Source organism: Harpia harpyja, chromosome 1, assembly GCF_026419915.1.
Source record: "Harpia harpyja isolate bHarHar1 chromosome 1, bHarHar1 primary haplotype, whole genome shotgun sequence".
Taxonomy (NCBI): domain Eukaryota; kingdom Metazoa; phylum Chordata; class Aves; order Accipitriformes; family Accipitridae; genus Harpia; species Harpia harpyja.
This window is the reverse complement of record NC_068940.1, coordinates 28,870,066-28,942,154: the sequence shown is the minus strand read 5'-3', so window position 1 is coordinate 28,942,154 and position 72,089 is coordinate 28,870,066. Positions and strand designations below refer to the sequence as shown.

Below are 72,089 nucleotides of genomic sequence, written 5' to 3'. Positions count from 1 at the left end.
CTTATTCTACTGTGCAAATCCACGGTCCATCCCAGAATATTTTATACAGTTTTGACTGCACAGTCTTAAAAAGGTGAGTCGTAACTTAAAGGTAGAGAGGAAGAAACAATAGTGATCAGAGTATACTGGCCTCTACTGAGCAGAAATTATGTGGAATTTTTCAGTCTGGAAAAAACAGATAACAGAAGGGATGACGTAGATATGGAAAATCCTAAGCGGCCTTGGAAAAGTGAAAAATTATTCAGTGTTTTCTGTGATCTGTTCTCAGGTTTGGAGGTCTCTCCTTGGCAAGAAAGCAATCACAGCCTGGCTGGGTAGCACTCCACAACCCAAAGACTCAGCTTGGATAGTAGCAAAATTGAGGCTGAGGATGTCCCAGAATGAACCCTGCTGTCAGCTCGTGATAGCTCAGGATTTGTTAGCACACAAGCTGCAGAGGCTTTTGCAAGAGCTCAGGCAGAGTGAGAGAGAGCTCTGACTGCTCCCACAACTCATAACGTGTCCCACTTCTGAAACGCAGAATGCTAAGTCACTCTGGTGCACAGGCACTCTCCTGGACTGGAGATCCAAGTCATTGGAGTGTTGGTCTCTAGTTCAGCCCTAGCCCCCATTGATCCAGACCCCGTTCTGCAGACTAACCTCCTGGCTTGACCTGGGACCTGCCTCATCACTATGAACTTACCTGAGGATCTGGACCCTTGGTTGAACCCAGACACTGTCACTGGGCCTGGCCTGCTTGCCTTGCTTAGGTAATGTGGGACTGGGCTCTGGCTGGTGAGATCCTTGCTCTGTCAGCTGTACTATTGCTCTTGATTCCTAGCTCTCAGCCATTGCTGCTCCTTGATGTGCCTTTATCTGCCTTCTTTTCCAAAAAATAATTTTTTCTTGCAACTAGGATTACTGTGACCAAGAACAGGACACTGCTGCTACGTGTCTTTGCTTCAACAGTGCAAACATTTTTATACCACTTCTGAAATCACTCTATTTGTATTATGTAGGATAATTGCACAACATTTTCATTCTGTCTCTGCATGAAGATTTGTTTGCTTAGTAGAACCACTCTACTGTCTCTTTTGTAATCTTCTGGCCAGAGTGTTAAAATACTCCATGGGCTCTTAGGTTATGTGTATTGACATAACATGAATTAAACAGTGCCAAGCACATAATCTAATAGTGATACAGGATTGTCCAAGCTAGTTAACATTTAATAAGCCCTTGTGGCAGGTGTTTAGCCACTCCAGCTGACACTCATCAGCTATGCCTGGACATGGTCTGGATGTGGGAACAGTCCTAGTAGGCAGTATGGACAATGCCATGCCACTCTGTCATCTTCACTCTGGCAGTCTTTCAGCCCTGTCCCAGCTGACTTTGACACTGCACCCTCTCTACCATGTTTATACTTCACCTAGGGCCACATCAAACACAGCCCTAGCACGAGAAATGCCTCTTTTTTTTCCTTCCTGGAATGTCAACTCAAGGGAGGAGAGCTCCTTAGTTCTCACTATAGTCAAAGGACAACAGAGGGCTATGTGCACCAAGGAGATGGCAACCATTGTCTCTCTTTGTGAAGATCTCCCATAGGAACGAGGGTTTGGAGAAAGATTTGGGTACCAGCCATTGTATCTCTTGCCACCTAAAGAGAGTTAGCTCAGCAGCTGGGAGAGATAAGCTACAAATGGATGGGCAGCCATGAAAAATTATAAATGTTTAAGATGGGGCATACAAAGGATCAGGATTGCAGCCCATGTTCTGGTGTAGCTCAGCATGGATCCCCAATTCATTGTTAAACTACAACAGATACTCAGATTGGATGATAATACAGAGCCTTTGGTCATTGGCAACCCATGCTGGAATCCAGTGGCTCCTTTTTCGGTCCCATTTTTCAGCTAGGTCTCCTCTTGGCCCAATGTGCTGGAAAGGGAAAAAGCGACTGAGGATGCCACAAAGGGCTGTGACCACTCAATGACCTCTCACACGGAGTGCATGTAAGGGACGGAGTTGCACTATTCACTTGAATGCCAGTCATTGCATGCAAGGCCACAAAACTAGTTTATTCTTGACCAGGCAGATGGAGAGCCCTCATTTCAGCCAGGAAAACTAATTGTGTGTGCCTATCTGCAACCCTGAAAATGTTTCAGCTCAACAAATTGTTCCATGACTAGGAAAGTACCAGCCTTGCAACTCCCTGGCCAACTAATGGACCAACCAGGACATATATATGTGGCTGAGCCCAACATATGGGTATTTAAAAAACAAACATTGCCTTCAAGGAGTGCAATGGATCTGAGTCGTCTTAGTCCACATATTACTCCCTGGGGTTGCCTGGTGTGACGACAGTGAGTATATAGAAGCAAGTAACATATCAAAGAATATTCTTAAATGCTATCTTAAATTAGAATACTAGTATAATCAAGTTGCAGCTGTGATTAAATAAAGCCTTAACTCTTTCCTAAAGGCTGTGTTGTGAAAGCATTCCTGGCAAAGAACAGGGTTAGCTCAGTGGAGCTGACAAGGGCCTTGTCTCTGGGCCACCCCTCTATTCTTTGTCCATGGCAGAATCAAGTCAGCTTGGTTTCCATGGTTTCCAATGGGGGAGAAGGAAGAAAGTAGGGATAGATTTTTGCTAGGATCAGATGCTTGGTATGCAGTATACACAAAGCTGGGCAATATGCCATGGTGAGTGAGAGGAGAAATCTTTCATCACTTCATCTGATAGTCTCCTATAGCAACTGCAGCAGTAAAAGCAATAGCTGCAGAGGCATCCAGCTGCATAGCAACCAGTTATGTCATACAAAAGGGTACCCCCGCCCCTCCTAGTTCACGCACGGTACTATTAATGAACAATTTGGTTAGCTACGTGCATCTCACAAACAAGATCAAGCTTGGTAGACACAAATGATTCTACTTCCCTGCCCTGGAAGAGGATGGGGTATCACTCATTCTGACCTCAAAGAGGTTCTCTGGAAAGCAAGAAGTGCTGCTGGATTTGCATGGTGCCACTTGGGTGAAGCAGTGTTCATGACAATAGCTCCTCGCCCATACCCAATGTTGGCCACAACCCTACTGCGACTTCCTCAGTCTTTTCTGTCTCCCTCAACTCTAGGAATGAGATCCCTTTCCACTTCACCATATGGTGTCCACCTCTGTTCTTGAGTAACTTCATCTTCCAGCTGCTTGTCAGTGATGGTCTGTGGTCACTGTCCACACTTCAAACCTCTGTGTTTGCTGCCCAGTATCATGAAGCATCTGATCCCAGAACCACGTCCAAGTTTTCTCCTCTTCCCTCCCTTACCAGCAAGAGGGAAAAGGATATTTTTTGTACCTGCCTCTGTTCTCAAGGCAGATGCCGCTAGTGTGGTGGTGGAGCAGGAGAGCTGTAACTCCTCTTGCATCAAAAGCAGATCACCCAGGAATGGGGCAGCCTTTGATGCTGTAGGCCAGGATTCTGGCCAAGGACAATGGTGACTGAGGAGGATAGGCAGTGTTGTAGGCCCTTGGTACCCAAAGACAGGGAACAATGTCACAACCAAGTATTTGGTGAGATTAGCAGAGTAGGGTCAACCATGGCAAGTTATGTGAGATCTGCGATTCAGGTCTCTAGCCTGCCTGGAGCCCATTATGGACTTCTTAAATTACCCTGGCACTGCTTCACAGTCTGTATTCTTCATATTGTCACAATGTGTCCCTCCAGGCAGTGAGGGAGGTGCAGCAAAAGCAAACTCTTTCCTTCTCATGGGCTTTTTCTTTACAGGTAACTGCCAGAACTGGAGGGAACGTGTGAGCCATATTAGAACACTGCTTTTCAGTTCCCCAGAATGGCGATGTATGCGACCCTGGGGATCAGATCCCTTAAGCATGAAAATAAAAACTGTTAATGCTCTTTCCCCAGATAGATTGTTAAATAACCTTCTGTTCCGGTTATTCATGGGCTGCAATGATTAGCCTTTCTCTCCTGTCTGGAGCAGCAATATTTGCAAGGCTCCTTGGAAGTAAAGCAAGGTACAAGGGAAAACTCAAACATCTGTTGCAGAGTTCTGCAACAAGGGAGGACTGAGAATGATGAAAGAACAAACTGAATAGGCCAATCATGTATATAAATGAGACAGAAAAATCTTGGACTCTGGAGGTAGTGACCTCTGAACACAAGGAAGAAAAAGTGAGCTGAAAGGGATCAGCAAAACAACCTAGGACTTAACTGTAGGAGGCCCAATGTCTGGTGCTAAAGCAGAACAGCAGGTGCAGTGTATATTCTGCCGTGACAAGGTTAATTCATCAATAAATCTTTGCTAATTGGATTTGGCACAATGATTTTATAATAGAACTGGTCATTGTATCTTGTGGGGCATGACATTCTTAATGCAATAGTAAGAAGTCTCAGAGCTAAACTCTGAGTGCTGGTCAAATAAACACAAATAAGTGAAAATTAAAAACGTATTAACAATATCAACACAATGAAAATCAAAATATAAGCACATCTTATAGCAAGCGTATAAGTGAAAATTAGCTGTCGGTTTTAATAATGCAGCCAGAACACTTGTCTGCAAGAAAGATAACTTATCTTAATCTTCTTGAAGATTGTATCTACTTAGTGTGTCCCAAGACTGATAGCATCTTGGGACTGATAAAGAAGTAAAACCATGATTTTACAATAATTGCAGAACACCTTAGGCCTTTTCTTGTACTTTGGTCATTTGTACCAGCATTTAAGTGTCTCTGTTCCACAGGAGGAGTAGCCTGAGCCTGTCAGGTCTTTGAAAGCTCCACAATCTTCTTGTGGATTTGAAGGTCAGGGACAGCCTTAGTTGCCATGACCATGAGATGGTGGAGTTCAGGATCCTGAGAGGAGGGAAAAAGACAAATTGCAGGATCACAACCCTGGGCTTCAAGCTCAAGAATAGTTCATCCTGACAGGCAGGAATTCAAGCAAAAGTAGCCAGTGGCTTGCATGGAGCTTCTGACTAAAACAAGGACATAGTACAAGGAGCTCCTGACTAAAATCAGATATAAAAAGGTAGTGTGCAAGAAGTGGAAGGTCACCCAGGAGGAATACAGAGATACTGTTTGAGCCCACAAGGGTGGGGTTAGGAAAGCCAAAGCCCATCCAGAGTTGAATCTGGCAAGGGACATGAAGGCCAACAAGAAGGGCTTCTGCAGATGTATCATCAACAGATGGCTAGGGAAAATAGGGCCCAGTGGTGCATGGGGCAAGTCAGGGGACACAGAAAAGAGCAAAGTACTCAATGCATCTTGCCTCAGATTTTACTCGTAAGCCCAGCCTTCAGGAACACCGGACCCCTGAGAGCAGTGGGAAAGTCTAGAGCAAGAAAGACTTACTGTCATTTGAGTTATCAAGTTAGGAAATATTTAAACAAACTGGACAGAGACAAGTCCATGTGACCTGATGGGATGCACCCATGAGTGCTGAGGTTGCTGGCTGATGTCATTGTAAGGTAAGGATATGCTTACTTTCCCTTACAGCTAAGACCACCAGACAATGCTATGATTTATTTACATGAAGAAAAAAAAAAAATATCAACTGCTATAGTTCTCAGTTCAAAAGCGTCTGAAACATCAGGTAGAAACTCAGTGTTTTGCCGAAAACCAATACATTGATTTGCTTGGGTTTTTTGCTAAACAAAGACAAAGAGAGCAGCAAAAGAGATAAAGGTAAAATGAAGGCCCAAGCAAGAAATTAGCTGTTTGTTTTGGAGCCACATTGGGGAAACCCTGTTTTTCAAATCTAGAAATAAAAAATTATTAATTTTTTTAAGCCATCACTAATTCTCTGCCTTTTAGCTAAGCTCTCTTTTTTAGCTCTGCTAAGATGCAAAGTGCATTGACAGTGACAAGCTCAAATGACTGCATCCTGTCAGCTGGGCAGTGCTCCGAGTTAATATTTAGCTTTGAAGAATTTACTGAACATCCTATTCAGTCTAAGGCTGAGTTACCCAGGTAATCCTGATATGGGCCCCATTACACTGAACTGCCATGAGCTGTAACGAAATATGTTGCAAATATCATTGGTAAGAGTGAGTAAAAACAGATGGCAAAGTTATGGGAGCTGTGCAGCCTTTGCTAAAGAATCTAATGAAATCAATAATTCTTGCTCTCTTGAAAGCCAAATTCATGGACATCTAGTAATTTTGGTTTTTAAATGACCCTATTAAAGGGCCAGGATATATACAGGAGGCCAGAAACACTGAAAGAAAAGAGGAAAAAAGGACCAGTCTTTTCAGTAGGCATATATGAAGATTCAATTTAATTGAAGATACTGTAATTTTTGCTTCAGTCTGGTGGTGTAGTGATGGCTTGATCAAAATAATGAAATGCAATTTATATTGCATAGGGTGATGGCATTTTAATTTCCACACAGCTGATCAGACAGACACTCATTTGTTGGTTCTGTTCCTACTTTCTTTAGCCATCCCTGACCATTTGCACATCTGGTCATCCATCTTTAAAAAAGTTTTAACACACCCCAGAAAACTGCCCACATTTCAATTTTCATCAGCTTTGTAAAAAGAAATACTTTTTGTTAATGAAAAAAATACCAAAAAACAACCCTAAAACTCAAATTACTTGTCCATGCACAGCAATTGCTCAAATATTACAGTTAATATATTACTATGTCTAATAGAAGGCTTTGACTTTGTGGTTGTCTGCTAGGAAGGAATGAAAATAGAATTTTAAAAGAACATAAATATTTGAGACTATAACATTTTCTCTGAGAATATAAAAAATTTAATTTCTTTTTTTTAAGTGATTTTTAAAAATACATACATGCATCCTATCAACATCAGTAAAGAAGGTCAGAAGCAGAAGGAAGAAGAGGTGAAGGAATCACTGCGATTGCTGGCACTTGCCATACCATATGCAAAGTCAAGACAGATGACATTTACTAGAAACAAAAAAGACAGCAAATAAGCACATGAGATGAAAGAATCAACTATGGAAAAAAGGTTGAAATTAATAATACAGCCTACATATAATGATACATATTTGGTGATAGAAAAGGCAGCACAAAATAGAAGACATTTAAAACCATCAAGAAGGTGAAAGAACTGATGTCTCTTGTGAGTGGCATATTGAGAAAATTTGTCCTTTGTAACAGGGATTCTCAGATTATAATGCCAGTATCATTGGTTCTGTACAGCTAGAATTGTTTCTTCCTCTATAAAAATCCAACTTTCAGCAATCAATATCTTCTAGAACTTGTAAATTATATTAAAATGTTCTACTTTGTAAAGAAATAAGAAATAAAGTTCTATAAAAATGCACTGAAAATTGTATATTAGTTATTTTTAAAATTTAGCTTGCTTTGTGCATTTGGGAAAAAAATGTAGTGGTGACAGGCTTTAACTTCCAGTGTCATAAACCTAAGTCAATAGGAGTTCCATTTGAGCCAGGCTTCGCTAATGTAATAACATGTCTCCAGGTTTATTTAAGCCATCCATAATGTGTGCAGCCCTATGGATTTCAGCCAGTCTGTACTGATGGGGTTGTTTTGAAAGAAATAAATAGTGTTGATGCTCAGAATGTAGAATGGATTTTGCAGTTCTGATTTGATTACTGATATACTTAATTCACAAAGGGATTTTGCAGAATCAGAGGCTTAATCTTAATATTATGAGCCCTGTAAAGGCAAGAGGGGTAAAAGCCAGTTGACAATTACTTTGTCAATAAAAAAAGTTTCATTCTTCTATTGAGACTGTTGACATATAATAGAAACACATTTACTGAATTTCACTTCACTTCTCTCTTTGATTTGCCTATACTTAATGTCTAATAGTTGAAAAGATAGACACAATGCATCTTTAGATCCCTTCAGCATAACCAAAATGTAGTCAGAATCATACATATACCATTACAAGAAAAGCCTAGAAAATAATTATTTAATTCTAACACAAAACAGCCTCTAAGTGACAAGCAAGATTGAGATTGACAAAAAGAACTGAATATAGAAATCCATCTAGAATGGATGAGAAGTTAGATGCTTTAATCTTATGTTTTAAGGTAGTTTTTTGCAAAAGCCTAGGACTTCCACAAAAACGATGATGCCTATGTCAGTAGAATAATGAAATGCATGAGAGTCTTAGATAAGTAACTACAGAAAGATTTTTACTATGGAATCAATATACCTTTATGTGTACACACTAATTCATTTTAATAGTAAGCTTATTATTAATATTGATACTTAATATTACTTATTAGTAATATTTCATATATCATTTCATATATAAATGCATATATTAGTTCTGCTATACCAGTGCTTAGAGTTGATACATAGGAAACAGCTAAACTAAACAGCAATGTTAAGTGTCAAGAACTTCACTCTTAGGAGAAGTGTTATTAACCAACATCTTGCTCCCCTAAATCTCTGGGGTTCATTTGCTATGCAGGCTACAGTTGAGCTTCTCATTTTGGTGAGTATCAATACAAAATAAGCTCAGAATCTTCTTCAGCATATAAGTGCTTCAGATTTAACCCTCAAATGCATGTGAATGAAGCCTCCTGTAGCATTACTGGCAGTTATAGCCACAGGCCTAATAGCAGACTGTGTAGGACTAAATTGCCTCTCATCTGCTCTCTCTGAGGCGCTAGTCCTCCCCGTGGCTAAAGGTCGTGCCTTGTCTTTTCTGGGATGAGCTGTGGTGTCTTAGGTCTGGGGTGTTTCAGAGCAATAGGCTTTTCTGTTCTGAATCTTCAGGACCTTGTGGACCTTCAGGACCAGCTAGTTGTGCTGACTGAAATCAATATAAGTCTATCTATTGACTTAAATGATTGTTAGATGTCAGAATTCCTTAACCCTAACAATGACTGAGTCCCATCTTACATTAGGGTGGTTGATTTTTTATATATCCTGGTTGTTTTTTTAAATATCCTACAAGCACATTTTTTAAACCTAATCTTGAAAGATGTGTCATCTCCAGTGTTTTGATCCCATCGAATGCAAAATTTTGTTTGCTTTTATATTCAGGACTTTCACTTTAATGAATAAAAACAAAAGATGTAATAAACTTTTATTCCAAATAAGGAAATACAAGAACTGCAAGTGGAGAATTACAACTACAGAGCGTCTAACTTAAAATGAGATAATTATGAAAGGAACCGAATTTCTGTGTTGCAAGGCTTTTAATATCAGCTTCGTAGTCAGCCAAAAAGTCCAGTAAATTCTCTGTAAAACAGACCAAGACCCACATTACTCATCTGACATGACATGTTACTACGCAGGCAACCTTAACAAAACCTAGTCTACCGCAAGGTCTATCTCATGAGAGAGGCAGAGTTGAGGGCAGAAGTCTGGGATCTGTGCAGCTTCTGCCCCCTGTCTCTGCCCCCCACCGGGTGCTGCCACGACAGACTTTGACTGATAACATGCTTCCTCGGCTTTAGGATTCCTGCCCCGGGGAGATTTGACTATGTCTGTGAGGACATAGGGTGAAGATGAACTTACACAGGAATAATAGAAGCAGAATAGCTTGATATACAAAGGAAGTAAAGACTTTTGGATTTGCATGCACTGGTCAACTGGTGAAATCTTGAGAGGTTTTTGATGATTATAATAGATTTTATTATAAACAAGATGTTCAGTATCTTTTTTTAGCCAAATGCAATGCAGTCACTAAGAGCAATATATGTCTGAGCAAAGACTGGTCACACTCTGCATTGGGCACAGGTGCCCAGGTGCTGGCCATGAGGGCTGCAGGGGAGGAGATGCTGGGGCCACCCCAGTGCCACCTGGCTCCACTGCAGGGCATGGCTGAGCCCCTCAGCAGTGCTGGTGGTACTTCTGGGAAAACTTATTTAAGCAAGAGTAAAAACATTATGCAGCAGCTCTGAGAGAGAGGAGTGAGGCAAAAATAGGTGTGAAAAACAGCCCTGCAGACATCAAGGACAGAGCAGGAGGAGGTGCTCCAGGTGCCTCAGCAGAGATTCCCCTGCAGCCCCTGGAGGGACCCCAGTGGAACAAGTATTTCCCCTACAGCCCCTGGAAAGAACCATGTTGGAGCAGATATCCACACTGCAGCCTGTGGAGGACCCCACAACACGACAGGTGGACAGGCCCTGTAGGAACTGCGGGCTGTGAAGGACTCACACAGGAGCAGGCTTCTCCTGAAGGACTGCAGCCCATGGGAAGGACCCATGCTTGAGCAGTTCATGAAGGACTGCAGCCCATGGGAGGGACCCACACTGGAGCAGGGGGACAGTGTGAGAAGGAAGGACCAGTAGAGAGGAACTGTGACAGAGTGACCATGTGCCCTGCTTCCCCATCTCCTTGCACCACTCAGCGGAAGAGGAGTCAGGACTGAAGGAGTGAAGTTGAGCCTGGGAAGCGGGGGAGGAAAGGGGTTGTTTTAATGCTTGTCTTTTTGTTTCCCACGACCAAATCAGTAATTAAATATTTATTTTAATTGGCCAGAAATTAAGCTAATTTTTCCCAAATTGAGTCTGGTCTGCCCATGAAGGTACTTGGTAAGTGATCTCCCTGTCTTCATCTCCACCCACAAACTTTCTTGTTCCTGTTCTTCCCATTTTCTCCCCCATCCCACTGCAAGGGGAGTCAGTGGCTGGGTGGGAGTCTGGCTGTTAGCCAAGGTTAACCCACCACACACTCCCTTTACACAAACTCTCAGGAAACAAAGGCATTCCTTCAAGAAAAAAAAATAATGTCAAAGAAGTAATTGAAATGATAAGGAATATTACCAAGTAATAGAGCAGCCAAAAATCATCACTAATTTTTAAACTTGTAAAATGGTAATGAATCTGAAAAGAATTTCCCATAGCTTTAAATTAATCTGGCAGGATCTTCTCTGTCTCATAGGAATTTATGCTAATGCTGCTTTGTGGTAGGATTAAACAGGAACTAGATTTAATAGAAAAGTCAATTTCATGAAATTCAATCACAGATTCTCTTCACAGCTCTGAGCTAAAAAATCCTGATTTAATATAAATTAAGAAACCTTTTATGTTATTCTTAAGAAAAAAAAAAAAACAGAAATAATTGAAAGAGCAACTCTTCATGCAGCTCTTAATAATTTATTTTTCACCAAACTCCAAACTTAGAAATACTTCTTTTCTGCCATCTCCAAAATTGTATATTTTTCTTAGAAATAGTAAGTCGAATTCTGGGGGGTTTGCCTGCATGTAAAACCTCATGGAAATAAAGGAAATTTTTGCACAGCCACAAAGTGAGCAACAATGCAAAGACCACGTCCTGGGTCTGTGTTTAAAAGTGTTTCTTGTTCAAACATGTGAAAAATTAGGCTTTCTTCATCCATGTAAGAGGAACAATTCTCCCTCTTTTTTTTTCTGATGTTGTCTCAAGAACAAGAAGGCATATATAATTGTTTGTGTAGAAGTTTTTGCTTTCTCCAGCAATAATTCCAGAGGTATAAATGCAGCCCAGCTCCCCTGACTGGAAGCTTAGAAATCCAGTAGGCTTTGCTGGGAGATGAACTCTGTCCTAACTGCCTGACATTTGTATTTAATAAAATGGTCTCTGCTGTGTGTTGTAAATATAAAGTAGCTTATTGACTATTATTGTGAACCAATGCTCCTGAGTGTGGGGGCGCAGGGAAAGGCTGTATGATTTTGTTGTAGGTAAGAGAAAATAAAAGGTATTTTTTTGCAGTTTTATTACAGCTTTTTAGGTTCATGTTAGTCCCAGGGAACTCATGTTAAGCAAAGAAGAAATTCCTGAGTATTCTTCCTGTTGAAACCATTATGTTCCTTTCAGCTATAATACTGAAAATGTTCTTTCTACATCACAAAGGGAGATGAAAAGATATTTTGATAAAAGGATGACCTGCTCAGTAAAAATGTCAATTTTCCCCATGTGTAGCACATAACACCTGCTGTATCCCTATGAAACAAATGATTGATTCTGAATCCCTTCATATGGGAGAGTTACCTTGGGAACAAAATCATGTAGCAGCCATGTCACAGCCATTGCTCAACAATTAGCTGGTCCTCAAGCAGAAACAATGTCACTTTATCACACAGGTCAGAGATTTTAGGTCAAAAGAACACAGTTCTGTATTTAATTTTATAATTCTAAGTCAGTCCACAAAAACCTGCAAAGGGACTTATGGGAAAAACAAAGAGGAAATCTTATTCTGTGGCATACATATTTAACAAACTGAAACTGACAAAAATTAAATATTGTACTTGTTCACTGAAAAGTATATTTTACTTTCAATACTGATGAAACAGACCTTCCCATAAAATGTTATCCAGCTACTAGATGAATTGTGTAATAAAGTACACTCTTATTCTTAAAGCATAAGAAGATAAAGGCAAGAGGCTTGCTTAGCTCTTGAGTATCCTGTATTTTGAAAAATAAATTATAATTAAAATGCTAATTAAACTAATTTAGGATCTTTTATTAGTGAAACTAGTGTTGCTAAGACAGCTCAAGTGGTGACTTTACAACCTGACATTTGCTGTATTGACCTCAAATTTCTGAAAGCACTGTGGTTTTGCTAATTTACTCATAAAAAGAGCCTGAATGGTGAGACTTCAGTTCACTAGTAAGGACTTCAGTTTTTCTGAAGGCTTACAGGTCTACAGTAATTCTGAGATTAGACCTTCCCTTATGAACCTTGATGCTCTGGCATGACTACAGAATAGGGGTGCAGTTGCAATGACTTTTTTCTAACCCTACCCATTACTTCTCACTCTTTCACACAACAGGGCAGCAATAACAGTAGCAACCACTTCAATTTTTCAAGAATAAAAAAACAAAAAAAAACCCCAGCACCCTGACAGCCCTAACGGTAATATCACCCATCCAATTATGAGTAACGAATTGCAGCAAATTCAGTCTGGAGTCCCAGCCTGAGATTATTCTTTGAAGTAGTTTTCTACACCTTCATAAAATTGTAAGAAGAGTTATGCTAGAAGGGACCTCTGGAGGTCTTGTACAGTCTCCTGATCCAAGCAGACCTCAGTTGCTACCTCTCATTCTTAACCACTTTTGTAACCTATCCTCCCCACCGCTATGTTTTTTTGCAAATGACAAAATAGATCAATATAGTTGATGCAGCACAAAGTGGAGATGGGTACAAAACACAAGAGTGTCAACAAGAAAATAGGTAGCAGGCAAGTTTTAATCATTCAACAACCTTGACAATAGAAGAGTGGAGCATATGAAAACCTCCAAATCAGTTGGCCTTCTAGCAATCTTCTAACAGATGCATGACAGCTACCCATGGAGAGCAGGACTTCTTTCCTCTCTAGTTCCAGCCTTCTGTGATTGTGTATGAAATTGTAGATTATCGCAAATGAGGAAACTAATCACCTGAGGCATTTTATACCATTCTAGATTTCAGGGGGGGGGTAGGAAATATCAAAAGAGACTTTTCCAGATGGAAAAGAAACAATCATTTGTTGTTCCTTTAAAATGAGAGTATTATGGAAAAGATGATAATTTTTTTAAGTGAGTTGCAGAGCAGAATTGCAGTGATCTTTATCAGATCTAATTGTTAATACTATCCCCTGTCTTTGTAAATATCTCTGGATTTGTATGTTTGGGTGCTTAAGAAACATTCACACGTAAGATGGTATCCACAGTCTGTTGATTGATAGAAAATATTGCTAAATATTGCATATTATTAATAGTGAAGGAATAAAATAATCTATTACTAAAGAGATAATTTGCTACTAAAAAGCTAGAACAAAGCTAAGGACTAGTCAAGGTTGTAAGGGGTGGGTTAGGGAAGGATTGTGACTCACAGTAGCAAATGTTAGAGTGAAGTAGTCCTCTTAATGAAGGCTTTTTCTGGTTTTCCTGCAAAGGAAAAGACTCCAATTAAGATAAAGGCACAATTTGTGTGTTATTCTAACCTGAAATAGTTAATATTGGTTTAAAAATCCTGGACAATTTTAAATATCTGACAGAGACGAAAGAAGTAACATGTAGAGGTAAATTTTTATCTTTGATGACCTGTCATGAAATGTATTGAGCACCAGCTGCTGTGAATTTAATTTCGAAGTTGTTTTTGACAGCATGTTCCAATTATATCCTTATTGAAAGGCTAGATTTTTGGTAGATTGACAAGTTTCCTTTTTATTTTTACCTTCTAATGAACAAAACAATCTGTTACAGTATATTAATCCAGCTTATTTATTTCTGGATATTTAAAATACGGTCTGTTGTCCTTCTCTTCAGATACTTTTACCACCTGCAATACAGCAATAAATATACTTGCATTTGCAAAAACAAGGGGGGAAAGGTGGCTTTTAAGGAATTATTGCTTTTTCTGTGAAAGGAAACTCTTTTAAATAAGAGCTATGGCCTCATTTTAGTTAGAGGGAGGATTATTGTGTTCAAATATGTATTGACTGGACACTTTACCTAGGCACATTAAGGGTCATCACACCCTCAGGAAACACAATAGACCATATAGCCTGCTTAAATGTCATGGATTATGACTAATATTTAGATATCATCAACATCTGTTGGCCTGGTTCTGAGCAGTGCATGAGGACCTGATTCAGAATATTACTGTTGAAGAGTCATCCTATGACAGTGATCGTAACATATGCAGGGTGTGGGAGCAACAAAGATATCCACTGCATCCATTCAGTTTCAAGAACGATGCCATCAACAGAAGAGAACTTCTCAGGGTGCAGCAAAAGGATGGGAGACAACAGCCACAAGTAGTAGCAGGGGAAATTTCGATCAGGGGAAAGGAATCTTTACTAAAAGCAGGTTTAAGCACTGTCCAGAGAAGTGACAGAATCACCACCCTTAGAAGTTTTTAAAACTGCCCAGGACAAGGCCTTGGCCAACCTGATCTAGCTTTGTAGTTACCTCTGCTAGGAACAGGTGAGTCTACAAGATAAGCTTCCAGCCTAAATCCTTCTCTGAGTCTATGATTTTTTAAAAGGAGGCTATCAATTAAATAAACCACCCTCCCAGGCCCTATGGAGAGCATTCTGAACATCACATTGGAAATCCAGAATGCATGCCACTTATGGGAAAGAACTCAGAAAGGCCACAAAGGAGCTAGCATGGCTGAACAGTGGTGTAAAAGAGGCAAGTAAAAGCAAGGACCACTATGATCTTTCAGAAATGAGGAAAATAGGAAGGATGATCAATACTGCTAGATTAAATATAAAAGCATCCTAAGACTGTCCACATGGTGGACGAGTATTAATTTTTAAAAGGCACCAAAACTAACAATAAGTCCTTTTTGAATGCTTCAGGAGATGGAAGGCAAAGAGAGAATCAGCAGAAACAATAAGTGATGAGGATACAGAAGAGACAGAGAAAAAATAACTGTAGAAAAACTGCTTATCACCAATTTCTATACCATTTCCAGCTTAGCACAGGGAATATCAAGAAATTGTACCATGAATCCAATTCAGGGATATAAAATTGTTCTAAAATTTAAGATAAGAATGCTACAACTGAACCAGCAGAAACATTCCCAGAACAAAAATTAATGAGATTAAAAGAAGGATGTAGTCCTGAGATAACAAAATAAAAATGTGCCAGACTGTGATTAATGGTTATAATCAATGGAGTACAGCTGATCTGGATCATTCAGCAGTGGCAGTTGGGTCTCAACTGTGTTGCTGTTAATTACATTATATTTTCATTTAGCTTGCTTTTTGTGTTAATTTAACAGTGACACAGGATATTAATGCTATTACAGCTAAAGCAGTTTCCTAATCAGCTGAATTAGATTATGGCCATAAAATGAATTTCCACCTGTGGGAGCATTTGAATTTCCATTCTGTGAAACTCTCAAAAGCAGATTTCAAAAATATTCCTGTGGCTTTTCATATCACACATGAATATGTGCACATACACACCCAACACCATTAATACTCCAAGACTGCATTACTTAACATTCTTGTCAGGAAATATTTCTACAGTAATTGTGTCCTTGCTTGTTTATATTGTAGTCTGTATGTTAAAAAGGGAATTACTCAACCTTTTTTTCTTGTAAGCTTGTTAATAGAGTATTTACTTCACATTTTCAAAGGTCAAAAGATGGACAGAAGAATGCAATCACTCTGTTAAGGTAGCAAAGACTCTTGGGGACTCAGGAAGACCAAAACATTTGAAACAAATAAGTAGTAAATTCTGTATGCATGGTAAAAACACATTTTTTTCATTCTAGTGGGATAACAGGTAGTCAAGACAATGTGCATTCAAACTTTGGTAGTATATAGCATAGATTAGATTTACTGATAAATCTTAAAGGCATGCAGTATTTTCCATCTGCTCATGCAATAAGACAATCAGAAAAGCATAAGAACTTGACCACATGCTTTGATGCTGGGAAATGCTGAACACATCTAGCTCCCATTTAAGTTTAGGATGGTTGGAGAGAGTTTAAAAACTTTGTACTATGGACAAGGACATAAAAATGTTCAAGTTGATGCAAGGAAAGAAAAGTGTGGCTTCATCTAATACAACACCACCCCAAATGTTAAAAATAGATGAACTGTTACCCATATGTTCAAAAATTATTGGGAATTGATAAACCAGATAATATCATTGCCAAATAAAATAAAAATCAGATTTTTTTAAAAAAACCTTGATATGTCTAAATATTTCTGACAGAAGCTTACAGCTGTTCAGCTTTAAACAGTATATAGTAACTTCTCTGAATATGATACATGATTCTACCACCAGTTACCCATCCTCTATTTACAGTTTTCAGCATTCAAAGATGAACACAGAAATCCCAGATTATATTTCCCTTTTTATTATTCATTATTATAAGTGTCTTTATTTTGCCTTTTGAGAAAAAATTATTAGTGTTTCTAAGCTCAGGCATTTTTTCCTCCTAAAAAGTAATTCTGTTATTTTTGAAGAAATGGAAGAGTGCACATAGACCCCTACATAAAGAGATGGGACATCAAGTATTATGCAGTTCATTGCTTGAATGGAGTGCACTAAAAATTAGTTTGGCTAATTGAATCTAGTGTTAGAAAGTAGTTAAATTACTCTAGGCCCCTTCCAAGAAAAAAAAGCAGATCTAGTTATATACTTATTCAAATTCTGTCAGAGTTAAAACAAAATATGTCAGGCAATACTATATCTCATTGCTAGACAGGTTTTCTGCGCTGCAATATAAATGTATCTTCTTTTATTTTAATTACATGTTCTTTATCCTTATTAAAGCTGCTCTTTTTTGGTGTTAATGTGTTTCAACTGCTTGCAGAATAAAGTCGGCTTTTAAATACGATGCATGAGCTGCTATTGCTTTATTTCGTCATGTATCTTTTCAGAAGTGAGATCATTTTAACTTCTTTGCTTTCAAATCTCTCCAGGATGTCAATACTTGGTAACGAGAACAGCCAAACAAAATAGCACATACAGTATTGTGTTGCTTAAGAATCACTTAAAGAGTGCCTATTCTTTTCCTGGCATGTGATGTAGCTCCTCTTCATGTGCGAAACAAAACTTGGCACATCACGCTGCACACTTTCCGATTTATTATCATTCCCTAGTCTCTTTCAGACTTGGTATTGCTGAAAGGAGAGGATACCTTTGCAAAGTCAATTTAACCCTCTCTTCTTGTTGTATTAAATAGTGTTGCATAGGATTGCACAAAAGTTTGGATGGGAAGGAACCTCCAAGCAGGGTTAACTTGAAAGTTAAATGGGTTGTTCAGCTTGTGCTGGTGAGTTTGGAATATATCCAAGGATGAAGATAGTATTACCTCTCCGGACAATCTCATCCCAGGCTAAGCTGGACTCCCTCAGAAGATTTTCTTCCTTATGTCAAACCAAAATTCTCCCTGTTGCAATTTGTGATTGATGGCCTTTCTGTGGGCACTCTGAGAAGGGCCTATCTCCTAAGTCCATGCCAGCCCCGTAGGTAGGGGAAGACTGCACAAAGGCTCCCTCCTTCAGGTATTCAGTTTAGGATAACTTTGCAATCATGTAAATGACAGTTTTTACTTTTTAGACTGTTAGAAGAGCACTCTGGTAACTGATAACACAGAGACATGTGCTGAGAAACAAAATGTAGGAATGTAAGAGGTAAGTCAAATGTATTTTTCAATTTTGGTGGGAGGGGGAAAGTATATAAATTGTTGTCATTTGTATTTCTTTCACCATTAGAATCAGCATGTATACTACCATTTTAGCAGCTTTACTTGTTGTAGTATTACTACATATTGCAAACCACCAGTTGCACAGCTGTGAAAGCTTCCTATGCCTTTTCTTTAGTTCTCACCATGTTTCCACTCTCCCAAGTCCCCCTCTGCCTCATGAATATTTGGATATATGCCTTAAAATAAGATAGCTGGGTTGGTCTTTATCCCATGAACAAAGTAATGGCCAGTGAAATGCTTTTTTAGAAAAAACTTCTTCTAGAAAAAACTTGTTCTAAAGCCCAGTACTACCCTGAGATCAGACTGTAATAGCTCAGATTGATTACCTTCCTTTCCATGAGAGAAAGTGTCAGTGTTCTCCACTCATGGGAGGAGGAAAGCTCTGCTAAGAGAAAACTGCAAATCAGGGCTGACCTTTGTGAAAGACTGATTTTTTCCACACAAAACTGGCATCAGCTCCAGCCAAAAATCATGTGACCCCAAGAGGACTACAGGAGCTGACAGTATTTCTGCTTTTTCTTGTCCTTTGCATCAGTCTATTTACTAAGCCCCTCCAAACAGACTTTGTTTATAGCTTGCCAGTATAACCAAGCAAAGATCCTACTAAAGATCTTACACACTACAGGATATTGGTTGCAGTCATGATGGTCTATACCAAATGTTTATGTTGCTATACACCAGTTTAGAAATGAAAGCTTAGGTGACCAGACTCTATTGCTCTGAACATTTTGTGCCGATAAAACTGCATCCTTAAGTATATATAGCACACCAGACCAAAAATTGCACGTAGTGACAAAATTGGTAAGAGCAATTTATGGGTTCATGAGGGTGTATTGCAACTGACACAGTGGTGGAGGAGAAGCAGAATACCTAAACAGATTCAGGTTTTTTTAATATGCTTCACTCTGTGTATTTCATCAGACAGGTGCTTACCCCCTTAACACCACTTCTGGTGGAGCTCAGGGAAAACTCACCATCTGCAAGGGCAACTCGGAAAGGACTCCTGGGGTGCCAGAATGTGAATAGCAGTTGTTTGTGAACAGCCACATTGACTCATTATAATTTTTATTCATCACTCAGGTAGCATTCTTTAAAAGTTTTTTTTTAAATAGGCAACTTTCATTTGGGGACAGATTATAAGAGTAATCTCTAAGCATCTGCTTACCTGCCACTCTCCTTATTGGCTCCTCCCCTTATCTATAAAACCAACTACCATACTCCCCCAGACTCCAAAAAAGGAAAATATGCAAAGGAAAAAGAGCCTGAGGAGAAAAAAACAACAAATAAAACTAGCATGATGGATAGAAAATGAAAGCAAAGAGAGAGTCAAAAAAGCAAAGCTGGAGAAAGGGTAGGGGAGCAGAACACCGTTGTCCTAAAAATCTTGCATTACCTTGAGTTGGCTTTAATATTATTTATTGAGCTTGCCATCTGTTCATATATACCAATGAGTGCTTCTGCCAGCTCTAGGGCAACACTACTAAAGATGCTTCTTCCTTGTTCCCACTAAATTGTAGTATTCATGGATCAAAGAGAAATTGTTGACTTCACAGATTCAAAGGACTGTACAAACTCTAGTTAATACATTTTCAAAACATCTGTATGAATCACATACTTGTTAACTGTACCTGCTTCTGAAATGAGTAGTGCTAATATTTCTCTAGGTCACAGGTAAAGTGAGAAGAGGCAGAGAGTCCATCATTCTTGGTAGGCATTTTACCTCTCCAGAGCTCTACCGGTGGCACTTTGCATGCACGCTCATTGTGCTTTCTCAGGATCAGCGCCCATTCATTACCTTGCTTTCAGTAGTTCTGGTGTCTTGCCCACACAGCCATTCTTCCAGCCCTCAATCTCTTTCAAATTGCCCCATTCTCTTTAATGTTGATTTGTTGTGACAGCTTTGGGGATGGATAGTAGGTACAGCAATGGAGAGTAAAGAGATTGACCATTCTCATTCACTGAGCTGCCACAGCAGGCGATAAGCATTTACCTAGTTCTGCTGTGCTACAGATAGGAACATGTTTCGGACAAGTGATTTCAGTAATTAAATTGAACTTCTTATCTCTCTGAAAACAATACCCACAGGGTTTCCTTATGAAAAACCTAATAATGATTTTACTACTGTCTGGCAACAGCTCACTGTGTGTCAGTAATTCCCTTCTCTTGCAATGTATTGCAGGACAGAAGAATTCACCACTGGGACGATGCGCAGTGGTGTCCCATAGGCATGAAGAGTGCATTGGTTCTTGGCAGTGCTATGGACAACTAAGGAGTGCGTTCAGCTGAGCACTGACGCAGTGTTACTTTTGGGAGAATCTATGTCTGCATCCAGAGATCTCATTTAACCTAATATAGAATACCTCTGTGGACCTGTCAAGTGGAAGAATTTAATTATGCTGAGATGAACTGCAATTATGAAGGTCTCTAGTGGGGAGCAGGTACCAAATCCTGTCTGATTTAGGTAAATCTATGCATCACTGTAGAACGCAGAGTCTGAAGTTACGTGTTTCCCCATCACTTCTGCCAACACCTTCTAAAATAGACTAAGGTATTCTCCTCCTTGATACTAGCAATATTGAATTCATTTAGGCATCTGTTCAAGTCTTATTAAAATTTTTAAATTACTTTTTCTGGTCCTTTTCTTCTGTGACAGGCAACGAATTTTTTGTCAAGACAAAAATCATTTATGGAAAATACCCAGTGGACAATGATAACCCTTGTTGTTTTGGTTGTTTTATCTTGTAATGTGCTATTGATTTTGTAATAGGAAAGTCCAAGAAATGTTGAGGAGATAGCTTCATTCTCCAACGTAAAACACTTTATTCATAAAGTTAGGGCTTTTCTCTCTGATGGGAGATACAAAATTTTTCTGCTTCCCATCTGTATTTGTTTCATCTGTTGGATACTGCTCCTGGAATTCTAAATTGTTTCATAGTTCAAGGGAAGGAGATATGCAATAAAGGCCCATTTCAATGGTAATAAAAATAGCATCTAATATGGAACAACACATTACAAGTCAAGACATCTGTTCACGTTATTATGAGAGTCTCAGTCCAATTACATTCACTATAAATTATGGAAGAACAATTGTAATAAAAATGTGCACATTATTGTTTCTGAGCTTGAGGCTAAATTGAAGATTAGGGTTTTATGCATTCTGAATTCTGAAAGAATTTTCTGAGATATCACAATCCAGACTTACTGCAATAACATACATAAGAAATTATATTCAAAAGCAGGTTAAACACAACTTTGCCTATATATTTAAACCTTGGTTGGCCAAAACCCCCAGTAAATATAACCAGGGTTTAAACACTATCTTTAAACCAGGAACTGTGCCACTTTACACTGTCCTAGACAGATATTTTTCCAGCATAATATTTATCCACTTATAAAATTGGTACTTGATCTACACAGAATTCAGGAACATTCAATGCAATTCCATTCTTTTACGCAGCTATATCACTGGAGAATTTAACCTACTGCTTTAAAAAAATTGATCTCTAAATAGTCTGTCCTCACTGAGGTGAGGAAGGATTTTATTTTTTCTGCAGGCATCAGTTAGCAGGATTGTAGAATTATAGAATTTTATAGGGTGGAAGGGACCCATGAGGATCATCTGGTCCAAACTCCACCTCAAAGCAGAGCCAACTTAGATCACGTTATTCAGGGCCTTGACCAGTTAAGTTTTAAATACTTCTGAAGCTTGCAATTCAATGAAGTCTCTCAGCAGTCTCATTAACTGCAATTTTTTTCCCTAACAGTTAATTAGAATTTCACATGTTGCAACTTCTGTCCATTGCCTCTCATCCTATCATTTTTACCCCTGAAAAGCATCTATCTCCATTTTTTCTAAACCTTCCCTTTAAGTAGTTGAAGAAAGCAACAAGGTATTTCTCTAATCCTTCCCTTCTAAAGACAGCACAAATAGTTAGCTCAGCTGTTCCTTGCATGTGATGCGCTCAGCTCCCTAACCATCTTGGTGACCCTCTGCTGGAATTGTTCCAGTATGCCAACATCTTTCTCATAGTGGAGTCACAAAACTGGACACAGTACTCTTGATGCAATTCCAGCAGTACTGAAGGGGGGGGGGGGGGGAAGACTTCTCTCTACCTGCTGGCTTCACTCTTGCTTATGCAGTTTCAATATTCTTTGGCCTTCTTCACCACAGGGGTGCACTGCTGACTCAACATGTTGTCCATGAGGACCCCCAGGTCCTTTCTGATAGCAAATGACATCAACAAATGGGAACTGGTTAATGCTGGCATTATCCCACAGTAAAAGATTTAACAAACAAGAGGAGTACGAGATAGGGCCACTGTTAAACACATTCAGACAATTCATTTTGAGCTTACCAAAACAGAGTGCTGTTGATTTATTTCATCTTATTGCCACAATAACTTCAATCTGTCACAAACTATTAGTATCTCAGAGCTTCATCTTACCTCTATAATAAAGCTTTTCTAGAAATTAACCATCATTTTCTTCTCACTTTTGATACTAATAAACTAAAATTGTTCAAGTGTTAGAACATGAAATTTAGTCCATGTCTACCCTGCAAATGAAACCTACATTTGCCTTCAGTGGCTCTCTTCAGTTGCCCACTGGAAGCTATCAAGCTGCTCTTATACTGTAGTGTGTGAGCACCTTCCCTTCACCTTCCCTGACTTATAGTCTATAGATTACTTGCCTGTGTGCTGCAATTAAGCAGATAAAGTCCTGGTTTGGGTATGTGTGGTGGGGTTTTGGTAGCAGGGGAGGGGCTGCAGGGGTGGCTCCTGTGAGAAACTGCTAGAAGCTTCCCTGGCTCGACGGTGGTAGCGCCTCTGGGAGAACAGATTTCAGAAGGGGAACCTGCAGTGGAGAGGGGAGTGGGATGTGAGAGGAACCCCTCTGCGGATACCGAGGTCAGGGAAGGAGGAGGGGGAGGAGAAGCGGGGGAGGAGGGGATACCCCGCAGCCCGCGGTGAGGCGGCAGGCTGTCCTCCCCAGCCCATGGAGGGGAGCGGGGGCCGCCCAAAATGGCCGCGACTCCGTGGGAAAGCCCGCGCTGAGGCAATCTGTGACTGAGGATCGGCCCGCGGAAAGGACCCACGCCAGGGAAGTTTGTGAGGAACTGCAGCCCGCGGAAAGGACTCACGTTGGAGCAGTTGGTGAAGGGCTGTCTCCCGCGGGAGGGAGGGACCCCACGGCGGAGCAGGGGCCGAGCGCGGAGTCCTCCTCCCCCTGAGGAGGAAGGAGCGGCAGAGACAAGGGGTGAGGAACCGACCCCAGCCCCCGTCCCCTGCTCCCCTGCGCCTCTCGGAGGTGGGAGATGGGGAGAACCGGGAGTGGGGCTGAGGCGGGAAGGAGGGAGGGCTGGGGGGAAGGTGTTCCAAGGTTTGGTTTTACTTCCCAATGTCCTTGTTTTGACTTGATTGGTAACAAATTAAATTGATTTTGTTTTTTCCCCAAGTTGAGCCTGTCTTTTGCCCGTGACCGTAAGTGGTGAGCAATCCCTCCCTGTCCTTGTCTCGACCCACGAGCTTTTCTTTATATTTTCTCCTCCCCACCCCACTGGGGCTGGGGGGGGAGGAGTGAGCGAGTGGCTGCGTGGTGCTTTGTTAGTGGCTGGGCCTAAACCGCAAGTCCATGGACAGAAATCCTGATAGCTGTTTTCCTAACTTCTGCTAGGTTTCCATATCTCACATGCTTTTTCTTGATTGTTGATAGGAAGCCAGAAGCTGGAAAGGAAAGAGACAAGTGTTTTGCATCCTGATTTACAGCTGGTGTAAAATGACTGACGTGAACCTGGAAGACACCTGAAGGCTTTAAGAATCAAGCAACAAAATGGGAACAGCAGTGGTTAGACTGCAATGTAGGACATAGATGAGAAACAGCAGTTCATACTTTGGTTAACCCTAAGCCTCCATACAGAAGTACCTGGATTTCAGTAGCCTGTAAGGATGTTCCATCTCATTTCAGCAAACTGAGTCTGAACCTTTTGGTTTCCAGGATCACTACAAAGATCTCAGACTTTCTGCAAAAAGTGAGAGTTAGTCAGGGAATATGGACTTGGGTGTATCAGGGTAGGTTAGCTAGTATCATGAAATTTTTTTCATCTTCAACATTGTATCAGCTTGGAATGATTATTTCCTTAATTCAGTGTTAGAGGTACAGTGAATGTTTTGCTTTTCGTGCAGTAAATGAAAACTGAACTGATAAAGCGTATCCACCTAGCTGGTGTGAGACTAAATGCTGTAGTGTTTTGTAATTCTGAGATGAAAACAACTGTTAAAAAAAAAAAAAAGACATCACTAAAGTCATATCATTCTTCAAATTTAGTACCAGTTTCATCTACTTGGGTATGGCCTTCCAAACTAAGCTTATTTTCTTCTCCCTTATATAACTTTGCTCATGAAGAGCTAATGCTCAGACAGCAAAATAGGAAGCTGGGACCACTACAGGTATCCAGAAATATTGTATAAACATATGCATGGAATACAGTTGTTTACCATAATGGTTATCCTCAACTATGGTGTCTACCTGAACTTTTTTCCTTACGTTTTTATCTTGTTAAGTTTTTCCACTTCTTTTTTAACATGGAAAGCTAAGCAATTTTACTCTACCTTTCTATTGCTTAGATCTATTGCAGTAATCACTGTTTGTCTTTCACAATGTTTCATCTTTTTTTTTTTTCTTTTTTTGGCCTTCCTTATTTTGGCTGGCCCTCTCTGCTTGTCATTCTCTCCGAAGTGCTGATATCCTGTCTCTCAGAACTCATTAGCCTTCTCCTTGGCTGTAGATTTAGTCTGGTTTTCTTTACATGCCCTGGCCTCTGAGCTCCTCTTACAACATATTTGCCTTGGTGATGGGGTATCACATTGGCCAGAACCTGGGGGTAGATCTGCTTGCACCTTTCCTAAAATAAACCTACCAAAAATATCCAAAGCTGTGTCTATCTCTAAAGTTAGGTCTCATGAGAACACAAACTGGAATACAATAATTTTGCTGACAGTGAAAATTCAGCTCTTTTGGGGGAGATGATCCAGAACAACTATAAACAACTTCTGTAAGCAACTTTCCCCCTGCTGATGGTCCAGGCAAAGTTATGCCCAAAACTATAGCTATAGCAAACACCGCACTGTGCCTCTGGATCCCTAAGAAAACCTGATCTGCCAGACTGCTCCCGTGACATCCTGGCTCTGCCCCCCCTGACCTGAGCCCCAGAACGTTTCTCCATCTCAATGCTCAGGGGAGGTGCTGGCAGGCCTTTCCCAGCAGAGCTCCACCTGCAACAGAGTCACAGCTGCCAGGACAAAGCAGGTAGATACCCTATGAGCCTGCCTGCCTGCTATCCTGCTTCAGCCTTTTCAACCCAAGAAAAGTGCCCACAGAGCAAACAGGGAGCCAGAAGGTGGTGATATTGACTGCCACTGTCTGCCTTCCCCAACATTAAACACTGCCGTGGGCAAGGATCATATTTTTCTATATGCCTGGTGAAAGGCCTCATGCATGTTATTCAGAGGAGATGATTTTACATCTGAACAGATGACTTAGGGGAGAGGGCTGGCCAGCTGCTACCAGGCTCCAGCCTCAGGGGGGCAGTGAAATTTGGCTGCTGCCCCTGAGCCATGCCAGGGACTGTGCTGACAGTTTAGAAATACAGACGACTACGGGCCAGTGCTTGAGTGTGTGCACGGGCTCTGGTTTATTTGCAGATATAGAGGTAGTAACAGACTCTTGCTGGCAATAACAATATAAAAATATGTAACGGTCTCCTTAATTTGTGGCTCTGCCTACGCCAGGAAATTAAACAGCAGCAGGGCATAAGCCTGAGCGAAAGCAAATGGCAGCAACGCTCACAATGGATATATGCCTTATGGAGAGTAACAAGCCTCTGTGGGACAAAGGAAGGAAGGATATTATAGTTGTCTATCAGAGACAGACCTCAAAGAATTTTCTTCAGAAGTTGTCTTTAATGATGTACATCACAGATAGGTTATCGGTAAGCAAATCACTGGAAAATCTGGGCTGCCTGCTCTGGGCCAGGAATGATCATAAAGCATGGGAGAAGGGCTGCAATCACACTTACCTCCTGATGCAGCCTGCAATGCAGTCAGGGGCTTACCAGCCCCTCACGCTTACTGGCACCTGGCTGGGGTGCTCGTGGGATGTAAACCTGGGCTGCTTTTTTTCATGGTGTCTTCCAGGGTTTCACCATGAAGCCAGGACACAATGTACACAGAGAGGAATTTGAAATTGCTGCCATCTCTGGATCATGGAAGCAGCCAGTACAGAGACTGAACTGGTGTGCTGGAGATGTGTGCAAAGGCTAGTGCAATTCTCACTGCTCCTTGTTTCAGGAAAACAACAACAACAAAAAACCCCTAACCAAACGACAAACGTCCAGCCATCTACAAAACTAGTTTTCTGAGTCAAAGCAACAATGTCAGAAGTCTTGAGAAAGAGAGACCATTCTGAGCAACTCTCAGACAAGTTTTTCAACTCATGAAATGAGTTATGTGCATGTCTGGATTATCCCTTTTGGGAAGGTGTGACAGAAATATCTAGATTTTTAGTTTGACCTTGGTTTTTGACTATGATCTTATAAAAATAAGTGAAAGGACCTCCTGGTGGGAACAGGAGATTGTTTCTTCCCTGGGGATGAACTGAGTTTGCCCAAGGTGTGGCATGCAGTAGAAGTAAGTCACAGCATGGAGGCAGAAGTTACAGCCAAGGAGAAGCCTAAAAGGCTTAAGAGTCAGTTTGTGATTTTCTTAATATATTTGAGGAATCTTGTGCTTGACTTTTATGCAAAGCATAGTCTGAGGCTTTCTTTCACATTTGGTATAAAAAAGGCCTGACTTCTCATGTGCATTTAAGCATTTACTCTGCTGTTTCTCTCCATACATCAGCCATTACAAGACCATTTGTTGGAAATGACAACTTCACTGGGGTAAATGTGCTATCCCTTCTTTAAATACACTATGCTAAATAAGGAAGGGAGCAGAGTGTCACTTAGCTCTATCAGCAAAATTAACTACCACATTTGTGGTGTTTCAGGGATTTTTTTGTTGTTCCTGGACCCCAATCTCTGATCCAGTGTGTATTGAATCATGACTCTCTAGATAATCTGAAATATTTTCTGGGAACATCTGTCCAGTCATATAACTTAAGGGTTTGCTCCATGCCAGTTCCCTGATTGTTCAAAATGCATACACACATGTAGACTCATTTGTTTCCAAGCACTGCCTTAGAGTAAGCCCAACTAGTTTTCTCTGAGAAAAATGCAAATGCAGTTCCCACAACCACTTGCAATAGGAAATATGGGTAAGAACATGGCAGAGCTGGCTCTTTCTGCCAAATTCAAACACCTTGACACAAGGACCTATGGTACAGAGCACACACACATACATTATAGAAACAACCATTCTGATGAGCTGTGACAGAGCTTTTTACGGTGTCCTGAAGACTTGGAATGAAAAACCCACAATACCTAACAACTGTATCTTAGGGCCAAGGGGTTGACATGTGGCTCAAGTCTCCCTGGGTCTATAAAGGCTGTGCAGAGCGCATACAACCAGTCCACTTGCTCTCAGCTGCATGGGACCAGCCTTTCTCAGTTCTGCTTATACAAGCTATGATCAGGCGGATAGCTGAAATGAATGTGGAAGGACAATGTTGTGGATGAAGGCTAAGTCATTTAAGCAGTTCCAGCTACATGAGAACAAACAAGTATTTCATATAAAGACTATAGATTGACCTATATCAAATTAAAACTGTATGCAGAGGTTTTACAGAACCTGGCTGACTGTGATGCACAGAAAGCCTTAGACACAGCTGCCAATGCCCATGACTCTCAGTGACACTGGTGAGAGTGTGATTTGCTTATCAAACTGAGAGCAGAACCTTTAGTTCTTACAATCCAAGAGGTTTTTACACATTCTAATTACTGATGGTAAAGTGTTTCCTCCCTCTTTAAACATTTCCATTTTTGCTTCCTCTTTTGTTCACTTTAAACATGGCTTGCAAAACGCAAGATGTGTCTGTACTCTCAGGCTGCATCTACGCTGGTTTCAAAGGCAAGCTCTGAATGCGCTTGCTAGTTCCTTGGCAAAGAGCATGTCGGAGTCCTGTCCAGAAAGCAGAGCATCCAGGTCTCTTTGGGCCTCAGGACCACATCCCTCCTCCACTTCAGTGGAAATGCATCATCTCGTACTGGCATATTGTGCCTCCACGCCCGTGCCCTTCTGAAACATCCAGCGGTCCCAGGACACCTATCTCATGCAAGCCCATGACGACACAGATTGCTGTAAGGTGTCATTACTGCCTGCTGCTACTGACAGAAGGTTATATCAGGCCTCTTATCAGGAGGTGTGCCTCGGGGAGAGCCATGCTGTACGAGAGGTGCCTAGATGCACTAGAAAGTAGGTGCTGAACATGCTTTTTTTATTGACTCATAGAATCATACAACTGTTGAGGCCAGAAGGGACCACTGGAGGTCATCTAATCCAGCTCCCCCCACTCAAAGCAGGGTAAACTGGAGCAGGTTGCTCAGAGCCTTGTCCAGCCAGGTTTTGAACATTTCCAAGGATGGAGACTCTACAACCTCTCTGGGCAACCTGTTTGAGTGTGTTTGACCATCTTCACAGAAAAAAAAGGTTTTCTCACATTTAAGTGGAATTTCCTGTATTTTAATTTGTGCCCATTGTCTCTCCTCCTGTTACTGGATGCCACTTAGAAATGCACAGTCCTCTTTACACCCTCCCATACAGTATTTGTACACATTGATAAGATCCCCCTGAAACTTCTCTTCTCTAGGCTGGATGGTCCCAGCTCTCTCAGCCTTTCCTCATGCTGAAGATGCTGCTGTCCCTTCATCATCTTTGTGGCCTTGTGCTGGACCTGCTCCAGTGGAATGAATGCAAGAAAAGACTCGTTTACACAGGGGCATCTTGACCTGCAAAACTTTCTGTGCACATTCCATTCTTGAGTTACAGAAACAAATTTAAGAGTGTATTAGCACACAAGAGACAAAAATGAAGTAAAATGAAAACTGTGGAGAATCAAAAGATACCAGGAAGCAAAAGCCACTTACTGACTATTTCCCTTTTTTTCTTGTTCTGCCTAAGTGTTACAGTCCATTTAAGCTAGTTAGAGCTTCCTGCACTAATCTGAACAACGCATGTTTAAAAGTGGATTCAAAAGGCTTTTTCCTTTTGGGTATGTCTGCACTATTGCCAAGAAGTACCGACATATCCATGTTAGCTGTAAACAAGACAAGAGAGCTGCAAAATGAAGTCAGATAGATAGTTGGGTAAATTGGTACAAGAGAACTCTTGAAACTGCTGTAGGGACCTGCTGCTGACACCTGATTCAGCTGGTTTGTATTTGCATTTGGCCTGAGTGCAGACAAGTGCTGGGAGAAGGGGAGGCATGTTTGTATTAGGTTATAAAAGTAACAAGCATTTAGAGAGATTAGACATTGTTCTGACTCAATGCATCCTCCTGTAGAAAAAGTCATATTTTTTACTCTTGTCCTGGGATAAAAAACCTGCATTGCACTCTGTTCAGAGTGCTGGCTTCAGGATAGACAAACCCCTATGTGTCACACTTCTTCACGGGGCACACCCTTTCTCTTTGTGTTTTTTTTTTTTCTGTACTCTATCTACTGCTCCTTTAAAGCCTTCATGTTGATTAGTTTATTTCTTCAGGTTGTCATAAGTGGTCTTCTACATTCTTTTTCCTGGCTAAGGGATAGTGGAGATTCGCTTTGGCACTTTCTAGTGTTGGTACAGTCTTCAGGTTTCATTTTTACTTTATCACTAAATGGCAGTGTGATCTGACCAACAGATCAGTTTATGAGAATGGCTGTAGTAGCTTGCAGTCCTTTCTGCTCTCAAGTTTAGAGACTCTTTCATACAGAAGACATCTTTGCAGCTGCTGAGATTAAAAAAATTGGACCTTTTTTTTTTTTTTTAAATATGCCGCACTCCTGTGTAGATGTACCAGGGTGCCTTCTGTGAAAATAAACCAAGAAAAAATATCCTGGAAGGCCATACAGAGATTTTATACAGTTTCTGCCTTAGGTAAATTATTATAGGTGTGCTATAAAGCCCTGAAATCACATAGATTATAATGAAGATGCTGGCTCATCCCCAGCAATTTGGAAAGAGTGCAATACTGTGTCCTTTTCTGATTTTTGACCTAGTACATTGATTGATCAAAATCAATGTCTAGCACACAAGATTCTTAATTTCACTTTGTTCTTCCAGAATACCTGTCCTAACTGCATCATTATGCAAGATAATATATGAAAAAGAAATAAATGGATTGTGATCTAAATATTGCTTCAAGTGGCAAAATCTATGTTATTCTCTTTGTCTGAAGAAACTCACTGTGTATTGGGTTGTTACCTTTTCCTTCTGCTTTAGTTGGCTGCTTAATTAAGGTCCTGTTTTACAATACTGAATAATGCATATTGATTAATAGTGTTCACAAAAACTGCAAGAGTAAGATTGGCATCTGGTGGACTTGACAGATGCCTGAGCCACTTACAATGCTTTTCTGTCAGGCAATTCAGTCCCCAGAAAAGGAGACTGCATGACTAATGAGTTTGTACCTCCTCTTCATGTGCTCATCTGCTTTCCCATTGATGTAATTTATTAGGCACTTATGTGAGTCATGGTTAGCACACTGAAGAGGGAGTGGTTGGTGGCAGCCATTATAATAACCATAAAGCAAATAAAACAGAAATCAGGAAAGTGGGAAATGATGTTTTAGAAGCAGAGAACACCTGTTTTCCATTTATGCCTGCACTAAATATTTGCAGTTAATTAAATAGTTACAATCAGAGTTTGATAATGTATTTATACTCACAACTATTTTTACAAACCAGCATTCTTCCATCATTGCTGGACTTTCAAAGAGCAAGGTTTGTGCATCTCTACTAAATGAAAAGTTTCATAATGGTTCACTATGATGAACTGAGTAGTTTATGTGAAATCATCACTTTGGTAAAACTTTTGACACATGACCATCTGATAAACAGAACAGAGAAAATATTTCTAGGTTGTCATAGGGAGCCACTTCTGTGGCCCCTATGGACACATCTAACCAAGTAGCAGATGGGGCTCAAAATAAACATAGAATCATAGAATCATTTAGGTTGGAAAAGACCTTCAAGATCATCGAGTCCAACCATCATCCATGCCCACTAAACCATGTTCTGGAGTACCTTGCCTACATGCTTTTTGAATACCTCCAGGGATGGTGACTCAACCACTTCCCTGGGCAGCCTATTCCAATGCCTGACAACCCTCTCGGTAACGAAATTTTTCCTAATATCCAACCTAAACCTCCCTTGCCGCAACTTGAGGCCATTTCCTCTCATCCTATCTCCAGCCACCTGACAGAAGAGACCAGCACCCACCTCACTACAACCCCCCTTTAGGTAGTTGTAGAGAGCGATAAGGTCTCCCCTCAGCCTCCTCTTCTCTAGACTAAACAGCCCCAGCTCCCTCAGCCGCTCCTCATAAGACCTGTGCTCCAGGCCCCTCACCAACTTGGTTGCCCTTCTCTGGACACATTCCAGCACCTCCATGTCTTTCCTGCAGTGAGAGGCCCAAAACTGAACACAGTACTCGAGGTGCGGCCTCACCAGTGCCCAGTACAGGGGAACAATCACCTCCCTGCTCCTGCTGGCCACACTATTTCTGATACAGGCCAGGATGCCACTGGCCTTCTTGGCCACCTGGGCACACTGCTGGCTCATATTCAGCCGGCTGTTGACCGGCACTTCTCCAGGTCTTTCTCTGCCGGGCAGCTTTCCAGCCACTCTTCCCCAAGCCTGTAGCGCTGCATGGGGTTGCTGTGACCCAAGTGCAGGACCCGGCACTTGGCCTTGTTGAACTTCATACGATTGGCCTCAGCCCATCGATCCAGCCTGTCCAGATCTCTCTGTAAAGCCTCCCTACCCTCGAGCAGATCGACCCTGCCTCCCAACTTGGTGTCGTCTGCGAACTTGCTGAGGGTGCACTCGATCCCCTTGTCCAAATCATCAGTAAAGATATTAAACAGAACAGGGCCCAACACCAAGCCCTGGGGAACACCACTAGTGACCCGCCGCCAACTGGATTTCACCCCATTCACCACTACCCTCTGGGATCGTCCATCCAGCCAGTTTTTCACCCAGCAAAGAGTACACTTGTCCAAGCCATGAGACGCCAGACATAATGACTTGAAATTTAGTTAAGCCATGAAAAGACACTTTGAACTGAGGACAGAAAGTCTTTGAGAACTATCAGAAAACTGCTGCTGTCTACAAGAGTCAATAGGAAGCTGTTTAGTTGGTTCTTTGGAAGTGTATCAATACAGGTACACTACATCACAGTTTTTTCTGCTTAGTCCATTGGTATTTGAGATGAACAGGAACATTGTATTTCACGTGAATAAAATAAATAGACTGGGAAGAGACACCTTAGTGAGGAACTCAGATTTGAGCTAGCTCAAGGCAAATAGTAATGATGTAATTGTACATAGGACTTATTCTGACAGAATATAGACGTAGGATTGTCTAGGGGTTTTCAGGTGCGAGCCAATAGGACAAGTCATGAATTTCTATTAGCATCCCAAAAGCTTTATTGCTAGAAGCCCAGAAAGCTGAAGAATGCTTGTATGCATGTCATAAAGGAGGGCATAATAAAGTGAATGTGTTCAGTAAGTTGTCAGATATTTTTATAAAAGGAGATTTTTGCTGACTGTGACAAATGTCTAGCACTTCAACACTGAACTAATCATTAGGGAGAGCAGAAACATGAAGTTCAATAAGGAGAAGTGCAAAATACTGAATCAGCGTTGAAACTAACTGCATTAACAGCAGTCCTGCTGAAGAGGACCTGGAGGCAACAGGGGATGGCAGATTGAATATAAGCCAACAGTGTGGGCTTGTTGTAAATAAGGCAGATTATGTACTGTGCCACATTAAGATCATGGCACGCAGGCTGAGGGAAGTTATTAGCTTCCTCTACTTGGTATTACTGATGAATCCCCACCTGTGTGCAGATATGGGTCCCTAAGTTTAAAAGGGCCATGGAGAAACTGGAGAGGGTCCAGCAGAGAACAGCTAAGATGGTCTGGGATGCAGAGCATATGTGAGGAGCTGAACTTTGTCCGCTTTGTGAAGAGGTGATCTAACATTAGCTTACAGCTATATAAATGGCAGTTAAAAGCAGATGGGCTACACTCTTGTTTGTAGAAGCTGGTGGTAAAGGAAGCGGTAATGGACTTGAGTTGTAGCTTGGGAGGCTCAAGGTGGACATTAGAAAAATATATGTTCACCAGGAGGGTAGTGCAGCACTGAAACAGGTTATTCATAGAGCGGCTGAAAATCTCTGATTTTGAAGGTTTTCAAGACTTCATTACACAAAACCATGGCTGACCTAACCTGGCATAGCCGCAGTCCTGTTTCAGGCAGGAGGTTGGAATAGAGACCCCAGGAGCTCCCTTCCAAACAGTATTTTTACAGTTTTAGGATGGTTTTCCTATCCAAGCTGCCCCATGTGATCTAGTTGTAAGCATTCTGAAAGCAGGTAGGAAGACTGAAGCCGTATCAGGAGCACACAACCTAAAAGGCTGTCTTAGAACTGGAGGCAAGGATTTGTAGAGATTGCTTGCAAAGGTATCAAAAGAGAGCATAGAAAATAATTTAAAACTCTGAGACAAGGCAATCTGACACCAACAGAGCACAAGCTGAAAAGAAGTGTTGAGAAGTAAGAGCACTCTAAGCCCATTTTTGAAGGTTAAGAAGGCGCGCTGGTGTATAGCAGTACTAAAGTTGAAAGTTACATTTTTTAAACCACTTGTACAGAGGTATCACTATAGTATGAAAATAAACAATGGCACTCAAAGAAGAAACAAAGATCCTGCAGAAGAAAAGTAGCTTTCTCTCTCTTCCTCAAAGACCTAAAAAGCCCCAAGCCTTTCCATGCTTGTGAAAGTCTGGCAAAGAAAGATGAGATTAAAGACTCAAGTTGTTGGAGAGACTCACTTCAACAACCAGAAGCTCAACAAGGCAGACCACACTGTTTCTCTTACAAGCTGTTGTGAAGTACTTTCTGCTTGCTGAAGGTAATAAATTAGAAGTAGAGGAATGGCATAGAATTTACCAATTTTCTAAAGGTAAATTTGGTGTTTAAAAAGTCAATGTAGCCATTGATTCCAAAAGCAGTTTTGTCTGAAAGCTGTTTCAGTAGGTTGTGCCCACATTATGTGTGTAGAAACTGTGTGCAGACCATTATGCCAACATTATGTGTGCAGAAACTAATAATTTCTTGCAGGTTAGTGCTTAAATCTTATACCTAGTATGATTTCAGAAGTGGAGGAAAGTGAGCCAAACACTTTTGACAGTAGTACAGCTATTTACTGATATAAATCAACCAAGACACTGTGTCTAGGTACTGAATGAAATCTATCTGCAATTATCCAGGACAAGACTGGCACAATGCAATCTCTGTGGTTCACTGGTTGAGTCAATTGCTGTATTTGTATGGCGTTTGATTAACTGAAACTGCTGATTGGTGGATTATATTTAAATTTTTACCTAAATTTGGTTATTGTGCTTCTTAATGCATTGCCATTTTAGTAAAATCATAGTAACTTTGCTTAGTATGCTCAGTTAAGTAAATACTGATCTGCTCAATATTGGTGAGATGCAGGAAATGAACCTTGAGACCTTAAGTAACCTTAAACAAGAAATTTGCAAGTCAGTTGTCTCTCTGCAGGTTCATTTCCTCTCAGTGCCAATTCAAAAATAATTAATCCACTGCAGAATTAGCTTTTTCCAGAAATGCAAATCTTCTTCAGCAGAACAGCATTATTGAACAGAATAAGCAGTTTTATTGGTCAAGCAATTGGGGGTGACATCTTCTTGGAAGAGCTTACAGAATTTTTAAAGTGTGGAAGTTATAGCAACTTGCAACCGCAGTACAGAAAGAGATGCAAGAAAACAGGAACCTGAACTGTATGGGAAGAAGCCAATTTTATACTTTATGATTTTTATCATTAAGATTTTAGGTATAACCTTCTCAGCTGCTGCCTCTGTCTCACTTCTGTTATTACAAATTTGAGGTTGTTAATATCCTTTGCATTTACATTTTCTCCATACTTCTGAATCATGACATTCTCTTGAAATATAAGGTTGAAGATACAGGGTCTCATAGCCCAATATCCTGCTCTGTTGCAGACAATCTTATAGCATAATCTTTTGAAAACTTAGTTAACACCCTTAAAAAAAAAAAAAAAAGTTCTTTTCTTGCCTTGCAATGTAGAAATACATAAATCGTTGTCATGGTTTAACGCCAGCCGGCAACTAAGCGCCATGCAGCCACTCGCTCACTCCCCCCCACCCAGTGGGATGGGGGAGAGAATCAGAAAAAAAGTAAAACTTGTGGGTTGAGATAAAGGCAGTTTAATAGGACAGAAAGGAAGAAAATACTCTCACACTAAATCCAAAACACAACACTATACCAGCTACTAGAAAGAAAATTAACTCTGTCACAGCCAAAACCAGGACAATTGCAAAGACAAGGACTTTTCTGAAGAAGCAGCAAACCAGCTTCTTCAGTAACTACATATATACCACAAAACAACACTAAACCGATTTCAGCAGTTTGATTGATTTGTTCCATTCTCCTCCTTCAAGACTAGAGAGCAAACACAGTTAGAAGCTGAATTATTTTGGGGGTGGGGCAGGGGGACGACAGAATAGGGAAAGAGGAGAAGGAAGAGAAATCACTACAGTAGCATGATATGACCTTTTTCTAGTTGTTAGACAAGAATTACTTGAATTTTACAGGCCAAACAGTGATTCCCTGATTCTCTAGTCTGCTATTCAAAACATAACTGTAATACTTGAGTTCCTCACAGCCTTGAATATTTTCAGGCATTCAGTCTTCCCAAAGAGTGCACAAGTAATGTCAGTCTGCTTTCAGAAAACAAAGGCTTGGGTAAATTCCCCACAGCAGTTGTGCAAGTCTAATTAAAAGTATCTCATTTCCAGTGTGGAGCCCAGGAGCATGTTTTGAGCTGTCTGGGCTCCCTACGGAGAACATGAGGAGAGTTAAGGTGCATCCAAATGTGACTCTGAACAGCCAGCTCAGACAGATAACCTGGTATGAATATTTGCTTCAAACTAATATGAATCAATCTCTCCGCTGGTTAGAAATGGAGCCTGAAGTGGTTAGCTCAGATGTAAATATGTAAATTGTAAACATATTCTTTTAGTCAAATTAATCTTACCTGGAATAGCTAAAGTCTACCTAGAGTAAGCTGACAGAGAATATTTGGTACACATATGACTCTTAAGTCTGAGTCTTCTCAGATATTTCTTTGGAGGCTTCCAGGGTAGATCTCCATCTATGTAAGATCCTCAGGCTGGATTCTCTGTTGAAGATGATCCTAAATCCTTCCTTTCAAAAATGCAGAGTTCACTCCTAAAAAAAAAAAAAAAAAGCGCCAGTAAAAAGTATTCCATCATTCTTCTGGAACAGTGGGTAGAAAAGTATAAAATTTCCCTCATAATTCAGCACTCAGACTCATTCCTTCTTCTGCCTGAAAGTGCAAGAATCAGGACTGTAGCTTCTTGTTTTCTCAGAAAGTTTCCTTATCATTAGGCCACTGACTGTTTGGGACATAGCAGCTAGGAGACAGGGACAAGAAGGAAAGGTTTGGATTAGAAGTGCCACCTCCCATCTTTGCCTTTTGGAAACCTGCGCTGTTTAAAGTTGAACTGCAGACTGCTTGGAAGGCAGCTGGAAGAGAGTACACTGACACACGCTCTCACTTGCTCTGGTTGCTGCGCCACAGACACGGGTCCCTGTGACCCATGGCCATACCCCAGCTGCTGCACACAGACCCCCATGCACACACATGCACACAGAAAAAGAGTTAGTTTTCCACACCCAGGAAAAGAGTTAGAAATGGAGTTTAATGGGAAGACAAGACAGACTGCACTGGTCAGGCACAGGGCATGGCTTTATCACAGAACCTAACGAACCTAAACATTGGTTGTTATCTGAGGTGTCTTGTAAAAACATAATCGTGATGCTAGCTAGTGCATCTGTAGGTTGCCAGTGTACAACCAGTAACAACTGGATGTGGCTGCTGTGCATAGGGCACGACTGCACCAGCCCCTTTTCCTCAATAAAAAACTGTGCCTGCTCTCATGGGGAGAGTTGTTTGGGGTTTTGTAGACTTTGTTTTCACTATCAGGCATTAATTATGTTTAAGGTCCATAAATCTGGTCTTGTGGTTTTAAAAACAATAAAACACTCTGTATAAGCTCTGCAGCATTTTTTTTTGTTCATGTGGTACTACAAAATGGGAAGATAAGACTTGTGTAAAAAGCAGGGAAATTTCAAGAACAAATCTACTTGCTATAAGTTTCTCCCATGTTTATCCAGACTTGAGAGTTTTTCTTGCAAGACTTATTCATGGCCAGCCCCACATCCTGGGATCCAAATTAAAATCTTTCTGTCTTACTCATTTAGCGAAGGACATAAACGTGTGAAAAGCTCCTAAAAGCAGGTATAACACAAAATGAATACAATAGTACACAAATATTTCATTGTGGAGAATTTATTATGTAGTTCATTTATAGCAACTAAATTAGAAGCAAGTAAACAATAAAAATAATGCTGAAACTTCACAAACTGATTTTAATAGAAAAATACAGTTGCAAGAGCAACCAGATTTGAAGCATGGTATGCAGTGTCCTTAGTATTTTTGGTTTACTAGCCTTTAAGATGATTCCTTGCAATCTGACAAGTATTCAGAGCCTTCTTACTGCAGGAGAGACCCTGTATTGGCTAGAATAATCTTCCTCCTCCACAATTCTAATGCTGAAGACAGCAAAACATTCAGCTATTCAAGGATTTGCATGTATTTTTGGAAATTGTAGACTGACTTTCCTGTCGTTATTTGACTGACAAATAAAGACTGGCCACAAGTAGCAGCGTAGCATGAATGCATGGGTTTATTCTTTGCAATATGAAACATCAAAAGGAAAGACAATTAAGAAAGAATCTCTACTGAATTAAATATAATTGACTTGCCTAACCTGACTTCTGGCACATGGAAGATGGCTCCTTCTCCACTTGCAGTTCTACAATTGCAGAACAGGTTCAGTGCCCTGGCAGCAGGCAAGAAGCAGAACGTCATACCTGGGGAAGCATCAGAGTTGTCCAAGCATAAACCACCTATTATCGACAGGAGGAAATGGCAAGGGATAGTAGTGGTAGGTTTCCATTTGTGGAGGACAGAAGACCCCATCTGCCTACTTGGCTTGCTATCTAGAGCGAATTGTTTCTTGCCAGGAGCTCGGGTCCAAGATGTTGCAGAGAAACCACCAAGGTTCTCAGGCTATTACTCCCTGCTGCTTATCCGCATAGGTGCCAATGATACTGCCAGGGGAGACCATGGGAGTCAAGAATGACTACAAGGATCTGAGAGTAAGGATCAGGAACTGCAGACCGACCAGCCTCCCTGTTCACCTGCAAAAATCATGGACCAAGGCTCCTTGGAGCATGTTTCTGGGCCCATGCAGGAGAAGGGGATTAGGAAGACTCAGCATGGGTTTACTAAGGGTCAGTCATGCCTGAACAATCTGATTGCCCTCTATGATAAAATGACTGGATTTGAGGACAAAGGGAGAGCAGTGGATGACTTTGACTTTGCCTTCAGCACTTGTCAGCCCCTTTCAAAACACATTTCCTTCTCTTGACTTAAAGAATAAAAATTACATCTGATAAATTTCTGTAGTATTTGTACGAGTTAGCACCTGGGTTCTCGGCAGCTTCTGACCACAGTGACTTGAAGTGAACGAAGAATTTACACAAATAGTTATGTGTGTCAACTTATGGCTTTGCCATGCTGCAGCTATAGGGAAGATATTCTCATATTTACTTCCATGAAAAAACAGTACAGATTTTCATTGCATTGGCAGATTATTCTCCTGCAGAGAAGCAATGGTATGCACCCAGATCTCTTGGTGGAGGTCTGCAATCCAGCAAGGGAAAGTTTTCTGCAGTACAAAAGCAGATGCTGAGTGGATATGGGTTGGCCCAGCACCTGGGGTAACACCACAAATGAGGAGAGGAAAAACACTATTAAAGTGTCAAGAACAGGATGAGAAACTGAAGATATCAGAGCAGTAGCTGCAGAAGAAACTTTCTGAGCCTCTGTTCACCCTGACAATAGCCGGTCACCAACAACATCACACCTGCAGGTTTGAAGCATTTGGCTGGAGACTGCAGTCTGTCCTTGCTCTTTGGCTGAGTGGAGGTTCCCCTTCTTTTTGTCTTTCCTGGAATTTCCCCATTTGGGTGCCTCAAGGCGTTGCATAGAGACGTGCTGGCATCTTGAGAACCTGCTCTGTCAGGTGCCATCAACACTTACTGTTCTTCTTGACTTTCTTCACCATTGTTTTTAGGGTCTTCACTTTCCAGGTGAACTCATCTGAAGCTTTCTGCTACAGATCTCTATAGGTGAAGCAGCACATTCATCCCTGCAGGGCACCCCACTCTGCCCGCATACACACTCACATGGGCCTGAACAGACCATTCCTGTTTCAGTGGAGTAGTTTCCTCCAGAAAGAGCCACCGACTTCGGGGTGGTTTTTGATGGCAGTGAGACACTGAATGTGGTCATAGAGCACAGGTGCTTGCTCTCTGTATGGCAAGACCTACACTCTCATCAGCATATGGAAATCATTCCCTCATATGGGGCAAAAGCTCTCCAGCTGTCTGACTCCTGAAGACAACAGCAGGAAACACAACCACAGAGCAGCTCTCCCCCCATGCTGGCAGCCCACTCACACCTTCCCTTTTCACTCTACCACTTCTGCATGCCTGTGCTGACCTAATTCCCCATCGTGTCTCTGCCAGGATGTTCTCCATCACTACTTCCACCCGTTTTGAAGAAGGGCAATGTGTCCTTTGGAGGCTCACAGTAAATCACTGTCCCTACACGTCTGCCTCTTTAGCATTCCTTCCTTTAGTAACACCCTCCTTAAACCTAAGAAAAAGGAGGAATTCTTCTCAGGGTCTAAGCACACCAGACAGTGATTGCCCACAACCAAGAGAGTCATGAAGCCGGGAGCATGAGTGGCTTCAAAGGAGTAGAAGCAAAAGACCTGAAAAGGAGAGGACACTGGTAAGAAGGAAAACCACCACCAAAGCAAATACAGAACTAAGTTGGTCCTTGGGGAGGAGGGAAGCTACTATTCATCCTCAACTTTTGACTTCTCAACTTGGAGAGTCACAGCTAGATTCAAACTTGTCAGCTTTCCTAGCTCCTTCTACCCCTAGTCTCACTACTCAGGACTTATGAGAACTTTCACCTAGTAGACCTCCGCAAAGCTACAGAGCTTTTCTCTTCTCTTTTAGGCACTCTGTCATCAGCAAAAAATTCCCCCAAACACTTGGACTAACCATCCATATGCTTCTTCCATCTCTTCATCCCTTCACTAACCCTTCCCATACACCTCTAAGTTTTTCAGAGGAAGCTCACCTTGGTTGGGGTAGGCTCTTTTTCTCTCACTTAGAATACTTTCAACACTTTCTGTCTCAGTGAGGAGTCCCACCTCTAGCTTCCAGAGCTATGCAAGATCTACAACAACTACTCCTCAGTCTTTGCTCTGTACCCATTTGAAATAGGCTTTAACCATGACAGGCTGTCAGAGGGCAGAAGGAAACACACTCCTTACTCCTCTGGCTCTCTTGTCAGGGGCCCTGAGGACACTAACAGTCCTGAACGGACCATATCAGCCTCACCTGGGATCTCCATCAATGCATCCTCCACCCATTCATCTGGAGCTCCATTTAAGCTCAGACCTGGGCCACTAGCTCTTGCCTGACCTATGTTGTAGATATATCTGCCTCTAATCTGGTCTCTGGACTTAGTTCCTGGCTGAATCTTAGACCTATGTTCTAGGTAGTTGGTCTCCAGTTCTGCCTCTGGCCCTCTCTTTTGCATGGACATCAGATAGAACTTGTAGCTTTCCCTCTGAGCCTTGTATTCTTTTGCTCCTGGCTCAGCTTTCGTGGTGCACCCTGGGCCTGATTTGTCACCTCACTTTTCCTGGGAATGCCAGAAGAGGCTGTTACCAGCACCATACCCTACCTGCTGTGTCTGGATGCTGCAGATCTGTATCCTGATCAAAGAGGGCACTGGCCCTGCCTGTCCTGTGGTCATCCTCAGCTCCTGGGTCATCTCTTTTGTGGAGGAGCCTTGTTCTTGCTGCCCCCTGACAACTCTTGCCCTGCATGGCACAAGGCCAGCCTCCTGCCATCAAGAGGCCACGTACATGAAGCTGTCATAACTGTGCTGGGAGTTCAGGTAATGCCTTTGTGTTGGTTTTGCCTAATCACTTTTTCCCTTGGGCATGATGCCAGTATAACTGTAGCCCTGTAATATGATATTGTCATTGCTAGTAATGTGCCATAAGCTTTGTATTGAGTTTGCAAGGGCTCAGGACTGAGGCTTGTCAAGTCTGCTCTGTCTAAATTTCTTTTGACCTGCCTGTAGCTTTAGTTTACTTTGTTTGGATGTGGCAGCAATTCTTCTAACTGCCCAGGTATCTATATCTAATTTGTTTTGTTTATCTTTCTGTGATACAACCACAGCTTGCTATAGGTGGCAGTAACAAGCAGTTGTTCCAGGTAGACTGAGACTTTTACAACTCTAATGCAATGATACTGAGTAGAGAAATACAGGTCTGCAATGATGGCAGAGGCTTACGGGTGGAGTCACAACATGTGGCATAGAGGATTGCAGCTAAGGGATGAGAAGAGATGGGAACATGATTGGTACTGGAGATCCCATGCTATAAACAATTCAGTAACGGTCAGTTAAACTGCAGACCTGGAGCTGGACAAACCTGGGTTTAGGGCTAGGGAGAAAGGCAAAGAAATAGTACGTAAGATATGGAAATCCAAATTTAGTATATATGGTACTATGTAACAGGGAGCTGCAGACCAAGGAAGAAAGAGAAAGGTGTACAGGCATGTTAGCAAACATACAACGTATGTATATACAGTATTATGTATATGATACACACATATATATGTATGTATAAAAAAAAAAAAAAAACACCTAAGAGAAAGGATAGGAGAAAGAAGAAAGGAAGGAAAAAAAACCTGTCAAGGTGAACATCATATTTCCCCTGGTAAAGGACTCCATGTGTTGTCCACCTGCTGTAATATTCCTGCCCCTGCCAACACCAGCATGAAACCACTGACCTTCGGACCCAGAAGAGCAGTGGAAGGGTGAGGATAACACCAGGAAAAAGGCAGAAACTAAAATGTGTGTGCATTACAATTAAAATTGTATTACTGCTGTTACTATGGCTTTTTACCTGTACATAAGTTTTATACCTGCATTATTATTCTTTTTTCTGTAGTAATTACATCTAGACTAATAAGGATTCCTGAATTAGACTGTTAAGACTTCAGCTTTACTAGCAATAACTTCTTGGTCTTTATATACAAGATGTGCTTCCTCTTTGCACATAGACAAGATCTTGAATGTAACGCCACACGAGGGGGTCTAAATCCTCCTGCCTGCACTCCACCATCTCTCCTTGAAAGGCCCGGCATGGGATGTTTATTTATGCCTTCTCATTGGTTTAGAGAAAGAAAATCCTGAACAATTCTACTCCTGGCATTCAAGGTAACCACACGGCTTGAAGAAGAAATTGTGCTTCTTGCTACCAACTGTACTAGGCAGGCATCAGAAAGCAAGAGGACTTCCACAAGGGAAGAAATTTCCTCTTAAATTAGGAGACAGTCCTTTAGGATTGAGTAAGACAGCAGCCTCTAGCACATCTATGACTATACAGGCCACAGGATTAGATCCTATTTGAGAGGGCTATCACAATATGATGCCTCCTAGGAGTTTGCGTGATGCCTTCTGGAGGTGTTTTCGGGGAAGAAGGTCCCACCCTGGGGACTGCCAGAGCTTGCATCTCTCGAGGGAGGTGGATAAGCCCAAGGGATGAAGTCCTCTCAAGGCCTTTCTAGAGGTAACAGTGAGGAAGCTCTGTCTCTTCCTCTCAGCCTTTCCTCTCTGAAGACCAACACCAGGCACACAACAGATGAAACTGAGGCCTATCAACCCTAAACAGCAGGAACCCTTTTCCCCTGTGCTTACTAAGAGGTGAACAAGGCAGACACCTTAAAACTCTCTCCCTGACGGTCTTCGCTTGGAGATCTCCATGGTGTTCCCCTCTCTTCCTGGGGCCCAGTGTGTGCGTGGTATCATAAGCCATAAATCCCCCATTTGAATCTGGTTTCCCCTGGTCAAGGTGTGATAGGAAGGTGCAAACTAAGGATAGCCATAACCAGCTAGCCATATTCCAGACATTACAGTCTTAGAGTTTACCCAGGCCAGATAATAAAACTCTTAACCCATACCATTAAACAGAGAGGGGCAATGTCTGTGTAAGCAGAGATGAAAATCTCCATAGACAGCTTTTGACCTGGGATCTCTACCCAGTTTTCAGTGGAATCATTGATATTTATCTGTGTTGCTTATTACATGTTTATTTTTTACTTATGCATTTGCTTGTCCATAGGTAATATTACTTGCTTGGATTGTTTTACTGTTTCTGTACACATTGTATTAAAATGCTTATTACTGTAATCCACACTTGGCTTCTATCACAAAGCAGAGACATGCTCCCAGCAAATTATTCTTTACAACAAAACTAGTGACTGTTGCAAAGGTGAGTTAGGGATTCATAAAATTATAAATATTTAGTAGTGGAATAAGTTACTGTGTTACATTCATTGATTTCTATAGCTACAGCCTCCAGTGTTCCCTTTGCATGTTTACTTACACAGTGAAAGTATAATGAAATAGCTAACCATTGGAGCTAGAGTTGCTATTTAAACTTCTTTGTGTTCAAGTAAAAGTAAAAATGAGTTATTTCATTAGGAGGAGGAAATTAAACAATTTCCATCTGTATTCTGAATTACAGGTTTAGTAGTACTGCATTTGTGTTAAGCATGAATATATATATCACCTTGGCCTCTCTTCTTGTTTCATAAGTGGAACATGGTCTGGGAATAACCAGATGACCTTCTGAGAAGGTCAAAGTGCAGGAAGGAAGAAGTGGTATTGATAATTTTAGTGAGGCAAGAGTTACATGAATTATGCATTTAAGTATTGTCCAACTATCCCTCCTGGTGCCTAGATTGGAATTTTAGATTCTCAAAAGTCCTTTTTGCTTGATGCTTAAGCCCTAAAAATTTTGGCTAAAAGTGCCAACATTTATATGCTAACACTTCATGTTCTGTAAACACCTGTAGAGGATGGTCTCACCTAGTACATAGACAGGAGCTGAGGAGGAAGGAGAACACAGTGAGTAGAGAAAGCACTGCTGTCATCCCTTTTACAGAAGAACCCTGAGGTTGACATCAGAGACAATGCTGCAGTGACGGTGTTTCTCTGCCTGTGGAAATCTGAATCTAAAGCTCTTTTTGAACATTCTCACCATGAAACTATATGGCAGCTTCTCAAGTGGCAGCTCGCGGGTTCATTTGGACTGCAAGCAACCAGCAAGTATCCTGCTGACAGCAGAAGACTTTCTCTGCACCAAGCACTTCACAGGACATGATAAATGCATGTGAATGAGGGAAGGGCAGAGATTGGTTTAGATTTTTGCAGCAAGACTAGAGGAAATAGAACTGGAGTACCAATGCTCATTCCTTGCTCCCTCAATCCAACTCTTTGCACATGCATATTCACCTTCCTTTAGTTTGCCAGATCTTATTCCCCACTAAAAAAATTGGTGGGACAGTCTTGATGATACAAGGTATTCTGGGGTGAAAAGCCCTCAGCATCTCAACCTGTCCTACTTGTGTGGGATAATTATTGGTTATTAAGTCAGAGTTACAGCAACTATAGCTTAATTTTTAAAGCAATTGCCTAGAAGCTGCTGAATACCTAATATGACAGTGATATATTCACAAAACAAGGACTGGAACCATTTCAAATCAAGGTAATGAAAATCAGTACAAGATCTTATGAGAAGGGAAGGTGATACTTATTTTAAACAAAACTTAATCTCCTCTCGTCCAATCATTCTTTCCTCAGTTTTACTCATGCAAACATCAAGACATGTATTAGTAGTTTGGGATGGGTCACTTGTGCATAACATGGAGGATGAGAGGTGCCGGCTATTGAGTCCTCGCTATGTCTTCTGAATCTCTTTGCAATTTTGACAATTAACTGCTTTGGGGCAGTTATTTTGTACCTGTCAGGAGTCACCCAGTTATTGAAGCATAATCTTTTGCCTCAGGAGCCTGCTTACGATAACATCCAAAAAATGTTAGGCAAGGCAGCTGCCCATTTTCTTTTATTTCCTCATTTTGGGTGCCTTGTGGGGGCAGTGTGTTTTCCTGTTGGAATACCGGGATGAGGAAAGGCACAACCCATGTGCTATAACTGTGCTGCCATCCTCCTGCTGTCAGAGTGCAGGTCTTCCGATGATGAGTCAATTGTACTGTTGTCTTGGTGCAAGCAGTGCCTTCCTTTGTTGCTACTGATTTCATTGCTGTCACATAAGTCATTGGCTATTGATGCCTGTCATTCTTCCAACCCGTGCTCTAGTGTTTGTTGTGGTGCTTTCACATAAATCCATTTCTGTCCATGCCATCATCTCAATCTGTATATTTCTGTTACAAATCCTTGCATGTCCTTTATCACAGCAGAGTGCTTTAACCACAACCCTGGCCAAACTCAGTCTCTTTCTCAACTGATGACTGTTCAGTTCACCGGTTCATCAGCTTCCACTTCAGTGTGAAGTGGAGCACTGCTATCAGAAGGGGCTGTAAACTCCCTTGCTCTTGGAGTAGCTGGTATCCTGACAGTACAGTATTGGTTTGGCAGGGTGTTCAGATTTTCTCAAGAAGACAACAGAAGCCAGAGTAGGTCCTATGCACCCCAGAGGTAGTTTTGTATTTCCTAAGTAAAGCTGGCCAGAGGCAATTCAAAGTTATGAATCTTGACTGCAGGTTAGATGTTTTTCTCCAACCTGGGTGAAGTCATGACAAACTTTGAGAGCAGGGCTTAAAGCACGTGCCTCTCCTCAACGTTTGTTATGAGCTGGAGAGGCTCCCAAGGCACTGGGCTGTCTGCACTGTCATCTGTAGGGAACAGAGTCCATGTAGGGATCAAGGGTCTGTGGTCTTATGAAGCCATGCTAGGTCCAGTCTCTGAAAGAAGCATATTCCTATTAAGCCTTCCGGAGGCATTAATTCAAACAAGAACAGCAGTCTATACATGCAGATATATTCCTCCCAACTGTGGAACCAGACCGGAGATCTCAAGTGTAGATATTCTCCTTCTGGAAGAGTTCCCTATGGAAAGAAGAATCAAATATCAAATAAAGTGCTATTAATTTGCCACTACCTCCCCCTTTTTGCTCAGCTGCTTAAGCTTTACTGAAATAGAAGAAAATAAAGCACTAAACAAACCCCATGGAATAAAATAAACTATTACAGCAACACACAGACAAGGTTCCTGTTCTCCAAGCTCCATTTCAAAACCTCAAATATGGAGAGACAGCCATTGGTCTCAAGTCTTGTGCTTTTTGAAGCTTTCTTTTTCTCTTGAAAGGCAATACAGTGTGCAGATCTGACGTTCAGAATTCTTAAGTTCAATCTCTTCTAAAACATTCTATTTTTAAAGCTTAATAAATGTACACAGGGCTATAGAATGACATGTGTGGGAATAACAGTAGTTCCTCTTGGTATCTGTGCTATGCTTATCTCCATGGCAGCTAAGCAATTTAGAAAAGAATAAGCAAACAACTTATTGCTGCATACTTCTCTCTCTCAGCCCTCTTCCTGGTTTTCTGTTGTTTGCTGTAATATATGCTATGATGTCTGGATCAGAAAATGTCAAGGTTAAAAGAGTCATGTTATCTAACAGTGCAAAACACTTTATCTCCAGTTCTTGAAAGTTCTGTTCCTGCTGAAGCTATAGTTATTCAGCCTGATCCTGTCCAATCTGGAATGAGGAGGGACTAAGGACTATTGTAACTACCAGGTATCAGCTAACAGCTCTTCCCAGAAGCAGGACTGCCAAGTCTTCCATTTCACACTTGCAGCTCATATGCCCCAGCCCTAATCTCTTTTCCCTCATCACAGAGCTAGAGACTCACCTTTCCTGTGCTGGACTGGGCTTCCCTCCAAAACCCGGGACTCCCTCATGCTGGATGAGCCAACAGAGCCAAACAACAACATCAGGGAGATAGGCTCCATCAGAGGTGCAAGACGTGTGCCTCTCTCATGAGCCACAGCCCTGAACACCAGTCTCACTTTTACCTTAATTGTGGGTATTACACCACCCAAAATAGGGACTATTAAGGGAGTTGAGGAATCCAGTAGCCTCTGGGACGCAGGAGATTCCCCTCCCTGCTGAAGCCCAAGAGGTTTCTCCTGTCCCAGCATAATGGCTGTGGCTGATGCTCTTCTGTTTGCAGGTCTGGCCAGCAGTGAGACTGACCACGTGCTCCAGACACGCACGCACGCAGCATGAGCTGCACTAACAGGGCCAGCCCCATAGGCTGACGCAGACCAAATGGTGGGCGCCTTTACTGGCATGTGCGTGAACGCAACAGCGCTTGCATAAATGTAAATAGAGGTAGCTGTGTGCTGTGCCTCCTCTCCAGTTTATCAGGCTTAAAGTTCACCAATGCAAGCATATGTTGCATACATTTGCTCTCTAGGCTCACAAGCATGGCACGTTCACAAATCCCTCAGACCTTAGCACAGGCTCTAAGCCTGCCTGATACCCGCTCTTGGGCCAGGTGCCCCTTACCTAGTCTTCGGCTCAGACCTTAAGTCTTTCCAGATGTGGGTCTTCTGCTTGCCAGCTAGTCCAGCTTGAAGTGAATTGCACGTACACACGTGCAGGCACACTCATGCACACAGGGCTGAATTAGCTAGGCAATGTCTGCATAGCTTGCTGTCCAGTTGTTGGTACTATGGGCCCTTATGACCCACAGCCCCTTCTCTGGTTGCTGACACTTGGACCTCTCCACACAAGCACAGGCTAAAGAGTGAGATTACACAGGAAAAAATAGTTAAGAATAGGATTTAGTAAGAGGATAAGAGAGACTGCAGTCGATGCAGGACTTGATCAGACAACCATATCAACCAGCAGCTTGCTTATACATGACTGTCCTCTTTTATTCCCACTTCTTTCCATTTTCCCATGCTTATAATTCCCCTCCATCTTGATCCCTCTCTTTTTCCACCCGTGTCTCCTCCCACGTAAACAACCTACTCTAGTTACTTTTTCCCTGTTGGTCCCAGTTTTGCTACATCCATAACTACATTTGGTATTTCTGATACTATTACCTATAACATTTCAGCCTTTATGTGATGTCCTGGTTTTGGCTGGGATAGAGTTAAATTTTCTTCCTGGTAGCTGGTATAGCGCTATGGTTTGGATTTAGCATGAGAAGAATGTTGATAACACACTGATGTTTTCAGTTGTTGCCAAGTAGCGTTTAGACTAAGTCAAGGGTTTTTCAGCTTCTCATGCCCAGCCAGCAAGAAGGCTGGAGGGGCACAAGGAGTTGGGAGGTCAGCCAGGACAGCTGACCCAAACTGGCCAAAGGTGGGGGGGAGTGAGTGAGCGGCTGCGTGGTGCTTAGCTGCTGGCTGGGGTTAAACCACAACACATGAGGTTATTGATATGGTAACCTGGACAGCTTTCCTTCCAAGACTGCACTCCCCAAAAGGTCCCCAATACTCCCTTCCAGTTACCTGTGGCACTTGTCCATCTCTCACATAGTTCTCCATAACGGACTGTGAAATCCAGCCATTTCTCATGGTGTTACACTGTAATGTCTGTCAGCTGCTCGCTCTGCTTTTTGTTATGTTTGGCAGTTTCTCTTGTTATGTTCGGTATTTTCTCATGGTGTGTTCTGTTATTCAAGCCTCAGGACGGGGCCTAGTCATCTCCCTACTATTTCAGTGGAGAATATAACCTATGATGTGTCCTGGTGCAGAAATCACAGAAAAATACAAATACTGTGTGCCTTGCATGGAATCACAGAAAACCCGGTTGGAAAGGCCTTCTGGAGGTCATCCAGGTGAGTCTTGAGAATTGCCAAGGAAGGAAATTCATTCTCTTTGGGCAACCTATTTCAGTGGTTAACTGCTCTCACCATGGAAGAATTGCTTCCTTACACGTCACTGGCGTTTCTCTTGTTGCACCTTGTTGCTGGAAAAGTTTCCTCTTGTCATTTCACTGTGCAGATCCGACCAGAGTCTGGTGCAATGTTCTCTATAACCCAGTTTTAGTTACTCTAAGACAGCAGTTAGATTCCTTCTTAGCCTTCTCTTCTCCAGGATAAGCCAGATCCATCCCTCTGGCCAGCCCCAGCCACATGACCGTCATGGTGGCCCTTCACCAGGCTCGCTCCAAGTGCCTTCACGTCTTCCTGGAACACAGCATGGAAGGGAAGTTTACTCTTGTACCATATGAACTCCCCTTTCCCTATCCCATTCACATCAGCAATGTGTCTGGTCCAGGACAAAGACCAGGGGAAAAAATCAATGAAAATTAACCAAATTACTTAATGAAAACAGAAATCAGCTGCATTTCCCCATAAATGGTTCTAAGAGACTATAGCGACATACAAGTATGTCAAATATATTATAGCTTTCAATTCTATGGAATCACTTCCCCTAAATCAAGGCTCTCTCTTGTGCGGAGAAACAGAAGGGGACAGCCTTGGATTTAAAGCATAAGAGGCTAGGAAGCTATTACAGACCTTTAAACGATTGGAAAGATACTGTCAGAAATTCAGAAAAGGAACTCAATACCACCTGGCCAAGGATGTTAGTATTGTCTGAGTTGCTAAGCAACTATGTAATAGTTATTCATTTCAAGATTAAGTAAATTTTGTCATTTAAAGAATGAATTACAGTCTACTCTGTATTACTTAGAGGAAACCAAAATTTACTTTGTAGTGATATAGTACTTCTCACGCTTTCACTTGACAGTAGCCTGCCACTAACATTTTCATACACTAGTTAAGAAATACAAAATCCTTAATCCAAATTTGGATACCCAGCCTCCTTCCTCAGTTTTTCCCCTTTCCCTGAGATGTTTTAATGTCACCAAACCTGAAGCTGATCCCTACCACTCCAGGTCTCCTTTTTTTTGTATCTGCATCTCTGTCAGTATATGACAGAAAGACATATTACAGTAATCAGTGTTCTGCTAAGGGCACAGCATCTTGTTTGATGCTTTTGAGATTTATGAGCTAAAATGAGTCCTGGTCAGCATAGATGTTAACTATTTCAAAAAATGCTGTTGAAACCATCCCAGATTACTATTTTTTTTTAAATGATGACATATTAAAATAATTTACAATTCCCAGTTTGTAGTGCTGGGATAGTTGACAAAGTGTGTTCGGACATTTTGAAGGTTGCTCTACCACCTCAAGATAAACAAAATAATTCAGTGACATGAAGAAAGATGCCATAGAGAAAGCCACACAGGATAAGAGGGGAAATTATTTAAAAGAGGATCAACAGTTTAAGATACTTGCAGATGTAAATATCTATTTAAGTCTTTTTGTGATCTGTATCATATAATAAATCTGTACCACGTACTTAATAGTAATACCGAGACCGTTACATAACTTCTCATCAGTTAAAATGATTCTGCTTTTGATTGTACCATCAATACAATGGGCCAAATGAAAATTGTCAACTAGTAAAAAGTGGAGAGGTTTTACAGATCTCAACAGATCGATTTACCTTGGTCAAGCACCTGGTTTATTTTTCTTTGTACAGCAATGTCCTCACTTGGCACTTCTCAACTGCTATTTGGGGAAGGAAGGCGATTTAACATTTGCAGTCTACCTGGGGATTTGTTTATTTTTTTTAATAAGGAAAAGTTTCTTCTGAGTGTTATTGAGGGTGAGCAACAGCCCTAGAACTTACTCAAAGAGCAGCTCTTAAGCACACAGTTGCATCATGAATATTTATGCGACTGCATGCAAAAGCTCTGAGCATCTTGGCTATGCTTTTCTCCTTCTGCAAGATACTCTTCTTTGTTGGGAGAGTGCTGCCATAGCAACGAAGGGCAGCAGAAGGCAAGGGGGCTGACAGGCATGTATATAAAGCAGGTTGGATTTTCAGGCTAATTAAAAGGTTTTGTGTTCTGGGTCACCTTGTAAATGAGATACAATGCTCAGAAAGCTGCGACCAAAGCTGCTCAGCAGAAAGTGGAGCAAATGCCCAAAGGTTCTTCTGGTGTCTACCCTTTCTTGAACATAACCTGTAATTTTCATGGTATGCAATTGCAATGGCTCTAGAAAATTGGTTGCTGGGTCATCTGCTAAATAGAGAAAAGTTGTTTTTATGAGCCAGACTGTAAAACCGTTCACTCTGGGTCTGGTGAGTGATTTGTATCAGTGGACTTCTACCCTCAGAATTCTTTTGACACACTTGCTAAAATGCATTAAAATTAATTTTAACACAGCCTGAATGAAATGGATTTGAGCAGCTCTGCAAGCTAATGCTGCTTCAAAATATTCTGTGATCTTTATCAGCTCAGCGCTCTTTCAGTTTAAGGCTGGGATGTTTTCTGATTATCTGTGCTGTATATGTAAAGCATTTCTAGTCTACCTGAGGAACAGGTATGGAGGCAGCTGGAGCCTGGTTCCTACATTTCCTCCACCTGTGGCCTATGTTTATGTTTCTAATTGTCCTGGTTTTGGCTGGGATAGAGTTAATTTTCTTCCTGGTAGCTGTTATAGCGCTATGGTTTGGATTTAGCATGAGAAGAATGTTGATAACACACTGATGTTTTCAGTTGTTGCCAAGTAGCGTTTAGACTAAGTCAAGGGTTTTTTGGCTTCTCATGCCCAGCCAGCAAGAAGGCTGGAGGGGCACAAGGAGTTGGGAGGGGACACAGCCAGGAACGCTGGCCCAAACTGGCCAGAGGGATATTCCATACTGTGTGACGTCATGCCCAGTATATAAACTGGGGGGTGTTGGCCTGGGAGGGATCACTGCTCAGGAACTAACTGGGCATCAGTCAGTGAGTGGTGAGCAATTGCATTGTGCAGCACTTGTTTTGTATATTCCAATTCTTTTATTATTAGTATTGTAATTTTATTACATTATTTATTATTATTATTATCATCATCATCATTATTATTTTCTTCCTTCCTGTCCTACTAAACTGTTCTTATTTCAACCGACAAATTCCACCCCCCCACCCCCCCCGATTCCCTCCCCATCCCACTGGGTGGGCAGGGGGGAAGTGAGTGAGCAGCTGCGTGGAGCTTAGTTGCTGGCTGGAGTTAAACTGTGACAATGATTCACTTTATAATTCTGCAATTTGAAATGCACTTGCCACAGTAATATCGTGAAAATTAGTATTTGCACTGCTCTTTGGAGATGCTCTGCCCTCACTCCTGTTGTTTTCTTGATGACAGTGGGTTGGTGGTTTATCTCTGCAGTAAGTAAGCATTTCAGTTTTGAAATGCTGCTTCACATAAATGAGCACCAAGGAGAATTTTACTGTACAGGGTGTATACATGGCAGACTCAGACCGCACCGGGGCCTCTTCCTGATAGAGGTAGGATGCTGTGGGAACACGTACCTGCAGACAGGACCGTGAGAACACTACAGGGCCCCTCGGTGAATGCGCAGCCTGACATGCCTGCTCACAGCACCTGGGCTTTACATGTGCATATCTGCAAGTAGAATATTTTGCAGCTAACGTGTTTATCCGGGATGTTGACAGGGACATCAGGATGGACTTCTGTCCCTCACAGGCTATTCCCAGCATGCCATTAACAAGACTTATTCTCTTACAGTTTTGCCTTTGTTCCTGCCTTCCTTTAGCAACGTGGATCAGTTGCTTGCAGAGAGAAAACACTGGATATGGTGAATCATTGCTTTTGTAGCTCAGATCAGGTACATAACTGATATAGCTTGCTTATAAATTTGGGGGTCGAAGGTTTAGTTTTCAAGTTACATCAGAACCACTGTGTCTAACACCTACTTTTGGCCTTTGCCTGATTTCTAGTGAAATGTTTTAACCTAGCTCAAGTTTTATAACTTAGTCTAAGAATGCCTGAGTGAAACTTTATGGTCTCCAACATTAAGAATTTTGCAGGAATCTAGTAAGGCTGGTAAGATGATCTAGTATCTTCTGGCCTTATATGTAAGCATTTTTTTAAAGCTTCTTTATCTTCTTTCTAATTCTTTTGGTTTAATGTTTGTAGTCACTCTGGTTTTGTAATTTTTTTATCTTGGTTTCAGTAGTACTAAATGGTGGTCTTGTAAAAGAGTTACAACTGTATAAAAAAAATCCAATCAATTTGCATATTCTTTCCGCAGCGATGGGGCAGCATCTTCCTTTAAGACACACTGGCCCTTTGAAATTAGCAAGCAATTTGCTGGTCAGTGCGCCTAAACAAGAAACAGGCAGTAAATCAATGCATGCACTCAGGTCCCTGGGCTCTACAGGTGTTGCAAAAGCTGCAAATTAAACAAGATTTTTATTCTACCATACGGAGTCAATTCAGACCAATGGAAGAATGGGATAATATTGTCAGTTCTTCAGGCAAATCTAAATCTTTCATCCTACCCTTTCTGATGCTGCCTCAGAACTACTGCAAAGACAACTACTATAAAAATGGATCAGTAACCTTTTTGCCTGTCCTTCAAATTAATATCACCTCTCCCCAAATACTGCTGCCTGTGCAATACTTTTTTCTGTTGCTATGCCCAGAAGATAAATCAGCTCCAGTAATTTATAATTATTGATAAGTCTTGAGGATGCCTTCTGTGAAGGGAATTACATATCCAATTAACCATGTATTTGATTATTAGGACTGTCTTCAACCCCCTCTTATTCTACTGATAACTGGACAAAATTGTATGGAAGCTGTTCTGCAGTTTTCTAGCTGTTCAGTGTACCAGATCACTTGCAGAAAACAGACTAGCAAAATTGTTATAATTCACTTCAATTTTTAATAGCTCTCTTGTGCTGTAGCTTTGATCTGTATGAAATTACTAAAGCACTGAGTAAAGAAAGCAGCTGTTAACAGCTAATGGAGCTACAATATGACCAGAGCTTTTGGATCAATGTGCAATACTACTGCACAAAATATATATATTCACTTATAAAAATATAAATTATTATAAAATATAGAATTATAGTTCAAAAAAAGGCTCCCAGGTTCTTACATTAGAAAATTTCAGTACAGTATGGTATGTACAGTACGATATGGTGCAAATTTACATATTCGTTTAAATGTGTCTGTGTTTACTTGAACAGCCCCAGAGTGCAGTATAGATAAGTATAGGTAAGAAAAGGCAATGCCAAAGCTGTGAGATAGACATTCCTTTTTCTGTCCTTTTCAAAATGCATTTGATCTAGTTCCCAGGTGGTTTACAGGGGTGAGTTAACATGATACAATATTAAAACTTGGTCTATCAAGCTGTTTTCAAGGCAAGCCTAATTTTATATCCATGGCAAGAGGACTTTGACAAAGCAATGTGATTTTATGCTGGAGGATCCCTAGGCAAAGGAGGATGTCTTTGTATCTCTCAGTTTAAAATTTACTCCTAAAAAGCACATGTACCTGATGCAGCAAAGAAGAAGAAAATGCTCCTTGTTGTCCCTTGCCATCAAATATAAAAGAGGATTTTAAAACAGTCTATCGATGTTGACAAAAGGTAATTTCATCCTCTGAAAAAATATTGGAGGATTTTATATATGAACCCTGACCTGGCATATACTTTATGCAAATGTTTGTTTAAAAGCTGCGTACATTGTCTTTTCCTTAAATGGCATGGTTCTGGATAAATAAAGTGTGTGCAGAAATCTTTCTAGGACAGGAATCTGACTTGCCCAACTACATTTTTAATCCTGAAATGATAAAGAAGAACTTTTCAATCATCCAGGAACAGCAAAAGCAAGATTATATATTAGGGAAAGTAGGTATTAGAGAAAAGCTGAGACAGCTTTTGGTATAGGGAAGGCTTTACATACATACAGGGAAGGCTGTTGGAGTTCTCTAAAGGTGTATGTGAGTTTTTGGACATCGATGATGCATAGATGAACTCTGTTTGGATTCCCTGATGGCCTTCAACAAGATCCCTTGTTAAAGAATCTTAAAGAATCTCTGGTTTTAAAAAGACAGCAATGAAAATTGGAAACAGTTCAGAGAAGAGTGGCAAGTATGATCTGAAGTACAAAGCAGCTTCCGTATGAGGAGCAGCTAAACAAAGTAGCCTTCAGCCTGGAAAAAAGGTGATTGGGAAGGGAATATTACAGTAATCTATGTAACCACAAGTGATGCGAAGAGCAGAGACAGGACATGCCTGTTGCCTATCTCTTCTAGTGCAAGAGCTAAGAATTAAATTAGTGGATGGCTGATTTGAAACAAACGGGAGCAGACACTTCTTCACAGAATGCAAATATGAACTGGAACTCCTTGCCATGAGATTTTATAGATGTTAAAGTTTAAGGGGGTTCAAAGTGCAGCCCACCAAATTCATGGAGAAAAAAAAAATAATCCAGTGAGACTTACAAAGCTCAAAGGTAATATACATCAGGATGAGGATGTCCCTACATCCTAAATCAGTGGAGGCTAGGGGAGCACACAGTCACCTGTGTACTGCTGCATTGTTCTGAGTCCTAGTTTTCTCTGCCTGGGAATCCTCTCTTCACACATGTCTATTGTGTTTCTTCAGGCTGTTTGTGTTCCTCAGTAACGAAGGTAACAGCAACATTTCCATTATAAGCTTTGTAACCGATTGATTTGTAAAATTTGAAGCCCAATAAATGAGAAGTGTTTTTACTAATTACTTCCTTTCTTTTGCTTTCATCATAATCTCAGTGAGTTCCAACATGCAATCATAATGGTTCTTTCCCCTCCACTTGATCAAAATAGAGCATCATTGCTGAGCAGCAAATTAGATTTTTCTTGCAATCTTAATGCTTTGCAACCATGAATATCAACCTCTAGAGATGACAGAGCTTACACGTACACTGAGCAACCCCAAGAAGTTCATTTACATAAAAGCAGAAAGCCTGTCCAAGGAAATAGTGCATCTATGAAGCTATGTGTCTTCTGCGATGTGTTGTGTAATGTGTTAAATTATATTAAATAGTCTTAGACCAAGTAATGTCTCATGTTTGATAAGAGATCTTTTCAAAGCCATTTTTGCCTGCTGAAACTTCTTGGGTCTTGGGCTTTGACCATGTAAGAGAATCTCTCAAAAAAGTATTGGTCAAATGTAATAAAAGAATAGATAAGTCTATTATTTAAAAGGTAATAATACTTTGAATCAAATAATAAGCTTGAAGATGGAATTTCTTACATATTTAAATTGTAATCTCTTACTTCAGCAGTGTGTTTCTAAGGTGCCTACGGGTAAAACATTTTGCCTACAAAAATGGCACCTACCAGTGATTTCGGTGACAATTATAAGCAGCTTTTTTTTTTTTTACTGACGAGGACTGAAGATTTTCATGACAGTACAGAAGTAGCTTGGTATATATCATTACATCTATATAATCACAGGAATTTTGGGTCCTTAACAACATTCCAAATAAAAGTTTATGAATGTCAACAATTAAAATAAAGTGTAAATGCTATTTTTGCAGCAGAAGTGATGTAAGTATGGCCCAGATTCCCACAAAGTAACTAATGCAATATGACAATAATGCAATATGACAATAATTTTGAATCGCCTTTTCCCAGATTATATATAAAAGTAGCTTCCTCTTCCTTTGAGGAATATTTGGAGAAGTTTGTTTAATATAATGGCCAAATTACAAATAGCAAGTAAATTAGATTCCCGTCAGATCTTTAGGAATGCGAATATTATGTGCTATTTCTTAGCACATAAAGGGACTTTTCTTTTAGGAGAAGAGAAGGAATTGTTTTGAAACTTTTCATACTGTGCAGAAAGATGTTTCCTTCTTACTGCCTCCATCACATCTTGTTGAGACTAAATACAATGTAGTTCTCAGTATGAAATACGTCACAATACAGAAAATACAGATTCCTGATTTGAATTAACAGTATTGCAAGAGCTGTTACAGAACTATCTTGTAATGTGTGCTCCTCCATTATTTTAATTAAGAAAGTATACAGAAGGATCTTAAGCATAGGGAAGTAATTGAAGTACATGCAGTAAACAGAGTGTTCTCAGAGCAGGGCAGATACTCATTTCACCTTGACTCTGTGCCCTGCAGAGCTGGAAGGACATCTGGCAACTGCCCAGAAATGCTACAGCTATTAATCACAGTAAAGAAAGAAATACCTTTGTGTTGAAACAGGAGAATCCAGAAATATCCTTGGCAGTAATATTTCTCTTTTATTAACATGCTGTTAAGCTCAGTATTTGGGACACTTCTTACACATTTTTTAAATCTTTGTTTATATAATTTACCTCTTAAATACATAGATTTAGAGAGGTTTCAGTAAAAATGCAAGTTCAGTTAGTAGTTTTTAACTGATCCAGTTAAAATCTCAAAGATCACTCAGGGCAAAAAGAAATAGATTGCATGGTTTATCTTCTCTGTTTCTATGATCATAGGAGAGTCAAAGATGAGTTTACAGAGTACCTGGGATAACTTTACTAGAATCATACAATAAGCACTTTCAATCACTTGGGAATGGCATTCATCAAAGAAAGTAATTTATAAAAACATCACAGTATAAAATATTTGGGAAATCATCAAACCCTTACCACCACTTAGCAGTACTTTATCAACCCAATGAATTAGAAAGGTCAATCAATGAAAACCAAAATGCTCTGCCTAGAAAGATTTTTTTGCATCAAGAAACTCTCATCTGAATGCTATGAGAGTAACAGACTGCTTCAGGTGCACTGGTGCTTTGTCTTATTCTGAGAACTGGTTAACAATGGAAGTGCCTTGGTCTGCATGAAAAAAACCTAGTGAGAGCTATGGGTTAGATATACAAAAATAGCTGATCAGCTGTAGCACCGTATCTCCCATAACAGGTATCTCTTTACCTGTTAGACATCACAGCTTTACATTAGGCATTCTTCATAGGGAGGTTCAAGCAAAAAGAGGTTTCAAGGATGAGGGAAGGCTGGGTACCCAACTGCTTCTACTTTCAGTAGAAAAGGGGACAGAGAGGATGCTGAACCTTAATAGGTTGCAGTAAAAGCCCTTGCACCTTCTTGATTGGTTTCTTTTCAAGCCTGAACAAAGAATTTTATACTGTCTTTGTTTATTCTAAATGGAGTACAGGACCACACTGTCTATCTTAAAGAAGTGCGTGCCCAGCAGCATTATCTAATATATCCTCATTTCATAGTATATATAATAAGGATAGTGGCTTAAAAAAATAAGCATTTACCTGTAATTACATACTACCTTTTATTTTCAAAAGCTTACTAAAATTTAAGGACACACTTGAAATTCTGAATGCTCACAGGCTTTCATACCTTCCTTTTAGATAAATTTGTATTGCCCTTTAATTATTTTAGCTGCTTTGTTGACTGACTGATGTTATTTTGATGTTATTTTTAAATAAAATTCCAAATACACTTATTGTGGCTACCTTTTCTTCCCTAACACATGCATAAATTACAATAGTTACCTCTCTTCTATATTATGCTAAATACAGACTCTTTGGGGCAGTAGCAGTAATAATAGTATGTTGCATGGCTAGCCTAGAAACAGTAAGTGAAGCAAGCATAAAAAAATGGAATAAGAAAGTGTTTCAAATGTAGAACGAGCTGAGCAGAACATGTAACTTGATGGTTTAGTGGGTTTTTTTCTGTTTAGTTTTGTTGTTATTATTATTATTGATGTATATATCCCCCAAGCAAAAAAAAAAAAAGCACTTTCTCACACAGCCAGACACCCAACGAAACACACGCTGCTGGGATCCCATGATTATGTCGCCTATAAAGAGTACCATTCCCCAATCCTCTATCTCCACTAACTATCCCAGTCACCATGTTTACCATGACCACCTAGATATGCGGAGGAAGTATATGGTCCCTGTGTTGTCTATAAATCACACCTCTCTGAGCCCAGGAAGTCTGGGACCTTCCTCGCATCAGCAAGCATGGACTTCAGTGTTAGGGGGGTAACTATGTTCACTGTGGCCAGCATAGGGTACTTATTTTATTAACTAACAAACAACAATGATAACAAATTATACACTCATGGAGCAGACATTTCACACATTTTTAGGGCCCTGTGGCTGTGGAGTGCTTGCCCCACCGCGGCTCCCCCACCGCTCCAGGCTGAGCTCTAAATCCTGCAGGAAGCTATGGCCGGCATGCAGAGGCAGACTGCAGACCTTCAGCCTTCTTAACATCTCCCAGGGTGACGCCAGCTCCCCAAACCGTTCAGAGGGGATGGGGCAGGGCTATGGTGATTTATCAGCCAGATGCAGCTAATCTTCACTGCCCACTCAGGCACTTACCCAGCAGGCATTAGCTGTTCCGCAGTTAGAATACCCTAGCTCTCACCAACAGCCTCTGACTGTGTCACTCCCTGTATGGACCACCATGACCAGAACCCTGCTCCAGCATCCTGATGACTTATCACTTTAGAGCTGTTTTGCTCAGCTGTGGTCAAGGCTGCTGCCAGAGCCCCGGTGGGGGTTCAGCTGGCTGCTGACAGGCATAACTCAGTTCATAAACCTAGCTGCAGAAACTGCATGGGAAAAACAAGCCCTTATTTACCACCAAAGGTTAGGGCTGACCAAGGCCATCAAAGAGGATCTGGCCAGGGCTGGACTGCCCCAGAGCCAGCCTGTCAGACCTGGGTTTCATTCTGGAAAAGCCACAGCTATGCACTGCAGAGAACATACCCATGTGCTTGCCGGAGCCCAGCTACATTTTGCTCCATCTCCCTTGCTCACCCTCCCTCGCAGAAGAGGAGCTTGTGGAGGTAGTTCTCATAACCATAGAATCACAGAATGGTTTGGGTTGGAATGGCCCTTAAAGATCACCTCATTCCAACCCCCCTGCCATGGGCAGGGACACCTTCCACCAGACCAGGTTGCTCCAAGCCCCATCCAACCTGCCCTTGAACACTGCCAGGGATGGGGCAGCCACAGCCTCTCTGGGCAACCTGGGCCAGTGCCTCACCACCCTCACAGTAAAGAACTTCTTCCTTACATCTAATCTGAATCTACCCTCTTTCAGTTTAAAGCCATTACCCCTTGTCCTATCACTACATGCCCTTGTAAAAAGTCCCTCTCCAGCTTTCCTGTAGGCCCCCTTTAAGCACTGGCAGGCTGCTGTGAGGTCTCCCCAGAGCCTTCTCTTCTCCAGGCTGAACAACCTCAACTCTCTCAGCCTGTCTTCAAGGGAGAGGTGCTCCAGCCCTCTGATCACCTTTGTGGCCCTCCTCTGGACTCGGTCCAACAGGTCCATGTCCTTCTTATGTTGGGGGCCCCAGAGCTGGACACAGTACTGCAGGTGGGGTCTCACCAGAGAAGCCATGGAGAAGCCAGGAGCAGATACACTTCTACGACTAAAAGCAGCTAAAAAATATGCACTGGCCAAAAGGGACAAAACAATTTTTTGAAAAGTTCCACTTGTTCATCACAAAACTTGGAAAGAAAAGAATACTTCATATTGTTTTGGCAAAATATTCTTCATTAACGCCCACTAAGTAGGATTGGGTAACAATTCTTATGGGGTGGGTGGAGGAGAAAGCAAGACGCAGAAAGAAATGCACAGCCTGAGGAAAATATTACCCTTTATACTATAAATTAATTGTTAAACACTGGAATTCAGAATAGAAGAAACTTTGTTAATTGGGATAAATAGAATAAAATTAAAAAATAAAAATCATATTGTATTTTTATAAAATAGACCTTAGGCGCTACTGTGATTTTGGTTTTGGAAGTGTGAGAGTTGTTATTTTTCAGAATCCTCTGCCACTCCTGTTCATTCTACAAAAATCAACTTACTCAACTACTTTAATAATGTTGCAGTAACAGCATTAACAGTATTGAGAAGAGAGAACACACGAGGCCTCGCCTGGGGCAGGCACAACCAAATCCATAATGCAGTGCCAATATCAGGAGAGCATGGCCAAAACTGAATGATGCTTCACAAACAAATCAAACGCATAGATTTAGTCTGAGTCCTGGGTACAGCATTGCTAGAATGATGATGGGTTGTAACGGTAGCAAAGTGAACAGCCTTTTCCACAAGGTACAGGAGACTGCCTAATGCAAAAGCACATTAGTATTCCTGTGGAGTGAGGCGAAGGCCGTATCTGAGAATAGACAAAAAGGATGCTTACTAGACAATTCAACTAATTTCAAGGGCTTCCCACACTGAGCCCACCAGAGCACGGAAAATTCACAGATTCTAAGAACAGAGTTTCTCTTTCACCATCCTCTACCAAAAATACCTCATCTTGCCCAACTCTGCTGGTGCTCTTAAGAGGTGGAAAGCAGCAGAGTTGTGGAGAAATGATTCAGCTGCATAGCAGGAAGACGGCAGCTGTGATGCATTGAAACACCACACAGAACCTGGTTTTTTTCTGTTAACGAAAGGAATTTTTCAGCACAAAAATATTTAATATTCAGAAAGTTAAATTTTGAATTCTGTTCACTGTTTTTATATTCAAGGAACAAATCCTCTTTCCAGCAAATCTGTAACAGTGCCCCTCTCCTTCTCACGCCTTCTCTTCCTATCAGCAGTAGGAGTAAATCCATACATTATAAGCTCTACTAATCCATTATTAGTTTCTATGGAATGTACAGCATGGAATATAGACATGGAAAGAACACATTACAAAAAAGCCCTACCATATTAAGCTCATTAGCTCTGAACCGATCAACACAGAGCTGGTCAGGGCCAACTGATGGAGACATATGTGATGCTAATCTCCACAGAACATCTAGAATGTAAATCCTGTGATAGTATTTTCACAGTACCAGCTGTTGCTATTGTTATAAATTAATACACTAGGCCCAAAATTCAAAGTAACCATATGTGTAAAAACTAATTTGAAAAATGATGACTACATTTTAGAATATGGTGTTTAAACCAAAAATTATAAGCTAAAAGTTTTTGAATGGCATCACAGCAAAGGAGTTGAATCAAAGGAGGAAGAAGAATGTAAAACTAAGTATTTGATTTTTTAACTAAAGAATTAAAAAGATAAAGTCTCTCCTGGTTGAAAACCTTTCTCTTACGTAACAACATTAATGGCTCTAAAGTTACCAGCAGGGAAATCCTAGTTAGCGTGAGGACTGGAAACAGGTACAGAGATGCCCACTAAATGCAGCAGGCTTAGAAATATATGAAGATGCACCACACAGACAGAATTACCTCAACCGTTCAGTTCCTCCAGAGGCCTCATCTTTGTTTCAAAGTAAACTTGACTTTGCATATACTTTAAGCTGTTTCTGATCCCAAACATCTTTAAAACCATTTTTGCTCATAACCCAACGCATTGAAAAGCAAATGAAAAAGCTTCTTGCAACACCTCTTCAGTGCTTCACCTACAGGCACAGGTACTAATCACAATTTGCACTACAAAAAAGCAAAGGTCCCTGGCACTGGTTAAATACCTACTATCATCTGCAGCATACTGCAACAAAAAAAAAAAAACAAAAAACCAGCGTTGAGACCGAGTAGTCAAAAACCTTTCATTGTGAGAAGGTAAGATCATAGAATCATAGAAAACAGAAAAATATTGGTTGGAAGGGACCTCTGCAGGTTATCTAGTTCAGTTGCCTTCCCCAAGGAGGGCTAACTTTTAATCTATGTCTGATTGCTCAGAGCTTTGTACAGACAACATAGCAAAATCTCTCAGGACAGCAATTCTGCAGCCACTCTGAGAACCTGTTCCAGTGCTAAACCAGTCTCAGAGGGAAGCACTTACTCCTTCTGTCCATCAAATTTCCTTCCTTACAACTCAGGTTCACTGCCTCTTGTCCTTGCTCTCCTTCAGGAAATACTTTATGCTAATGCATACGGATTTTTTTTTTCCCAAATGGCAAAATCCTATGGTCAAAAATGGGCTGGAACGAACCTCAAGAAGTCATCTTGTTTCTCCCCCTGCTTTAAGATACAATCAACTACATCAATGTCTCATGAATGATGTTCTTCTGATGGAAACTATGCCTCCTCAACATACCATTGCTTTGCAAGCTTTATGATAAGATTGGTTTTTAATGCCTAATCCAGATTTCTCTTTCAGCAATTTTAGCCCCTACCCTTTATCCTTTTTATACTTACGAACCATATTATTTGAATCACAGTCACAGAATCATATTGATTGGAAAAAGCCTCTGGAGTTCACCTAGCCCAGCTCCTGCTCCAAGCAGAGCCAACTGCTACGTTAGATCGGGCTGCTCAGGACCTAGTCCAGGCGAGCCTTCAAAACCTCCAGAGATGGTTGGAGATGCTACCACCTATCTGTTCAACCTGTTCCAGTGCTTCCCCAGTAAGTCTATTTTCAAACAAAATGCCAGCTTGCTCTACAGAGGAATCTTAGGTGTTTTGTTTTCGTTTGATTTCTAGAGTGCATTCATTTTTTTTCCTAAGTTGACATTACAAAAATTAAAAATACCAAGGATGTTCTAAAGAATTAGGAGACTCACCCTGAAAAGTTTACAGATACAAAAATTCAAATAGCAAGGACAATTTATCTATATGAAACCTTTTTTTTTAATGTGAATTTCTAAGAGAATTTGCACAACCAGAGTAAAGTATTTTGGAATAAAAATAAGACTTCCTGGAAGCACCAGTTTTTAAGTGTGCTACCCCACCAAGTCTGACACACAAGCTTGTATCAGCGCTAGGAGCCAGAATACTCCAGTATCCAGACCAGTATCTACTGGCCTCTTGTCCTGTAAGTGTTCTCTCTCAATTACTGTTTAAACAGTTTCACCTGCCTCCTGCCAACATTATTGCTCTCAAGCTCTGCTGCCCACCACATTATACATACCTGAAAAATACTCTTACCTTCTTTGCTCATGCCCTGTATACATCCCACTTGCCAGTCACAAGCCTTGCTTCAACAGCTCCTAGGGACCTGGCAATCCAAGCAAAGCAAAACACAAACATGGCATGTTTTTCCTTTATTGCCATTTTCTGCCAAGTTAGTACAGTAACATTGTGAAGGGGAGAGTGATTAGCGGTGGAGCAAATACCACAAAAAGCCAGTGTGCATGCTAGGGCAAGGCAGGATAATATCAGGCAGCAACTAGATTAGTTTAGACTGCCAGGTAACAAGTCTTAAACAACTAATACGGAGGAATGCCTAGCTTTCTGTTTTTCTTTTTCCCTTTGTTATGCCAGAGCTTGGTCAGGCATAGGGTTGGTTAGCATTATGGATGGGCTTTTCTTCAGCTACATAACAGCACAGACAGTTCTTCAGGCATGGAAACTATGGCACCAACGTGAAGATACCTAAATCCCCATTAAGGTCTTTAATGGACTAGGTAGGTCTGCTACAGAGCACATCCATATAGTGCTGTTTCGGAGCTCCTGCCCAAAACCACAAAGTTCAGCCACTAAAAGTTAACAAAACAATAAATTTGTTTGCTAGTGCAAAAAAAGTCAAGTTACATCTGGAAGGACAAATGTAAGCACAAATAGTTCAAGTTTCACAAATCCCCAAGATTGAAAGACATCCTCTTGCTTCCACCGTAAAACTAGTCTTCTGCACATGCACTATGCCCCTGGGTAGTGAACCCAATATGCTGTTTTATGTTGGGACTACCTCACACACGAACAGTTACAGATTTCACAGATGAGTTCACAGCTGATCGGAAATGCTTCAGGTGACAATCCCTGATCCCCAAAAGCTCCTGCTTTGGGTACTAAGAGGGAGGTTTTCCCCACAAAACCAAAATACCAAGTTGACATTATCTTCAGATATAAACTTTTAACAGCCAAGTTCTGATATACATTTTATTTCTATCACTGTGAGACTGCGGAATACGCTATTTTTCCACAGCTTTCAATTCATTCTGCAGAGAGTAGCATACAACAGAAAAATGTTAGATTTTTTTTCAAATTTTTATTCAACAACTTGCTTGCAGAAAATGAATAGAATTAAACAAAAGCTTACATTAAATACTACATAAAATATTAACACTGTTGAGGAGCTAGTCCCCAAATATGCTCACTTTCTATATCCTCAGCTATCCGCACTGCAGCTCATAGAACAAAACAAAAATATCTGAAGGTTTTCTTGGCTGCAATTCACCATGACACATGCAAACTGCAGCCCTTGACAGGCTCCTGTTCAGTACAATTTGGCAAGATGAAAGCAGGCAACTGTTTGGACTGTAATAAAAAAAAAAAAAAAAAAGTAGTTTACAACTGAAAAATAATCAAGTATAATAAATACATTTCTCTTAAAAACAGATGAGCCCACAATCCTGGAGCACACTTTTCAGAAGACAAAAAACAAGATTTTTTGCTCTGGAAATGTACTTTGTGGGAAATGCTATGTATTGGTGACCTGTAGGCAATTATATCTCCAAAACCTTTCAGGAAAGAAGAACAGATTACCATAGGAAGTTTCAACTGCAATCTTTGAGTAAAAGTCTTCAGAAAGATTCAGTAGCTTCAGACCAGAGCCATCAGCAATCATCAAGCTCCTTTACAGTCCATCACTGCCATTTTTAGTACAGTTGTTATGACGGCTTTGGTTCCTCCTCTCTCCAATCAGTGTTTTTATAGAGTGGTGTCAGTTTATGGAATTAACATTTTTAGAGCTATCAAAGGCCAGCTTAAGGAGGAGGATCTTCTCCTCGAATAGCTTTGTACTTAGCCATGTCTTCTGGGAACACCTTTGTCAGTTCTTGAATTAACAGACTTTTAAATTTCTGGAAAGAGAAAAAAAATGTACATACATCAACTGCACAATTTATTTAGATTTCATCAAGCAATGTTATCTGATGAACAGGAATGTCTGTATACAACACAGTTCTACATTTCAGTGACCTAAGAGAATGGTACCTAAAAAATTCCTTGAAACCACACACACGAACACAGAAAGTTACGTTTACAAAATTCACAGAAAATGCTCAAGTGAAATCTGCTAGGAAAGCACCAGGCAAACTAAAATGCTTTTAATTTCCCATAAATTAACTAGCATTTTCACCTAAGAAATACAAAGTAGTTGGACCTTTCTGGTAAACTCTGGTGCATCAGTTATCTGTCTGACCTTACTAAGCAAAGCTGATAAAGACGTGTCCTCTTGATTTGATACAGAATCCCCTCCACCTCCAAAAAGGAACTCACACCTGGCTTAGAAATACATAATTCTTCCAACAACTTTTACAAGCACAGAGCATATCAAAAGAAAGAGAAGCTTAGAACATATGGAGATATGTCTACATTCTGCAGCACAAGTTGCCATCCTCCACACTAATATTAAGTTCAGCCAAAGAATGTTCTGAAACACAGCCAGCCTTTTCTCAAATGTCACTAAACTTCCTTTTCTGACTCTGTTTTTCAGCAGTAATTCTAACAGTTAAAAACAGTATAGCAGAATACTTAGGTTCATACTAGATGAAAGTACAAGTTCAGAAAACCCTAAACACTGCATACATTTTAAGTAATTTTATAAAGATTAACCCATGCTTATATAGCACGTTTGACATTTTAATACTCTGAGATCCATTCAAGACTGGAAAAACACCCCTTCTGTTTTGCTTATTTCTAAATTTACGCATATCACAGTTACAGATCTGTAAATGTGAAGTACTCACTAGTATTCAAAATGAAAACAAAACAAAGAACTGTAATGCTACATACAACTTTAACCAAAATAAAATCATAGTGACATCTGCATCTCTAACGGTGAGATGAATTACCAGTTTCTTTTCCAGAACAAGCTATATTAGCATCAATTAAGATACTGCAATGCAGAGCAATTCCTAATACAAATCACCTAATAAGGGAATTTAACAACTGCACAAGTGAACCCCCCCCCCCCCCATATTTACAGAAAAGTAAAAACTTATCAAATATGTTATTACATTAGTACTTTCGTTATTTCTGGCTTACCTTCATTGTGTCTATTTTTCCTTTTACTTGCTCATTTTTAGCCAAAGCTCGCTCCAGACACTCTTTAGTGTAAAGCTGAGGATTGCGGCCTTGATCTATGTATCTGAAAATAGAAAAGATACTGCCTAAATGATCATATTCCTACTAGGATGTTCTCCAAGGTACTGAATTATTCACCTCGCTGCCTTTTTGTTACTACTATTATCTGAAGTGTGCATTTTAAAAAACACAGGTTAACTCAGCCATTTTCAAAAAGACAGCTCAAGGAGGACTAGGCAGTGGCCAGCAAACAGCTGTCTTGGTACGCTGTTTTATATCTTTGTTTCCAGAAAGCCTGGAGCTTCGAAAAAAGTATTAAAAGCAAGCAAAAATTATAACTACCCAGCTCCTTGCAGGCAGTAGGTACACAAATGACAAAAGATGGTCCTTTTCAAAGCAATTGAAAGGGCACTAACCATAAAGCAGCTTGCTTAGTACATGGTGAGCAATAAGCACATAGAAATACAGCACCCAGCAATTCAAAGATGAGGAGCAAGCGTACATACCACAGCAAAGAGTAAAAATTAACACACCTGCATCAGCAAACCTGTAAGCGTATTTTTGCTTTGCAATAAGTGCCCGACAGAAGGAAATTCCATCACTGAACAAAGAAAATCCAACATTTAAGATTGTCATCACAGATTTACAGAAAAAGTGAACGCCCAACCGAAAAAAGTCCTGTATAATCAGTAACGCACTAGAATATAGCAAACCAGTGACATTTGGACTTACGAGAAACACTAGTAAATTAACTTGTCAGCTATATCGTAAAAGCCATCTTGTATAGCTCTCCCTCTACATTCATGATTTTGCTTTTAATGTTCTAATTCTCTGCCAACAAGACGACTGCAGCTACTGAAACTAAACACCTAAGTACTGGCCTAATTTATTTTCACCTGCAACTTTAAATCCTGATTCTAACCTAGTGTAAAAGTGTATTTACAAAATGAAAGCTTACTTACTAAATCACAAGGTTTGGCAGAATCTGTATTACTGGCTACATATGTAAAGTCAATATAATTTTAAAAAAGCAAAAACAAACAAACAAGAGACATCTGAAAGCAGGTGTATAATTTATCACTTCTTGTACCCTTCTGCCTTCTCACAGGTTGAAGGTACTTCTTACCTTCTTCTGCCTGCTCACATTTTCATGAGGCATTCAGAAGATGTTGTTTAAGAAACAAGCAGCCCTCAGAGAAGATATCCATGCTGCGAAGACATGCTACCTCAAATCACACCGAGTACAGCACCTGCCCTTCCAGGTACAAAGTTACTTACTCAAAAACTTCCAAGGGCACACTGATATCGTGAAGCTGTTGCCGGCACTTGTCGATATCCTGCAAGCCCGTCACCATGAAATTCCTGCAGGAAGAAAACAGGTCGGTTTTAGCCAAAAAGGGCCGTACTGCGCTAACCCTCATCCCGGCTGCGGGGCCAGTGGCACGAAACCCAGCGAAGACGATCCCGGCGAAACCCCCTGCCGCTCCTCCCACGTTTCGCCACGGCGGAAGGGTGACAGATCCGCCAGCCCGGGCCTCCGGTACCCTGAGGCACCAGGCTGGGGCTGAGAGGTGTGTGGTGGGGGGGGGGCGGGGGCAAGGCCCCGCGGCCTGGTAACGAACAGGGATGGCGGAGCGGCGGGCCCCTCACAATTTCTGGTTGAGCCCAGCCTGGCTGCTGGGCTGGAAGTCGCTAACGATAATGCCGAGCTGCCGGATGTTCTCCACAAACTTCTCCAGGTGCTCCTCTAGAGAGTCGAACTTCTCCGCCATCGCCATCACCGCCGTCTTCCCCCACCCCGCTTCCGGCCGCCCGCGCATGCGCGGAAGGAAGGAGGCGGGGAGGCGGGGGCCAGCCGCCGGCCACGCCCCCGCTTCAGACCACGCCCCTCGCTCTCGCAAGCTACGCCGACCCCGCCCGCCCCGCCCCGACCGCGCGCCCGGTGCGGGGCGGGCGGGGGAGGAGGAGGAGGAGCAGCGCAAATTCGGCATCTGCGCGTGCTATGCGAAAACCACGGAGCAATGCGAGAGTTTTGGCCTACCCGCCTTGAGCTCCGGCACGATGACGTCGTGCCTGATGGGTTATTTTAATTCCGCGCCTCGCTTTACGGAAGGATGCTCTCAGCTCAGCGCTTGCCCAAAATGAATTCGAGATGAAAATAAGATCTAGAAACCCTAAGTTGCACAAGTCAGTGTTTGCTTTGGCCATTCCGGGATTTATCAAATGCGTGATCACAAATAACGAGAACTGTTCTTAACCCTGGTGGTAATTGATACAAAATTATAATTGGCACCTTTTATAAATGCCACATAATCGGAGTTTGACAATATGGATCATTCAGTAGCCCTCAGCACCGCTTTCCTTTCTTTTGTTACCATGTAACGTCTCTAGGAATATTTCAGTAGATCCCAGTGGGGTGGGAAGCACGCAATGTGATTAGTAACAGCTTGGAAAAAATTGCCAGCACGGCTTTTGAAATGGTGAGATTTGAAAACTCACTACTAATTGTTCTGGCCTGCCAGACATGGACTGCTACATCTAGACCTTGAAGTGTCTCTCTGCTTGTCTTCTTAAAGTCATAGTCTTTCCTGCCAGTCCACTTCTACAAAACTGCTATAATTGACTCTCATTGGTTTTCTGTCAATTCTCCTTTCCTCTACTCTCAACAAATATTAGCACACTGCCTACATTTTTAGACCGTCATTTGGAATCTCTCTGTTTTTGAGTGGTTCGGCACCCTGTGTTGCACAGCCATAAAATCAGTTAGGTTTTCAGACCCATTCAAAACTTGTGTCTGGCTCCAGCTTGCTTACCTCCCCCCCCCTTCCCAGAGGCTGAACTCTGGTCCTGATCCATTTGCAGTGCAGACCCCCCTCCCTTCCTGAAAGCTTTTCAAAAAGGTGGCTTTATGCTTTTCCCCATGCTGCCCTTTACTGTTAGGTGCGGCTGCTTGTGACTATCCTACCACTTCATGGCACCCCATCAAATTCCTCTTTAATTTACTTGCCTGGTTATCCACAGCAGCAAGCTGCTGCCTGCTGGTACAGGCTCTGGGTTAGGGACCCTCCCCGCAAAGTCCTTAGCACAAAAGGACCTAACTTGTGGGTGAAGGTCATACATACACTGGGATACTGGTAACTGCCTAGATCTACAGAGCAGATACTTTTCTGCCTGTCCCGCTCCCTGTGTCTGCTCAGCAGATATGCTCAGCCCGTGCCTGATCCCACTCACAAAGGGAGCCCTCAGCCTTCCCTTTTATCTGGAAATGAAATGCACACCCGGACTTCAGGATACCTGCATTGCAATCTCTCTTTTTTATCAACAAGGATCAGAGCCTACAAAAAGCCTTGACTTCAGAGGCAAGGATATATTTGGCAGCGGGGTCCGTTTAGTCCCTGTGGCTGTTCTACTTCGTGCGAAAATTAAGTATTGCTTGAGCAATGAGAAGACGGGGTTTGGCATACCACACAAAAATAAATGGAGGAACCAGTCACTGATTATCTGATAAGGGCTTGTTATCTTCCCCACCTGTCTTATATCTGGTAATTATGAGTGTTTTTCTAAACGGTGTAAGAAATAGAAGCGGTAACAGACAGAGGTTCACTTGATAATAAAAACCACAATGGAATTATCTGGGGAATGACAAAATATCAGTCTATACTAAATAATCCATCTATCATTTTCCCTGTGGGAAGATTATCTGACATGATTAAATTCCCATGGTACATCACCATAACTGTATGTTTCATAAATAGCTTATTTCCAGTATGTCTGTTTTCAGTTGAATCTGAGAAGATCAGTCCAGTAATGTCAGCAGATAAGAATCTGATGCTTTGATTCACAATGAAGGATTTAAACAAATGTTTGAAATAAGAACTAAACTAAAATAGATATGCTATTCAATCAACAGGTTTAATGTTTTTCATGCATTTGTAGCTATAACTTGTGACCATTTCTGTTCCACAATGAGAACCATCAAAATCAGCAATTCTTAAGTTCTTGGATGTATCTTTTTATTAGTTATATTTTTTCCATTTATGATGTCAATGACAACAACAAAAATGTAAAAAAAACCTCTAATGGTCAGTTTCTGTTCTGGGTTACCATGCCGGTTCTGTAGCAGAAAGTTGGGTCTTTGCTAAACACAAAGTACTATTCAGGAGTTCACAAGCTTAAGTATGCTAACCCAAAACTAAAAAGCAAGTGACTGTAAAGAGCACTAAATATTAAGGAAAATATAGTACCGTGCAAATGTGAAATTGTAAAAGCAGTCCTAGGCTGCAAAAAGCAATTAATCAGTCCTAGGCATTGACAAGTATTTCATCCTACGATGAAATAAATCCATTGTCTATTGATCAGCAGTTACTGACCATCCTGTTTCCATAGTCAGCAGAACATTCTCTGGATAGCAGAAGTCCCAGGACTGTGAGATTTTAATACAAGAACTTTGCACTGATCACATGAGAGATCTTGGTCTGAGGAACAGAACAGCTTTTTCTAATATTTGGGAAGGAAGAATGTAGAATATGGTGTACTTAGCAGATTAGATCTGAATATGAGGAATGGGGTGGGGGAGGGAGCAAATTTTGAAAGAACAGCCTAAATACATGTGATTGTGTCAGACATGGCTCTGCAGGCACAAGAGTTTGGGATTCAAACAAAAGAGCTGCTTTGTAACCATCTTTGCTTACGGGCAAACACATTCAGCAGAAGTTCGGAGCAGAATAACTTGCTTTAAATTCAGTAACAAAAACGGGCTTTGAGGTACTGTTAAAACTTCCTCTTTGTGGGAAAGCCTTTGGCTGTTGGAACTGAGCAAACATGACTTCTAGCTTGCTTGTGGTGACTGAAATCTGATAGATGCCCATTACCACATCTAACT

At 41.2% G+C, this 72,089-nt stretch overlaps 1 protein-coding gene and 1 long non-coding RNA gene across 4 annotated transcripts; both read right to left on the bottom strand.

Annotated features, from left to right (window-relative positions):
* Positions 1-45,143: 45,143 nt before the first annotated feature.
* LOC128139603 (uncharacterized) lies at positions 45,144-49,296 on the bottom strand. The gene is made up of 3 exons (XR_008234438.1): positions 48,899-49,296; positions 47,946-48,179; positions 45,144-46,480 (listed from the first exon to the last, which is right to left on the bottom strand). It is a non-coding gene; the product is annotated as an uncharacterized LOC128139603 (long non-coding RNA).
* Positions 49,297-49,302: 6 nt separating this feature from the next.
* MED10 (mediator complex subunit 10) lies at positions 49,303-69,042 on the bottom strand. 3 transcript variants are annotated; one of them, XM_052782201.1, is made up of 7 exons: positions 68,858-69,042; positions 68,486-68,569; positions 67,169-67,271; positions 65,666-65,982; positions 65,278-65,437; positions 64,109-64,178; positions 49,303-49,660 (listed from the first exon to the last, which is right to left on the bottom strand). In XM_052782201.1, the coding sequence occupies exons 1-4, from the start codon at positions 69,025-69,027 to the stop codon at positions 65,887-65,889; spliced, it is 453 nt and encodes a 150-aa protein (XP_052638161.1). In that variant the 5' UTR covers positions 69,028-69,042; the 3' UTR covers positions 49,303-49,660; positions 64,109-64,178; positions 65,278-65,437; positions 65,666-65,886. The 3 variants fall into 3 exon arrangements, with proteins under 3 accessions (XP_052638161.1, XP_052638170.1, XP_052638151.1); XM_052782210.1 differs by lacking the exon at positions 65,278-65,437; XM_052782191.1 differs by lacking the exons at positions 49,303-49,660; positions 64,109-64,178 and having other exon boundaries at positions 65,046-65,437.
* Positions 69,043-72,089: the final 3,047 nt, after the last annotated feature.

What these genes read in the sequence shown, in the direction of transcription:
- MED10 (XM_052782201.1), bottom strand. Translation starts at nt 69,027, where the DNA reads ATGCGCGGGCGGCCGGAAGCGGGGTGGGGGAAGACGGCGGTGATGGCG. An exon ending in GCTGGGCTCAACCAGAAATT is followed by an intron (nt 68,570 to 68,857) that starts GTGAGGGGCCCG and finishes TTCTTCCTGCAG; the next exon opens with GAATTTCATGGTGACGGGCT. An exon ending in GTGCCCTTGGAAGTTTTTGA is followed by an intron (nt 67,272 to 68,485) that starts GTAAGTAACTTT and finishes TTCTATTTTCAG; the next exon opens with ATACATAGATCAAGGCCGCA.